Source organism: Pseudopodoces humilis, chromosome 16, assembly GCF_049639895.1.
Source record: "Pseudopodoces humilis isolate 2021_Gansu_Grassland_sample_001 chromosome 16, ASM4963989v1, whole genome shotgun sequence".
Taxonomy (NCBI): domain Eukaryota; kingdom Metazoa; phylum Chordata; class Aves; order Passeriformes; family Paridae; genus Pseudopodoces; species Pseudopodoces humilis.
The window spans coordinates 5279721-5349534 of NC_142215.1; the positions used below are offsets into that span (position 1 = coordinate 5279721).

Sequence of the window (69814 nt, forward strand, 5' to 3'; positions counted from 1 at the left end):
TGCCAACATTTTGTGCAGCCAATATGTTTAATACTAGATTAACTAATATAAGCATATGGAGATGCATTTGTTGCAAAGCTTTAAAGAAAAGAACAAAGAAAAAAGTTGGAAGTATCTAAAGTTCACAGAGAATAGAATTTGCACTTTATCCTATAAATGAAAGCCTGGTGAAATGGCAACATACTTTAATTATAAGCTACTTGCTAATGTCACAACATTTAAGTTTGGGGGCTATATTGTAGTACAAACCTCTCGGTGAATGCCTTGCTTAATCCAGGAACCTACAGGTAATAATAATCCTTCCTGAGTTGAGTTGCAATCTATTTTGCACTGAAGTCCTATAACCAGTTTGCTTGCTGTAATTGTAGGTTTCTTTCCTGTAAATCGAGGTACAAAACAGATATAAGGTAAAGGTACACATCTAATTATTAAATGCTGGCATTTATTCTACAGCTGTGTCAAAGTTTCTGCATTTCGTAATTACTGGGTTTATACTGATTCAGTTCATCTGATGCCTATGGGTCCTTTGGCCATGGGATAACAGCTAGCAACAATAAATAGCATGGGAAATAAATGTTCTCTTAGTTTGAGAGGCCCTTATGGGGGAATTCATCTAATCCAGCTTTAACCAGCCAAAATTTAGATGTCAAAGCTACTTGTCCAGGTTGTCTCTTCATAGTTCTTCATAGCACCTACTGCAGATATCTTTCTTGGGATGGGCTGGAAAGGAGTCTGTTTCTTCCCTTTCAGGGTCAAGGGCATTTGGCTGATTTGTTCAGATCACATGCCAAACCTTAAGACAGATACAGACAAGACATTCTCCTTTAACAGTCAGAAATAAGCCCAAGACTTTTTTAAGTATTAGTGGAAAAACTTTTTAACTATGACATTCAAGCAGTAATGTGTTACCAATTTCAGCATTTTCTGGCAATGGATTTTATACCAAGCCAGTTCAAGAACAGAGGAAAAAAGTGCAAATATTTCTCCTACCTGAAAACAGTTTTTGTTTTCCCAGTGAAAAATACAAAGATTGATTTCTTTTTTCCCCAATTTCTCTTTCCGTAAGTGTTTATCAAACACTTCATGCGAACGTATTTCAGCTTATGGTTTATTTATAAACAGTTCAATTTCATTCTCCACAAAGGTGTGGAATTGGTTATTTATTTATTTACTCACTTATTTATGACTGGGTGAATGAAACTTTTTAAATGAGGGAAAAATGAATGAAGAATAGTAAAAAAATGATGCTGCAGCTCAGAATGAATAAATCACCAGGTCTAGATGTCATGAAACTGAATTCTTCAGTATCTTTATGAATAGTCAGAGTACTTGAGGAAGCCTGTTGACAACTAAAAATCTGGATATTCCATGAGGTAGTTGAGCTACTCACACATGAATAAATGTATGTATTTGGTCTCAAATGTTGTCCCATAAAAATGTCTGGGAAATAAACCTCATGGGTGTGGATGTGTTGTCGGTGCTGCGGCCTCTCCCATTAGAAGTGATGCTCAGGAGGTGGTGACCTTATAGTACTCTCAGAAGCCAGCTAAGGGAGAAAGACTTTTTGGGATCATCAGCCATGAATTATGATGCCACAGGTGTGGCAGAATCGTGCTACCATCCCAGAAAATGGAGTAACACTTAATGAAGATAGTTAGGAAGGGCTCCAAGGGGATGGGTTGAGCAGTGATGAGAAACATAAGCCTTTGGTGGTTAGGATTGCAGGATTTTGCAACCAGAATGAAAAGAACAAGGAAAGTCATAAATGCTTCCTTTCCTGTTGATTTATGAAAAAGTATCTTCTTGGCTGCTAGAGAAATTTCTCCTGTGAAGTAATCAGTTAAATACTGGACTTTTTGTCAACTGTATAACATCTGTGTAAGATCTCTGTTTAAAGCCCTTATTTCCACAGAGGTATCTTGAAAATTTGTCCCATGTAATCCTGCTCAGTGATGATTACTGCTGACAGTGGAGTTTGATATGTTTGATACTTCCCTTTCCCAAATCAATCAACAAAGTTAGAGGTTTTTCTAAGCCTAGTTGACCCACTGGACTTGGTTGAATGCACAAAAGAAATGTTTGGTTAGTCTGACATATGGTCAGCTTTGACACCCACCCAACTGTCCATGAATTCATTTCTGTCTGGATCATCTAGGCACAGGACCAGGATAAAGCTTGAGCACATTTGTCTGGTAATAAGATGTTTCAATCCTTCCACCCTTGCTTTCCCAGTCAGAAGACACTTTGCATCTTAAACTGACATATTTTCAAATTTTATAGTCTACTTTTGCAAGATCCTTCCATATGGTTACAGTTAAAATTCACAGAGGCTATAGATAGCTGGGATTGTCTTTGTATTAATCCAGAATATGCCCAGTTAGGGAACACTACCTCTGTACAACACAACAGGAACAAATAATGGGTTAGTTCTTTGCTAATAGCATACCTGACACAAAATATCTCGTTATCCAGCCTGAACCACTTAGGAATTAGCAGTTGCATACTGTGCTATAGCCAGTTTGAACAGATGGATTTAGAACTGGAGACTCAAATATATCCCTTTTTGGAATTTGTCTGCCTAATTTACTCATGTTACTGTTACAGAGATACCAAGATAGCTGCTGCTACTGCTCTGCACTGTATTTACTCGGCTGCATTACCACACAGAAATGTGATTCATAGACTCACAGGAATTGCAGATGGAAGAGCCATATTAGATCATTCAACCCATCTCCCTGCTGATGCAGAATTGCTCACTACAGCTACAGTACATTTTCTAGTGTTTTGTCTGGTCTAGTTGTAAAAGTCCCCTGACATGGGACTTCCACTGCTTCCCTTGGGAAACTACTCCACGGTTCATCTTTCAAAATTGGCACTGTCAGAGACAGGCTAGAGAATTAGAGGGACCATTGACCTGTAGTCAGTTGGGAATTCCTCCCTTCCTAATCACTAGGTTACCCTACATGAAGATGCTGCACCATCAAAATCTCACGGTGCTTGTGGACGTGTCACAGATTTACAGTAATGGACATTTTGTCTTCTCATTTGCAAGATGCACTTTGCTTTTTCAAACCTACCATCTTCTGCTCCCTTTTTATCCCAATCCCCCTGGTGCATCTGCCAGCCCCTAACAAGCAATGGCTTGATACTGAAACAACCTCAGTTCCTGTCTGTAACCTGCACTTCTCATGTAAAGTTCAAGTTTTTCATTCTCACAGATTCCTGGCCCATTGTCAGTGCCAGACTTTTCCCTCCTCATATCAATGATATTGTCTTTCTGGTTGCTTCTTTACTGCTCCTGTAGCCTTTGGTTTATTCCATAAGAGTAAGAAAAAGGAATTTTCAGTTTTCATCTTGTTCAGAAAAAGCCTGGCCAAGGAGGTGAACAATGCTGTCAATCAACACCAGTAAAGAATTTCTCAGAATGTCAGAAAACCAAGAAATTAAGGGGGAAGAAAAGACTTGTTGATTGAAAGAAACATTGCACTTAAAAATATGAGTACACTGTAAAAATGTAAATAAGGAAAGAAAATATTTAGAAGTGGAATTTGGAACATCTCTCGACAGAACGCTTTATTTATCTGACTTCTTTATATAAGGAAAAAAAAAGAATAAAAGTACAGGGAGGAATTTCAGTTATCTGTATGTATACTGGCTTTTCATTCAGCATCTCTCCTGAAGGAGATGATATGACCATCTCACACCCTTCCTGATTATCTACTTTTATTAGGACTTGCCAAAACAAGGCAGGACAATATTCAAAGATTTCACTGAAATCAGAGGATTCTCTGCTGAAAAAGTACAGATTTCTCTACAGTTCAGGAACAATTAGGAAATAGAGACTGGAGGATAAAAAATGAAGAAAAATCAAAATTTACACAATATAAAATATACATATATTTTTTGGTCAATTATACATTTTTCCCATGAAAAACTGGAGAACTGGATATACCAAATACCAAGTGAAAGGGGCAGTTATGTCAGTAAGTCTAACCCATCTGGAAGCAATAACTAGAGTCAATCACAGAGTAAATCCTTATCTGATGAGATTTCCAGCCCAATTCTTTTAGACACAAGCGGTTCAGATGGTTCAGATAAGGTTTGGCAGCTGAATTGGTATTTGTCCCAAGCAAACCTCCAGAGGTTCACCAGTCACTGGCAATAAACGAAAGTCTTTATCAGGTGATGGCTGTTTTGTGGTCAGCATGAGATAAATTGGTGGTGCCAGCCCAGGTCCTGGGAGACAAATGTCTCTGTCCAAATGCCATCACCAACCTGCTCAACATCCCTGCAAGGGCTCTGGCACCTGAAGGTTTTAAGGAGCCCTCCTCCAAAGGGGGGTTGCTTTCACTTTTGCCCTGAGATAGAATGGGAACCCAACTGATTTCAAGGGCAGCAGCTCCAGCACGTTCATTCTCTGGAGCAAAAGGCTCTTTGAAGGAGACATCAGTGGAGAAAACTAGCTGCTTGGGATGCAATACACACTGTGAGATCCACATCCATTCCATCTCTTTCCCGTTAGCTTGTTTGCCTGCTATGCCAGGTGTTCTCATTAGCCATATGTATAAATATTTGTCTAACCTTTTTTTTTTTTAATCATTCTGTTACTGTATGTATAGGAAGAAGGGAAGTCAATCTGTTTGTGAAAATCAATCTTTGAAGATTTCCTCCTGTCTGCTGGTAGCTGGGACCTCTTTTAATAACCCCTGTTGCACTTGGCTGTTATCTCGGAGCCCCTTTTCCAACTACTAGATACCAAATTAGAGAAAAAAGAAAGGATATGGATGAGATATTGACCTCCCACATGTTGTACATTTTACCAATAAGTATTAATGACAAAGACACTAAGGAGTGTAATCTCCCATCAATGAATCAATACAAATCCCATTAACACTCGATGAGGGGATAAGATAGACTTCAAGAGTTTCACACTTACTCTTTGTATAGGACTCCCTCTAAAGGCTCTCGAATTCCTTTTTGCCTCAGGACCATCAGTATATTTGGGTTTAGTGAAATGAACAATTTACAAGAGGCCAGAAACTCAGCAGCTGAACACACCCTACAAATTCCAAGTCTGCCCCACACAAAAACTGATTGTTTATCTGATGTGTGTCAATTCTTTTAGAATCTGGAAACTATGAAGCCTACAACATCATCTGTTCAAGTTGCCAGCAAGGTCAAAACAAAACAAAACAAAACAAAAACAAACAAAAAAAAAACCCTACAGACAATTAAACAGTTTCAAACTTCTTAGAAACACAAGTTAACAGTTTTTAATCAGCTGTCTCCCACTTCTGTGCTTTAACTTGTCTCTCCACTTTCACAAGTGATACCAACATTATATATATAAAGACCCACCCTTGACCTCTTCCCTTGTAGATCTACAATCATCTGCAATAGTGATTTAACTCACAGTCCCTGCACTGTGCAATTTCTGCTTCTGTTGAAGCCAAAAACTGGAGCTAAACTTCATGGGAACTTGCAAGAGACTTGAGTACACGGATTTAGCTCACTGAAGATAGCCAAGGATAAATTAGTTAAAGAAAGCACTGATGTTACTCAGGGTAATTGGTTTGAGTTAACCATTAGACCTACTGGGCAACTTGAAGAAGTTCTTGAAATGCTTTTGACTCCAACACTGTGGTGGGAATAAGAGGAAAATTGCTTACATATATCTAAATCCTCTGGGCAAAATTTTCATACCAAACAGTCTTAATTTAGGCTGATAAATCAGAGAAAAAAGAAAAATCAGATTCTGAGCTGTATGTTTTGATTTGGAAGGATCTTTTGGTTTTTCTTTTCCGAAGTACTTGGTGGGAAAATGTTCAAAGCCTCTGAGAGTAATTTGTACTGAATATTAATTTGAGGGAGGGGGCTTTGAAAGCTTTTCCATAAATCATCAGCACATTTAGGTACCACAGTGTCAGTGAATTGAATAAAGTAGTTTTCCTTAGTTTTCTACTCCCCTTTCTTCCTCCACTCTCTTGTATTTATGTCTCTCTGAAAATCTGAAAAAAACCTGCCTGCAATTCCATTTCTTACTCTCTGTTTTTGCAATTAGATGTGTAGTTTGTGTTACCAGTATCCTGGGAAGACAACCAGGCTGCCTGCCTCCTTCCTGGTTGCTCTGAATTGCTCCAGCCAGCAAAGAAAACATTGTGGGACTTTGTTCAGAACAGTAAGAAACTAAATATTTATCTTCCCTCTTATAATTTATGCAGCATGGGATTAATATGGAAAGTACAAAGACTGAAAGGTCAAGTGAGCTTCCAAACAGTGTTTCACAATGATATATCATTGCACTTTACCAGGTCCTGCTTTCTAGAAAATGAAACACCAGCAGCATTGATGCACCTAAAGAAATTATCTGAACTGTGTCATGGTCCAGTTTTCACTTATGTAAGTTTCATTTTCATATGTTGTAGGAACCATTATCTCTGCTGAAAATTTTAAATCTGTTAATACCAAGAGAGTCTGCATTTGTGCAATTTTTTGCTGGCACCTGCCGATGTTTTAATTATTCAGTGGACTGGCTATGGCATGGAGATATTATGGTTGTGGGATCTTCTGGTGTTGGACCAAGAACAAATTCCACAGCCCAAATTCCTACAGCCCAAATTCCTACCACACACCCAGAGCAGGCCAAGGAGCAAAATTGTTGAGAACTCCTGGCGTTCCTCTCAGACATATAGTAGTAAAAACACATTGTCCTTTCTCATGAAAGATTTTGGGATAGCCAATTTCCCTTCCACCAAGCTGCTGGAGTCACAGTTCTCACATTTATACTCAAAGGACCTTCCCTGAAATTTCAGTAATACTTGTGTCACTCCCTTTGTATGGCCATTATTGTAGAGATTTCAAGTGAGGCCAATGCAAGCCTCCAGCCAGCCAGGCTGTACACCACAAAAAAAAAAAATTAGAAATAAAAAGTATGTACCTGGTATTTTCAGTTTTCTTTAGGCTTAAGCTGGTTGAATCAGATAATATAATTCCTTATTATGTCATTTAAGTTATTCACTCAACTGTGCTCTTCTCAGGCTGGAAAAGACCCTTTCCACAGCATTGCATCACGGGTCAGAACAGCACTCTAGTTTCAACTCAAAGGATATTTTAAGTGCTTTGCTTAAGCTGAATGACCTCCTAGTGGAGGTAGTGGGTTCTCCACTTCTTGAAGCTTTCAAATCAGGAGTGGATGCCTTTCTGAAAGACATCGTTTAGCAGAAAATGATTTATTAGCCCCACTACAGTGGGAAATGAGTGAAATACTAAGACTGGAATTATAAAGCCGCTTAGCATAGGTAACCTTGTGACCCTCCTTGGTTTTAAAAATCTAACAGCTTAGCCAAAGATCTGAGAAGTGAATATGGCTCTTTTATAGGCATGATGTAAACAAGTTTATGTGGATGTTTTGTGAACCAGGACTCACTGAGGTTTTGCTAGGTCAGATTTGAAGCACTTTAGAGCATAAGGCCACTTCTTCGTGAGTACAGAAGTCATAAAAGAATAATTAAAAAGAATAATAATATCATAGGTGAGAGCTAAATAAAGCAGTGACTCAAAACCCTCAAATGTCACATTCCTTGGAAGCAGAGAAGTGGAAAATTATAGGTGTAGGGCCAGAAAAAGGGAGGGGACATGAAGCAGAACCATCAGCCATCAAAATCTTCTGGTTTGCAGATAAGAGGGGAATGAAAGACTTCCTGCACACAGGGAGCAGAGGCCCTGGGGGCCAGAGCCAGCTGGGAAATGCCTAATGCTGTTTATAGAAACCCTGGCAAACAAACAGCTCCTGCCTGCCCCAAAAGTCATAAAAAGCAAGGGAAGGGTACCGGTCCCGACCCCTCCGTGCCTGCCTGGCCTGACAGATTTAACAAGTCCAGCAGCCACATCAAAAACACCCAGAGCCTTTAGATGAATGAGCTGTTTGTTTTCCTTCCCGATGGCTTGATAAGAGGTCACAGGATGTGTTCAATTTATTTTCTTTTTTTTTTTTCTCTCTCCCTTTATTCTTTTTTTTTTTTTTTTCTTTTTTAATATATAATGAAACAATAGGTTAAGAGAGAAGCCCCAGCCCAGTCCCAATAGGTCTCTCCGTCCCCCATGCTGCTCCATTTCCTGCCTTTTTTTGAAGCAGACATCCCGCTTTTGTTTTCCTCCGGCCCGGCCAGCGCGTGTCGGCGTGGCGGCCACCCAAACAAATGGCTTTTGGCCAGTGTCACCTCCTCGCCCCCGCCTGCCACTCGCTCACGGCCGGCGGCTTCCTGAGGCCCAGCGGGCCCCGCAGGAAGAGATGGCGCGGCCTTGCAGCCGCCCGGGCGGAAGGGACGGGAAATCCCTGCAGCCGCCCGATTGCGGGCCCGGCCGTGCGGCACACGGCGAGGGAGCCTTCCTGTTGGCCCGGCCGTGCTTCTCCCCCCGCCGCTGCGAGGCCGTGGCACGCCGGCTCCCACACGCACGCCGGGGGAAGTGCTGGGAGCTGCAGATAAGCGCTGCCGCTGCTGCTCCGGCTGCCACCCGGCTCTGCCGCCGCGGTGAAAGTGGGAAATAAGGCCGAGGCGCCTGGGAGGCTCGCCGTGCTCTTCCAGGACCTCTCCTGCCTGGAAGGGGACACTGGATGTGTCCAGGGAAGGGAAGGGGCCGAGCAGCACGCTGGATGGGAGTAAGGGACCGTGCTGGGAGCCGCCAGCCTCCAGGGAGAGGTCTGCGTGGAAAGGATGCTCAAGGCTGGAATCAAGTATCCAAGCTTTCACAGCCCTTCCCAATTTGCCAGACTGTCCAAAAATTGGGATATATATGGATTGTTCCAGATGTATGTGAACTCCGTGGTTTTCAGGGAGTTTGATCCCTGCCTCTGGGCAGTATGACACCAAGCCTTCTTGACGGAAATGTGTGGTTAATCACAATAAACAGAGCTGGAATTCAGAAAGCAGCCACTGCACTGACTTCTTCTAAAGTTCATATGCACCCTGTCTGTGCCCAGGAGTTGAGCAGAAGTGGGAAAAACAAATTTTCCCTTCTGGCTGGAGCTGCCCAGAAGGAAGGATAATATACATATACAGGTGTTGTCAGACCCCAGACACAGCATCTCTGCCTGTGCGAGGGATGGGGAGATGGCATCGTCAGGAATGAGCTGCTCCAGTCTGGAACTTCCTGGTTCCATGTCAGCCCAACTTCTGATTTTGGTCTAAAACTGTAAAAATTAAAAAATAAAAGAGATCTCTTGAACTACTCATTAAGGTTCTCAATTTTCCACCTTCTATCTGGTGACCTCTTTACAATTCCCTACGTACAAATGACCTTTTCTTTTGCAGAGAGGATGCAAAGCTCATCCACCAGGCAGTGCATGAGTTAAAAATCTATTCATATAGACAAATTTGAACACTAAAATAAAATAGTCTTCCTGAGGTCGTTGTCTCTGTAGACCAAATTGAGGGAGGAAGTGCAGGAATGTGATGCTGATTAAGATACCACATGCTGGGCAGGTATCAGTTTAAACACTTTAGACTGTTACCTGCTCAGCAGGGGAGACCTGAATCCACATTTGATGATTAGACCATATTTATGTCTCAGCTCAGCAAGTTTCTATACATTGGCCTGATGAGCAGAGCGTATAAAACTCACACTGGAGTCTCCATATTCATCAGAGGGGTGAAAAAAAAAAAAAAAAGGTTTCACAGGTATGTCAGATTTCTAAATACGTGTGTGTCCAGGGCCCATGTACCCCAGGCTGTATTATGGGGAAATGAGATTCCACTCAGTCTGCCCCCTTTCACATTTGGGATGAATCATGCAGCAAACTGAGTCATCTCAAATTAATACTCATTCACACTTGCACAGGCAGCAAAACTAATAATGTGCTGCCCAAAGACGGGAGTTTCTAGCACATGGAAACTCTGCAGATATAGATACATACACAAATATATGCACATCTATCTATAAACTCTACATGCACACCTATACGGGACCTATGTATAGATGTTTTGCAACTTTGCATGACAAGCAGTAGCTGCATTACTTCGTATGGTATTTGAAGGTCTCAAATTCTGATTAGCATTCTTGATGGGTTCTTTCAGCATGGTTTACTCAGGAAACCAGGCTTATGCAATCACAGTCTGTGTATGTGTGTACGCGTCTGTCACCATTAGACATCAGATAATTTACACAGGAGAGAGGCATTATGAATGTCCCTAGACCAGGAAAAGCTTCCTGGAGAAATAGCTGCTGTCAGTGTTTTCACCTTAAAGAAACAGAATGAACCCAGCTATGAGACACGTCTCCACTAAAAATCTTCATTAAGCTTTATTAAATCCTGTACTCATGGAACTGTTTGCTCCATATCGAAAGAATTGTTATGAATAAAGAGTCACCAAAGAAGCAAAATGCTACTCATATTTTTTGTTAATCTGCTACATTTTTCACTGTAAGATATACCCTTTTAAAGGTTCTATTTTTCAGTTTACAAAATTCTTCTCTAGGCTATACACAAGTAGGTTTGCAGTTCTGGGCAGAGTTCAGCTTTCAGGATATGGCACTCCCACATGACCCAAACGATCTCGCATGATACAAGGACTAATATTTCTATTTGGGAGCTAAAGCTGCCCTCCAAATGCTCATGAGTGATGTGTGAGAGGAGCCTTTAGCCCACATGTTCTGTAAAATAGAATTCCAGAGTAAGGTCTGAGCACAACTTCTGCTGATGGACCTGAACGCTCCTTCAGCAACAGTCCATGAAGATTAACCCCCATAAGATTCAATTATGAATTTAGGATTAAATATGGTATTTAATATAGGACAGTGGTTTAATTTTTTTTCCTGGTGTTTTCTGTTTTGGGGATTATTATATATATGTACACAACCTTGGCACTGGGGTTCACACAAAAAGCAAAGAATTGGGCTGTGCTGTTGCTTACACAGAAAATCCAACTCAAACAGCTGTGATTGCACCTGGGGAAGCCCCAGCTCCTGCCAAAATCTGTCTCTGACTTGGAGAGTTATTCTAGTACCCCGTTAGGCATTTGTGCCCAAATACCCACTGCCTCAGCTCACTGTTACAGTTGGCTCACAGACAATTTACTGGAGTTCTTTTGGGGCAAATAATCTAGGGATATGGAGAAACCAGAAAGAGGAAGGGAATTATGGTTTGAATTGCTGATATTTCTAAAGGAAAAACAGCAGTTGCCATGACAATGAAAATGTGAAATATTCAAAGAGGTCAAAATTAAAATACATGATTTACTCTTCACAAAGAAAGTGCTACACACACACATAGCTTGTGGATTTTAGTTTTTCGAATTCAATTTTTAATTTTTTTTCTTTTACATTCAGGAGACCATCTCTTGGAGTATCCCTCACTGTTAATACAGCTACAAACTGACCTCTGCTGTGAAGGCCATTTCTGAAATAGGGTCCTTATGCTTACTAGTAATTTCTAGATTAGAAAAATGTGTCAAACATCTCTAGTCCATCTTTACATCTGTGACTAAATGGGAGTGAACGGGCCTGGAGAGATGGAGAATCCCCAGCTGGGAAAAGATGAGAGCATTTGCTTCTGGAATACTAATATGTTGGCAAACAGAGATGCTTTGGGAAGGGCAGACCAACAATCAGTACTTTGTGTTTCTTTCTTTTCAGATTCTCTGGAGAGGGAGGGCTGTTTTGTTTGGTGTTTTTTTATTTTTTGTTTTAGTTTTAGCCTCCCTGTAGCATATTTCCAATATAACCACCTTGGCATCGCCTTTCTCCTTCTTTTTTTGCTTCTGTAAGGAAGGCTAGCTTGTACCAGAAGATTGATTCAGTATCTATATAATAAAACTATCCACAGGCTCCGTCCACAAATTTTCAAATTTGACAAAAAAATCCAATACTTTTTGTAACACTCAAGATACAAAACCAGATTTTTATTTTCCCCCTTGTGGTAGCATACTAAAATGAAAGAAGAGATTGTCATTAAAAAACAAAACAAAGCAAAACAAAACCAAAAAAAAATACCCAGAAACTCCTCCTTCCAGGCTGGGACTGATCTCTGTTTACCTTGGGGGTTGCAGACTGGCAGGAGAACCTGCCATCTGAGCATGGCATGTGCCAAGTTCTCCTCGTAGCCGAGTCCTTGTGCTGTAATTTACTTTCCATGGAACAGAGAAGCATCCAGAAGGATCAGTGAGGTGTAAACCTTAAAGTGTGGAAGGCCTCTTTTGTTCTGAGCTAATTATGTTGTTATTCGTGTGTGTCTTGGGTTGGAGATGTCCACGGAAGAGCAGCCAAGTCTCTACTCCCTTCACCCTTGGTCACTGTTCCAGCCATAGTGGACGGCAACGTTTTTGTCCTCAGGGCCATCAAGAACAGGGCATTTCAGGAATTTACAAAATCAATAATAAAGAGTAAGACCATGTGTGAGTGGGAAAAGGGAGGAGAAAGGTCAGCAGAGGGACCAGCCTACCTAATGTCTGGGGCTTGTTCAGTGTGGGGTGGGTGGACGGGGGCGAGGTTTTCTCAGAAACCCTCCATTTACTGAAATAGGTTGAAGAGGCTGAGCCACTTAAAATCAAGTTAGTTTTAGTTCTTTTGCTGTGCTTGCTCAGGAAATGTCAACAGTGACCCTTACCCGCACTGTATTTTGAAGAGGATGGATTCTGCTCTCTGTGGTGCTGCTGGAAATCCCAATTGCATTAATTGTGCCAGATTCCCCTTGCCCAGATCCTTACCAAACTGTGAATGCATCTCATTCACTGTCACAGGTAAAACCCAGTTGAATTAATAAGTAATGGCTTTGGATGTTCAGCTTTTTTTTTTTTTTTTTTTCCCAGTCATGCAGAAGGCTGATTTCTTTTCTAAAGAAAGCAAAAAATTTGCCACCAGAAGCCTTTGAACCATTCATTTAAATTCCTGAATTTGGGGCAAAATATTATGTGCACAACAGTGTCAGCTCTCCTTATCTCCATAGCCTGAAGTATTCCAAGTGTTACCTGCTGTACAGTTCATATCTCATTGCAGAACATGGGGCTCTGAAGTGTGCCAAGTAATAAGCTATAAAGAGAGAAGCAGGACTCAAGCAACACAAGGATGCAAAGCAATATTTTCTCTTGACACCCAAGGTCATGGCATAAAGAAACGCGGAACAAGGGAGCGTCAATTTTCATTGGAGAACAGGGTACAGTGCTGCAGTACCGAGCTAACAGAAATAAATTAATGTGATAGCAAACTTAGAGTATCCTCTTAAAATGTGTTTGTAAGTGTGTGAGAATGCATGCAGGGGGATGATGCTGCATTGCTCTGTATATTTTCATGGCTAGCAGAAACAGGCAGCTCAGACTTAAAAATAAACACTTTTTAAAGATAATCCACTCTGTATATGCTATAAATACCGACACACAGTTTTGCAAGGAGCTCTGGGTTAAAGAGCTGAGAGGAAAAAGTATGGTTTGCTGCCCAGTGAATTACTCATCAATACAGTCTTAACTCGTTTGCAATTCCTAACCAAAACATATACCCAAGATAATTTTCTAGGATTGATTTTACTTATACCTGGACCCTGGAAAACATATTGTTGCATTGTTCCGTTCTCTGGTGTCCATGGTAGGAACTATCTGTGTATAGGGAAATAGAAGGAACCTTGTGTAAATAAGGAGTAAATGCAGAATAGATGGGTTTCTGATTGTTCATTACCCAATTTGTCCTGTAAAGGCAATGGAAAATCTTCTGTTGGCTTAGGTGGGGTTTATATCAGTCCCTTAGACATTATCAGTCCAGCCACAAGGATTCATACCATTCACTCTATGGCTCCAGCTTACTTTAATTCTTTTCCTAACATTTCTGAAATGCAGACTGTAAGGGAGCATTTCTTTATAGTTAGGAAAGCACACGGTGCTTAATTTTAATGGAAAACTCTTTTTTAAACACAGACGGATCCTGCTGTGTTTGACAAATATGTTCCAGAAAGAAGCTCAATCTAGATGTTATGTGTAACTTTATCTTATTCCCTTTTGAGCACTACTGTTCTTGCAAAGTGATCTCTCAACTGCCCAAAGTCATTACACTTTTTCCCTTTCACATTGTACCTCTGTAAATGTCAGGCATAACTACATTTTTATTTGCAGAGATACCACTGCTATGAATGAGTAAAAATTTCCTGCTCCCCCGCCTCCTTCTCTTTACCCTGTGCGCTTTCTGCTAATATGATTTGTTGAACAAATTGTTCCATTAATCTGGGGCTGTTTGACAGAGTGAGAAAATAAGTGCCAAAGTGAGAAGATTCACAAGAATCGGAAATCTCAGTCCCTCTTTCTCAAGGTAAATAGTTATTATATCAGGGTGTCAGACTGGTGAAATGGATGTACTTTCATTCTCAGTTTGTAAATGTCACTTTTCCTCAGCCCATCAGGGTGACAAATGAGGTGTGGGTTACAGTAAGAGTTCATTCCTTGACAAAGTTCTTGCTGGCTTATTTCAACGGGAAGGTAACCTCCCCTTTCTGCCCCCCACCCAAAAGCAGGGGGAGGGGGACACATCTGAAGTCTGGAGAGAAAAAGGCAACTTGGGCTTGAATAACGCCCAAATTGTTCCCATTTGCTGCTAAAACCTGGTGGAGGTTTCTTCAAAAACAAGTCATGATACACTTTGTTTGCTTCCCTACTCTTTTCTTGGTTGTTGTTTTTAGCAAAGACCCATATGACATACTTTTACTGGTGCTTATGTCAATATTTATTGAACAAGTGGTCAAGAGAGGCCACTTTCTAAGCCCTGTGCTATCTGGTTGTTAATTACCACACTGCAATGTGTTAATGAAGAAGGACACCCACCTCTTTTGACAGGTAATTGATAAGAGATCAGGAGGCCCAATGACTGAGAGGAACCTGAAATGGTTTCTTTGATTGCCCCACAGATCACAACTAGCAAGGAGCTCACATGGCTCCTGGGGAAGCACAGTCTCAGGGAGAAGAGAAAAGGATCATCTAAACAATTTGAGCAGCAGGTCTTTTTTGATTTCTGAATCACTGATAACCCTCAAGAAAATAAGAATTGCAGTAGCTCATGAAATGAGTTAAGGTTCCAAGGCTGAACCATTATCTTCAGGACTGTGGATTTCAGGTTTTTTCTAATGGTAAGATAACCATTAGGTAACCAAGGTATTGAAAGAAAGCTGCTCCTGCCAGAATTCGCCATAGTAGTAATTCAGAAAGATATTTGTTTGATGGATTCAATTATTTTCTTTCAGCCGGTAGCAGCTCTTAGCTTTTAGAATTATCTGGTGACTCAATTTGGATTCTCATATCAAGAATGGTTGGTGGGGTTACTGTGCTTGATGCTCATGAACAACACTGTTTTGAGCCATAAAGATGTGATTTTGTGACAAATTCTGGAGAAAAAGCAGGAAGAAAGTAAATGTGGATGGATTCCTTTTTTTTTAGTTTTAAAATGAAACAAATTTTTCTTGAAAAATTAGGAAAACAAGCAAGCTGAATAGAAAAACCAGAAACAATCAGCAGACCCCACTTGTATTTTCTCAGAAGCTTATCAAAAGCAATATGTTTCCAAGTAACATTTTGCATTTAATGAATCAGCATTTTCTGATGAAAATACATTTTATTGCAAAATGTCTGCTCCATTGGCACATAATCCTGCACATGTCATAAGAAATGAAAAGGGTTGTGGGTGAATGGGAACAGGGACCTCCAGATCTGGATCTACTGCTTGAACTGAAAGGCTCCTAAATGAACAGCTATTATAGACTCCTGTGCGTGTTCAAACCCTCAGAGGGAGATATTAATTAAATGCATGTAACATGTTTCTTTTCCTGACTGATAAAATGTCAGGCTTTGAATTAGCTTGACGATGACAATGCTTATGATTCAGAAATGGAAATTTGCTTTTCATTATTAAGAAAACCACTGTACTTCAACACTCACTTGAAAGAATCTATTTCTACCAACACGTCTGCTGTTAAATTCCCATGCTAGAATATTTGTTAGAAATTAACATTAAAATGGAGACTACACATAATCAAAGCAAATCTATCTAATTTTATCTCTGCGTGTGCATTTCCAATATATTTATCTCTGCAAAATCCAAGTAGCAGATAATACTGAATTTTGTATGACATCATATGCATTTCAAACAGATCACAGTCTCATCACCATACGATTATCTTTTCCTAACAAATCAGGGACTAAAAGGCCTTACTGAAAATAGAAATTTCAAAAAGTAATAGTACAATGAATAAGAAAAACAAATCACTTCATACTGTGACTTTATTTTTTTTTTTTTAAATGTTATCTTTTTCTCATCAAGCTTGTTCCTGCACATAAATTGTTCTTTGAAGACCTATTTTCTCCAGTACTGGCTAAAATAAGCAGAACAGTTACAGTCAACAATATTCTGCCCACTTTGCCAGAGCCTTCATAATTTATGTCTAACCTGGATAGGAAAAGCCCTTATAAATTTCAACAAATGTCTCATTAATTAACACCCCATCTCCCTAAGCCACAGAGCAGCTGGTGAAAGGAATTGTGTAGGTTGATTCTGTAGATATAAACTAGGTCAACAAGAGGGATCCATACTCACTATTGCAAGCTGATATTTCTCTGGAGGGTATTAATAGTTTCTCGGATCTTTCAGCTTAGGCTCATAACTATACAAAGTCAACAGTATAAAGCTGCTCAGCCTATGTACTTAAATGAAGTAAAAATATAATAAAAAAACCCACAATGCATTACAGGGTTTCTTTGCAATCTGATGCAACGGGTCAAATCCTGAAATCCTTCCTTAGGCCTTTAGCCAAGACAATAGGAGGCTTTCTGTTGATTTAAATGAACTTTGTATTTCAAATTTTTTCTGGTTAGTACTTGATCATGCAAACTCTTTACTGATTACACTATATATTCATGAAGAGTCTGAAGTCCTTAGTCAGGCAACTCTTTCTTCTTGCCTGCATGATAAATTATCTAGAGAGCATTGTTCTCTGCTCATTTCTAAATACTCCTTTAGCCTATTCAGCATGCTAATTTTGGGGTAATTTATTTTTTCTATAACTGTGCATAACTTTAATAAAATTAAATTAAAAATATAAGACTGGACAACAAGGGATTAATATAACAAGTCTATCTAATGCAAGGACTGAATACAAGGTGGGGAAAACGAGAGGAAGAAAATGCCTGGGAAGCATTTCCCTTGCTATAGATGTCTTGCATATGAAAACCTTGTCTGAAGTCATCTGAGGAGGCAGACAGGCAATTTTCACCTATTCTTAGTGTTAGTATATACTATATCATGATGGGAGGCAGGGAAAGGAGAGGAGAATGCAGTGGCTAGCAGGGAAAGATTAGCATACAAAATTTAAGCAGAATCTGATAGCAGGAGGAGGGAGTCAATGGGCAGGCAGAGGAAGACTTTTCCACGCTGCCAGACTCATTTCAAAAAGGTGCAGAACCAGCACCAAAATAAATGATAGCAGGGGGGTGAGCATTTATCAGAAAAGAGGGAGAACAAGTAGGGGATACAGTAGGATGTGAAAGCAGCAAAGCAGTCAGCAGTGAAGCCATAAAGCTCCTTGGAGGAGATAATCCTGCCTCTAGTGAAGTCAATGGGAGTTTTGCCATTGACTTCAACAGGGTCAGGATTTCACCCAGGGAGTGTTAATATGATGTGGAAAGAGAGAGGAAGACTGGGGAGATACTCAAGAGAGAGAGCAACATGGTCATAGCATATAACATTAGCATATTAATGGCTATGGCTGTTTTATTTTACAGCTCTGTATGAAGCATAGAGACTATAGGAACTTTAAGAATACTAATATGTCCCTCATTATTAACTAATGCAATGTCAGGAATCCTCCAAATACAGATACCCTGCCCACTCCTGCTACTCCCCCTGCAATATCCCATGAGGGAGCTTGAGTCAGGCTAATTTTGGAATTAAAAAAAAAAAAGTCAGAACAAATATCCTTGTGTCCAGTAAGCCAAATGTATTGATTGAATCCAAGCTGACCACAAAATTTAATTGCAGGTCTTGAGTTGTTTGAGGTTAGGAAAAGTTACATTATAGTTTCTGAGTTAAGCTAAATAGATCAAGACTTTTTATCTTGTAGAAGAACCTAGAAGAGGCATAAGGAGGTCAGAGATAGGTCTTTAACATCCTGACTGGCCTGGAAATGGCAAATAGATAATGAGTGTTCACTGTCTCTAGTAATGCAAGATTTAAAAGTCATCAAAGGAAACTAGCACGGGTTATATTCAAAATTAACAAGATTTTAACAAGACTGTCTTTGTAGCACAAAGGCAACTTGCAAAATTCCTTGCAAAAAGATTTAGGGGTGGTTGTATAGTTTCAAAAACAATCTATGGAAAAATTCATGGAAGAAAAACACATTGAGAGCTATTCAATGCATAGAAAGCTTTTGTTTAAGGAGTTTCTGGGCCATGGGGATTTTTTTTTCTGAAAAACAGCTCAAAAGTTTATAAAAATATGCTTGCATTGTTCCTAGGATATCTGCTTATATTCAAATCCAGAGAGCACACAGGGTTATACAACTCTTAGGTCCAACATGGTGCAGCAATTCTCTATTCTAAGGCAACAGGGGCAAAATTATTTACATAAAGTCTACATTTCTTCTTTTTTTTCCTTTTTTTTTTTTTTAAATCAAATATTCTGTGAGTACCAGGTAAGGGATAAAACTGTCTGCAGGTAAAGGTTGGGTTTGTCAGAATAACTCCACTGGGCAGCTCTGGAAGGTTTAGCTCTGCCACTGCCCACTAAAAGGAGACAAGGGTGCCAAGAAATCGACAGCTTTGTTGGCTGGGATTTTGCCTTCTACTGGAAATTCACTTAGGAGCTAATCCAAAGCCAACTAAGTCAATGAAAAACTCCCATTAAGTTTAATGGGTTTGGGATCAGGCCCTTAAATCATATGTAGGCAGCTAAATCTGCCAGTCCTTTAAAGCTGCATAAATTTACCTGCTATTCCCCAAAGCACAACTGCATCCCTCCAACACCTGTCTGACAGAACTATTGCATATAATAAGAAAACCTTCCAGAATCACAAGTAAGCTGTGAACACCAGCCTGCCACCAGTCTCTTCTGATGCTGAGGTAGTTAGTACCTGTGGCTGCTAAAAATCCACAATCAGAGACGGGGCTGAGGTATGAAATACAAGTATTCCATCTGCTTAAGCCGAGCAGCTCACAAAACATTAGCCAACTGCTAAGTTGCTGCTTTTCTACAAACTGAGTCATCCTCATCACACATTACACTGGGTTTTAAATGATTGACAGGAAAAAAAGCTAAGAGAAGCAGCTATTTCTTTACATTTAGCTGGTTTGTCAGGGCATTTGAAAACTTCTGGATTAAGGTGAAAATGCTTAAGGATTAAGTGGGGAGTGAAGGGAAAGGGAATGAAAACATTTTAGTGCTGTGAATTTAGAAGTCAAGCAGACGCGCTCAGGAGAGCCAGCAAGACCTTTACCAATATGCTGTATCTAATCAACAATATCATTTAGAGTTTTCCACTTTATGGAGGAGAAAAAAAGTAATGTTTGAAGGTTTCTCTTGCCAGTGCTCTATCTCATCAGGGCCTTAATATACTCAGCGTGTGTTTTGCAAAATGAGATTTTGCAAAAATCAGGGTCACTCCTTGCACCCAGGCAAGAGGTATTAAAAGATATTCATCTTTACAAAGAGAGTCCTGAAATGATGGAAATAAATATAAGTCTCAAGAACTTTGGAGAGAAGTTACCAGAGGCTTGATCACACCAGGCAGTTGTGAATCATAACAAGAGATATCTGGGAATGTATTATTCAAATGGAAATGCTGATATTGATAATATTTGCATTTAAAAGACTACTGTGAATTGTTTTAATGGTCCTCATCACATGAATAGCAGACAAAAACAAGGTACCATTCTGTACTCCTAATTTCTTTGCACTGTGGTAGGCTTGAGGGAGTCAGGAAATAATGATTTCATTCCATGGCCTATTGCAAGGTCTGGTAATGTTTTGAGTACTTGGTTTTCTGTGCTCATTTCCCCATATAATATTTTTGGGCAGAAAATTTAAAAAGGAGAGAAGAAAAACCACATATTGTCAGTTTTACAGAGAATACTGGATAGTTCTGTCATGTAGCAGGAGATTAAAACATCTTCCACTAACTCTGGAAGCTTGGTTTGGTAGACTATAGGAAAAATTAGGGAAGTTTTTCAAATGCTTTAAGTAAGTTTAAAGACCCCAGGGAGGAAAAAGGCAAGTAGGAAGAACAAGAAGATTTCATATTATCACTTGTAGGAAGCTTTTTCTTTTGCAGAGACCCCCAGAGCTGAAAAAAAAATAAAAATCCAAAAAAAAAACCAAAAGGAAATGGTGAATCATAAATTCTCAGCTCAGTTGTTTTCTTTCATGTTTGCTATTCAGAGTAAGTATTTTATGCCCATTCTGGGACTGAAAACGTTTATATACACAGTAGCAGCAGCATCAGCATCATAATAACTGAATAATTTATATTAAAAAATAAACTTGCATATTTTATAAAACAGTATGCAGGTATTTCTGTGTTTGCCCATGTAAAGAGCCACAGCAAATCTCTGCCTAGAAGCTGTCCTGGTGTTTAGAGGGGAAAAAAAACCTGTAGTTAGCTAAAGACAATTACCACCTGTAAATAAAAAGCTTGAGGTAATTTTAGTTTATTGGTAAAGATTGATTCATGTAACACACAAAAGTAGCATCTCTCTATCACAGCTCTGATTTTTTCTGAATTTTCTTCCTGGGGCAATGTCTGAAGACTACAGATAGCTCAGATTTTGGGTGGTGTGGCTGCTAACACCAGGTTTCAAGGAGCAGTGCTGATTTCCCTACTGCTCCTCACAACTTCACATGGCCCATGTCCCACTTATTTCAAGGGTCTGACTGGAAATTCTTCTGCTCTCATGGCAGAGATGTAGAAATATGCTTTAAGGATGATGAACCCCATTCTGAGGATGTCCCAGAGATGCCATGTTCACTCTGAAACCTGCTTCCCTTAAAGCCCAAGAAAATAAAAATTCCCTGGCTCATCTCTGACCAAGCTTACGGCCACATCCTCCACTGATGGAGGATGCTTTTACAGAAATTAGGCTGATTCTTCTACCCCCCCAAAAAGCCCAGCCTATCAGTTCATTTGATTTAATTTTTTTGAGGTACCTGCTTAAAATAAGGGGGGCAAAAAAAGCCGAAACTAGGGGCTTGAAGCATCACATAAATTTGATTTACTAATCAGCTAGTCTGCATCCTTCCAAGCCCTATAAAATACATGTAGGTTAACGTTATTAAATCCCACCTAAAAATAGGTTGGTTTTGTTAAGTGTGGCATGATTTTTACTGGGTGTTCTGCCTGCCTGGACACTGGACCTTGGGAAGTGCATGTAAGTACACGTGTCACTTGCTGATGTAGCCACCTGGCTGCAGCCCTCTATCAGGTTCTTAGCCATTCCCACTTATTAGCAGAGAGGATTTTTTTTCTTCTTTTAATCTGCACTTTGCACATGCATTTAATTTTACATAAAAATGCATGCATAATTAGGCAGAGCAGTGATGAAACATTCCCATTTGGAAGTGTCCTGCCCAAACCCACACAATTCAGTGTCACACTTGGTACCAGGGTTTTTTAGTACACGACAGTCCATTATCCATTAGTTTTGAATCTCTTCTGTTAAATGCCTTGTTTCGGTTAGAAACTGCACAGTAGGAAATTAAAACATGTTGATAGATTGGAAAGTTATTAAGCTTCCTTGCAGTGTTAAACAAGAATTTACAAGAATTCGCTCTCCAGATTTATCAGGGATATATTTACAGTACTTGAGTAAGTGTGAATATTACTCACTGGAGATATTTAGTCACATACTGTATCTCTCTGAAGGGAGACCATATTGCATTAAATGTCTCCACCATGTTCTATAATTTGAAAGATAAATCCTTGAGTGCTGATTAGTCATATATTGATACAGAACATCTATTATTTTGGGTCTATAAGAAGATTTTCATCTCTGTAATATTAATTTCTTGGCTATCATCATGCTTTTTCTTAGCAACCATCTTTCATTATCATAACTCAGGCCACTCGATATTGTTAAATTTCCTCATGTACAGTGCCAGAAATGGCATTGCAGGTGGGGGAGGTAAATCTTACTTAAATTAAATGGTTTGGTGTGGGCTTAAAACAAGAGCAGATATTGCTAAGGTTTTGTGTGAAATTTTTCCAGTGACACATTTTGTGGCATTAAGGAAAAAGCTCAGACTCACAGGGACTCCATTTCTACATCCAAAAACTGGCTTGTAATGTAAATTCCCAGTGACATGGGAAGATGTTGTTTTTATTCCCAAATTATTATGTAATATATTAGTTAAAATAGTGTCCAATTGCTGAGCTCAAAAATAGTATTTAGCACCTTGACACCCACTGAATTCTAGTATCTGACTCTGCCTGGGTATCTGGTAAGGAAAAAATATAGGTGCTCTGTCTTGCATGTGTATTTCTGTCTAGTTATGAAATACAGGCAGCAATGGTGACCAGAATAAAACCCCAATTTACCAAAAGAAAAGATAAAATAATTTTGATCGTTTTGTAGGTAGTGAGAAATATCAACTATATCTGATACACATGAGCTTTACTCAATACTCAAAGCCAAAATAGCTCTCGTAGTCCCATAGCTCAAAGTTGGAGTTAGGAGCAATTTTTAAGCATTGATTTTTGACTAACCATCAGTGTAGCACTAGATTTTTCTGTCTTTAAATCACAGCTGGGAATGGTGTTCTCAAAATACTGTGGTTGAGTAGGAATCGAAGTTCCATGGAAAGTTACTTTTCACAATGCAATATTGTTCCTATACATTGGAGAAATATCAGTTCTCCTTGTCTGTCTTCAGCCCACTTGTCAGAAGAAAAAATTGTCATGTTTTCAGTTTTTCTCATTTTTTCCCCTTCCTGTTAAAAAGCAAACAAAATCTGCAGAAAAATAACTGCCCACTTAACAAAATCCACACAGGGACCCTAATTTACTTCTCTCCAATGTAAATGCTTTGCAACAGGAAGACTGACTTTTTTTCTGGACAACAGACACAGCAAAGGTCTTTGGTGGCAGATGCCCTGAACTGCCCTCCTAACACCTCTGAGCTGTGAGACAGAGGGACTCAGACCCAGGATCTCATCCCTGTGCCTTTCCAACCCTCATCTCTCCGAGGAAGCAATGATCACCACGGCGTAGGCAGCTCCACATCTTTTGTGATCAGAGAAGCTGCTCTAACACCAGCAATTAATTTCTCCTATTGGGACATCAGGGGCTTCGAACAGTTCACAAGCACAGCAAAATAGATGGCAAGACTCCAATTTTCTTCCATGAACTTTCTAGGTCAGAAATCAGGTTTCAAGGGCACAGGAGATCATACTGTCTGGCTTGCTCTATAATCCTGGAAAAGAGACCTGTCCTAGGCTGACCAGCTTGTGAATCGAGGACACTGTTTTTCTTTAGTTGGCCCTGCAGAAAAAAATAGATTTTTTCTTTGGGCTGAGTGCTCAGAATTCTTATGGAAATAAAAAGGTGAAAAAAGGGAATGGAAACAAAAAATGAAAAGGGCAATGGAGGGGGAAGAGAAAGGGAAAGGAAAAAGGGAAGGAGAATGTGAAGGGGAAGAAAAAGGGTAAGGAAAAGGGAAATGAAAATAACTTCTACTGTGTTAAACGCAGCTGGATATAAGCCTGCCATAATTTCACACACAAATCTTAACCTTTCCTCCCTCAGCTCGACCAGACTCCTGTAGTTCACAAAATGTTATCACAACCGAGTTGAGCTGGCTGCACACTCACAGCCCTCCGAGCACTCAGACCAGTATGAGACAAACCAGCTGTGCCAAATCCTGAGCTGAAGCAGTGCCACGAGGTTCATCTGGTTTAGATCAAAGGGCTATAGGGCAACTCTCATCAGAAAGTGCTGTGAATAGGAGACCTTAAACCTCTTGATTCCCTCAGTCCCTCAACCTCCAGATAAATTAAAATATTTAATCAAAATCTAATAGCAGTGATCTTGTTTGTAGAAATGCTATATTATCCCATGCATTTTAACCGCAATCTGCCTGGTTCCTAATGCGACCTAAAGAACTAGTCGGCATTTATTACAAATGCAAGGCAGAAAGCTTCTGGCTCAGCAATTAATCACTGACATAGAGGAATTTCTTCTCTCCAGGTGGGGAACCCATCCAAAAACTAAGAAAAATAATCGGGCTAATTAATTCTTATCTGCAAAGAGCAATTAGATAAATGACCTAAAAACAGGCCTGTCACCCCTAGTGAGGTGCTCGGCTTCTAAATAGAATAATGTCTCTTTGCCAGGCCATCTCTGCAGTGAAATGGAGATCACAGGGAGGAAGGGGAAAAGGCAGCATGTGGGGAGGGAATGGACTGATAGGGGAGTAGGTTAATTAGAGCTGAGACCAGCCACTGATATAAAAAAAATTAAACTAAAGCTCTGCACTTGGGTAGATTTGCTGTGATCCGATCACCTTCACAGCTCTGCCTTTGTGCAGCCAGAGGTACTAGGGAGAGTGAAGCCACGTCTCCAAGCTACTTTTGAAGAGGAAAACCACTCACCAGGCTTGTCCACCACTGCATTGCATTTCACCTTGGTGACTGGCATCCCTGACATGGCATTCTTATTAACTCTGAACTGTGTGTCTGCGGCATGGAATGACGGTGCCAAAGTGAAATGCAGAGTACTCTGCTTCAATTAGTTTGCTCCAGCAGACTTCTTGTGGTTTAGTGAGGAAATGTGCAATACAGAAATCTTCAGGAGTGAGCCAAATTAATCTAAGCAGCACAAGTGAGAAGGCAACAAGAGTATTTGTACAGAAGACCTTTGGTCGACTGTGTATCCCCAGCAAAATCTTGGTGTCTGTTCAGACGTCTCATAGCCAGCCAAAGACCAGGAGGGTAATCAAAAGAGGAGAGAAAGGGCTTTGGGGTATATTAAGATAATATTGAGAATTTAGTTTTGCTCTCCTGTTCACAAATAAGTTCCTTGCTCAGTGGCACAAGGTATCTTTTCCCTGATCCTGCTGTTCTGCTTACCTTATGTCATGACACCATGCCATGTCCGATGGCAGGAGACGAAGGGAGACATTGAAGGAATTGATTCAGGCTTATTGAAGTATTTACAGAAATAAGCCTAAATGACCAGACATAAAATACTACTGCAGTCAGATTAAAACAATCCACTCCAGTTACAGTTAATCAGGGCTTTAGCCTCCAAGGAGCTGATTTGAGACTAACAAAGAGTTTTCCAGCTCCCAAACCCCATGCCAATCACGTTACTCCTGCCTTGGAGCTGTTAACAATACCAAATACAAAAGTAAATGCAAGTCTGCAGATAGTTTTACTGTTTCCAAGATCCAAAGCTTCTTACAGTAAAAAAAAAAAAGACTAAAATATCACTACCCCCAAGGCTACAGATGCTGGTAAGAGACCTCTGTCTCTGTCTGAAACCTTGTGTGACCAAGGTTCTTATAATTTATACGAAGCAGATGCCTGCTTAAATGCTTTACTCAAAGCTGTCATGGCCTCTACATCCAAGCAGTTAACAATAAATTACAAGGACTAATGGATTAGATTAAGATGCATGAAAACATTGTATATATTCTGAAGAATGATACTTCACCTACCAAAAAAAAAAAAAAAAAAACCAACAAAACCCTGTGAGTGTTTGGAAAGGAAAAGAGATATGTATTCCAGTTAAGTACTTTGCTGCTTGCATTGGCTGAAATGCGGCGGCACAACAAAAGCAACCATCTGTGTTTAAACACAAAGGAAGAGACAAGCAAGTCTGTGTCAGTTTAAATTTATATTTTCCCTCGATGATGCTAATGTGAGGTTTAAAGCAGAGCAGAGCCCACAGGATGCCTAAGGATGTTTCTGGAAGATGAATGCATGTGTGGAAGATGGACAGCTCAGGTCCAGGTGTGAGCTTCTGCAGGACTGGGGATGTTCTGGGGAGAAGGTTTGCTGCTGGAGTAGGATTCCTTCCTGAGCTTGTGTCAACTTTGTAAACTTTGCCACAATTCAGAGAAGATGAATAAGTTTCAGTTTGAAACTTATTGCTGCATATATTAAAATGGACAAGGCTCCAGGCACAGGCTTTTGAGGGGGACTAATTGGAAGATTACTCTAATAAATATCCTCTCTTCATTTTTTGTGAAGATGCAGGAAAGTTCTCAAGAACTGGAAATTCAGACATGGCTGCAGTCCAGAGTGGGTACTTGTAAATATTGCTGCACAATAGAAGTGCTGGGAGAATCTGAAAATAACACAGGAAAAAGTAAAAAAGTGGCTGGGAAATTTGCAGGCCAATTGGTGTTTTCAGATACAGTACCTTTACAAGAAATGCCAGTGGCACATTATCCAAATTTCTGAATAGAAAGATAATATTATGCAAATCGACACAAATTCACTAATAATTTAATTAATCTTAGTAAAGAAAAAATCAAAGTGTGAAAACATCCCAACTGCAGTTTTCCTGCCAAAGTTCTTCCCTTTTATTTCTGAGCCTACTTTGGCTTTATCAAGAAGAGCCAAACCAAGGCTCATTCCTATCTTATGTAGAGTACATTGACTGCACCGTATTGATAATATTCATGCCCACAGTAGAACTGGAGCTACCTGGAATTGAAAAATTTGGGTGCAGATGGTACATAAATGTCCCCAACCCACAGCAAATGTCTGCAAGGGCTGATTCCTCTACATGCATACTGTACAAGGACTGGGAGTCAGGAAAAATACCTTTTTTTTTTTGCCTTTCAACCAACTCACTTATGTTTAATTTATATAGAAGTAGGCACAGCCTCCTTCAGCACCAGAACATTAGGGTGTTTTTAATGAATAACTTACAAGAAACAGTCACCTGCTAACAGGTCAGCCTCCCTTTTGTGTTTCATTCTAGTTTCATTAGTAAAGAAAAAAAGGCCTTTGATTGGATTAATGGAAATAGAACCACAGGGTCTAAATTATAAAGTATCCAGTGGTTATTTCTAGTAGCTCCTACTTTCAACTGGGACCATGATTTTTATCATCTCAGGCTCAAAGCTTTTGTGTTTGACTTTCTTGGACTGCAACATGGAAAGGTTTTGCTTTAGCAGAAATCACATTTCATCTTTCTCTCTTCACTGATGCAGCTAAACAGCCTCTGGCTTTAAGGCTATCACCCCTACTTGATCCCTGAGCTGCTGGGGTTGCTCTCGACAGAAACTTCTGAGCAGACTCCCTTTGGTTGTTTGCTTTTTTTCTCCCCTCCACTCCTCCTCCTCATATCCCTGCACCGCCACCTTCCAGCGAGGGGCTAATTTTATTTATGTATTTATTTCTTTCCATTGAAACTGCAATATCTGGAGGTGGCTACAGGCAGGACACAGAGCCATATGCTCTGCCTAACTTATATAAACAGCGTCCTGGGTGACAGCCTTTCCTGGCCCATCTGCAGCTGCCAGGGAATCCATTATTTTTCTGGTCCCTGGGGAGAAAAAGTTCTTGAGCATCATTACTCCTAGGCAAATGTAACTGACTCTACCATGCACCCTAATTTGCTTGCCATAATTATAGGTCGCTCACCCCCCTTTGCTATTTATAAACCCTTTTTATTTATTTTTTGTACTTATCAATAATGAATGGAGGCTAGTGAATCATGGGGCTGTAAATTTGAATATTATGAAAATGCTAATAACAAGGTATCATAGGCAGCAGCACCCAGGTCTTATCAGCTGGTCAGATGCTCTATTAAGCAGCCAGTGAGGAGTTCAAGCAAATTGGTTATGTTAATGTCCTGTAGTACTTGGGGAAGACGAGGAGTTAGCAATTAATTTTTTTTCCTTCTTCTTCCCAGGCTGCAAGCCGACAAGGCAAATTTATATTCCTCCTATTCTGTGGGACCCCAGCTCACAAGGGGGGCAAGGTGAAAATGCAAGAGGCTACCAAGAGCTTTCTGAGATCTAATTGAACGGTGCAACTGAAAAAGCTGCTGGGAGGGCAAAGGGGTGAGCAAGGAAAAAATAAATATATAAATATATAAATAAGCAAGCAAGCCCCAAAACAATGGGAATGAGGCATTCTTCCCCATTCATTCAGCTGACAGTGCTTTTGCAACTTAAACCTGTTTTATTAATTATGTTTGACATTTCCTTAATTAGTTTCATTTACATCCCATCAGCCCCTACCAGACGATTGCCCCATACATCATTTCACCAGAGGACTGAGATGCCTACAGAATTACAAAAACACCCCCCTTCACTGCAACCCTCAGTAACTCATCATTGTAAATTTCACAGATTTTGGGAATTAATCTTTTCACCTCCTATTTTTCTTAAAAATATATGGACATTTCTTTTTAGGTTTTTTTATTAATATGAAATTTTCCAAGGGATGTGATGCCGGACTAAATTTCAAGTTTCCTTCCAAACATACAATTTGCTTTGTTTTACAGTTCTTATGTATCCTGACACTGACAAAACATGGACTCTAGTGAATGATCCAATTCCATGGACTCTGTCCTGGCTCCAGAGCCCTCTTAGCAACCCCAGTGCTTTCCCCAGTCAGCTCTGGAAACTCACAGTATTTTAATTTATAGACAGATTCTTGCTGCCCCCACAGTTGTTATGCAGTTTTCCATATATTGATTAATTTCTACAGAAGACATGACAGACTTTTTGCAACTTTAGTAAGAATGAAAGGATTCTTTTTGTTGTTTCATGCCATTGCTCAGAGCTCTGGCGTGTTTGTCCTACCTCTCTCTCCATCCCCTCCAGGGGCTGGTGCGTGCGCTGTCACTTCGCACGTTGAGCAGCCAGACACAGGACTGGCATTAGAGCCAGGCATTTTAAAAGTACACAATATTTTAAAATCAGCTCAGTGCATTGTGCACAGAACAGAGCAAGTCACAGCTTAGCACGAGGAGCATGCAGTGCTTTCAGTCTGGAAGCTGCACAGCCAAAATCACACGGTGCTGCCTCAGGAAATCCAATCTCCTGGCGGAGCAGAGCCCTGCACGCCTGACCTGGGAGCCACCTGGCAGGAGGCTGGACCTGCTGCCCACTTGGGCTGTCAGATGTCTGCAGAACACGGCTCTGCTGCCCAGCCCTCGGCACACAGCGACTGCCTGCTCCTGACTGGGGTAAAGTGACAACCTGTTTTTGCTAATCCCAGAACGTGCTACCAGGAGCTGTCATTTCAGAGTCATCACACTCTCTGTTGATATCACTGAAGTTAATCATGCAGAAGGAAAAAGCTTGTATTAAAGCAGATAATTATTCCCCTATTCCTTAATAATACTTGCAAAGGAAAGTGATTCTTATTGTCCTGGCAAACTGGGGTATTTCAGCACATTTTTTGTTTACTGTTGGTGCCCAGGTATCTTTCCTCCTTTGCACCACCTAGATCAGGGCTGTTGCACTGTACAGTGTCTGAGAGGTTTCTTTACAGTGGACTGCTATACCTTATACTCAGTCCATGTTGTAACATTGGCACAGTGGGAACTAATTGACAAGAAGTAACCCGGTTATCTTGATTGATTTGAGAAGTTTATCCAATTAAAAAGGCAGCTGAGGAGATGTTGTCCCTACCCAACCACCTACCCATCCTTGCAAGGGCTGTCCAGATCTGTGTCTAACAGCAGCACAGGGATCTGCCAGCTCAAGCCCTCCCAATACAAATACCAGATGGGCTTACGAGCCCCAATAAAAGAAATATTAATGCAACATATGGAAATATATTCACTAAAAGAAACAGACTCAAAGAAATATTGATGTGCTTGCTTTCTCAGTGGGACTCATTTGCTAGGGCAGAGCTTGCTGCAGTCTCTTAACCACATTTCTCAGCCCTTTTGGCTCTGGGACCAGGTCACATGAAGCCAGGCAGATATTTCTGAGCTTTCAACAGGATCCAGATGTCACAGATGCTCCTGGAGCTCTGTCCTCTCCAACCTCCACATGGATGGCCCTAGCCTGGGTTACAACCAACTGTCTCCTCAAATTAAGTCTGCCCAAAACTTTAAGCCTTCACTTTAATAAAATTCTCTCAGCCCTCAACCCTCAGAGGGGAGGCAGAGGGGAGAAGATGGGGGAATAACGTTCTCATTTCACCTCAGAGGTTATTACATCTGTGCTTTGGGAAGCAGCAGACATCAGGGCTAGAGTTCCACAGTTGGACTAGACATAGAGAAAAAATCTTGCAATTTGTTCTGAAACCAGAGAGATTTCATCCTGTTTTGGAAGCCTTCCAGGTAAAAGCCATGTCTGGGACCCTCTCCAGATTTTCTGCAAAGCACTGGCTGTTTCATTTCCAGATCATTTCAGTCCTCAAGATCAAAGGGAGTCTGATTTTAAAAGCAGGAATTAAATGCTGGTGAAGAAGAAGGCAGTTTTAACTTTGCTGTAACCATGCACACGATTCACAGAGGAGTTTCATCAGAAAGTTTGGGGGGTGCTGCTTTTGTTTTGTTGTTTGTTTCTCCATTCCTTTTCTTGTTCTCTCTTATCTTTGATCCAAGCATCTCCCCAAGACACTGCAAGAACATGATTGTGAGAGGAATACGAAGCAGATTGTAGGGAAAAGTTTGAAAAGTTCCATTCAAAATTTGCTGGTTTTCTTTCTCAAGAATTCAGCTCAGAAGCAGTTCAGAGGAAATTTGGAGAGATGAAGATGAGGGATGAAATACATATCCCTGCGGGACCACAAACAGCCCTGGGTGTTGTTCTTTGGGCTTTGGCTTCACACAGTGGTTCTTTTTGTGTGAGGTTGGCTCCTTTTTAATAATGTCCTCTTCTGTCATTGATGATCTTTCATAGCAGGTTAACCTCAAAGGGTTTAGATCATTTCCCAGCTTTCCTGTTTGGATTCCACTGCAAACACACGAACACAAACCCTCCAGTTCAATTATGAATAGTTAAAAACCTCCACTAAAGTAGTTTGGTAGATTTATCAGATGCTGCTGGGGCTTCAGATTTATCTCAAATACCATCAAATGGCCAAAAAAAAAAAATATTTTTCTGTCACATGCTGTCATACATTGTCAGGGAACCTTGTGCTATAGCTGCAGTGAAGTTGAATCTGATTAAAAGATCAGCAAACAAGGCAGGTTGAGGGGAATTTGATCTCATCATTGCTATGCCTGGAAATACCTGTCATCTTCTAGGTTGTCCTGCACTGTGACACTCTTTCTTATCCAGTTTGCCAATGGACATTCATGGTGACATTCTCTGCAAGCAAAAAATGGGAAAATGAAAAAGAAAAAGAGGGATTTGAACCATACCAATTTTATTTTCAAGTTCTGTATTTTTATTCCTCTGAGATCAAGTCTAAACATAAATACCAATTATCAGAGCCACAGACAAATGAATAATTTGTTGTAAAACAATCCTGATTTATTCAAATGAGAGTAGAGGTGAAATTAGAGCTACGCAGGATATTATGTTAAAAAGCACACACACACAAAAAGAAAACAAAATGTCTAATTTTAACATAGTGTTGTTATCTGTGATTAATGATTTCCGTGGGTGTATAACTCTTATGCAAAAATGCCATGTAATCATGTACATATTTGATTAAATAGCTTAATTTGTGTTCATTTAAAAAAAAATAAAATAAAGCCAAATAAGCTAGATAATGAGTGGGCGTGTTGTAGGAAAAGCAGATGGGATTTGAGGCACTAGCTGTGTTCAAAGGAAGCCACCAATTTCACTTCAAGAATATTTGCGTATGAAAGCTGATATTTTCTAGAAACATTCATGAGTAGAACACAGAGGGAAATTTTGCCAAATTCTGCTGTTTTTAATGAAGGAAAAAAAAAAAAGTTCAGCTGAGCCCAGTTAAATTCCCACTCCATGGGAAGAGCATCTTTATTTATTTATTTTTCTATATTTACTGGGAATGTTTTCTTTCTCTGAATCAATTATACCTAAAGCATCCTTTTGTTTACTTCTGAGCCTCTGACAACAACCTCCCCTTTCTTTGCCTTCACCTGTGGAATTAAATACTTATTTTTCATCACACAATAAAATAGACACCTCCCCACACTGGAAATAATGGGATTCTTTTGTGGTAAAGCTGTGTAAATCATCGTGTCAAATGAATGGACAAAGCTTTAATGGGGCTAATAAACACGTCCCTCTGTATTGAGCAAGGGGACTTTTTATGAAAATGATCAAATAAAGTAATAAAAAAGAAGGGGCTTCCCCTCTGGGTTTATGAGCTCTCTTGTTACACATCATGTATGACACACTGACTGGCAGAATATATGATGGACTGTCATACATTGCAGAATGACTTCAATTAGGATGATAAGATGACAAGTTCCCATAGTTCATATCTGGGTTGGCTGTGGGTTTTTTTCGACGGGGCTCTTACTTTGACCTCTTTCTTTCTAATGTTTGATATGAAATTTAAAGGGCCGGTTGAGGTCATAGGAGACAAAATATGACTTATGTCAGGGGAGGGAGAGGAAGGCCGCTTGTTTCTTTGTTTTCTCTCATATCCGTGGGTAGGATCCTGTAATTCAGCCTCTGACTCACTATTGAAAATAATTAATGCCAACAGTTCAACCCACACTCACAACTCCGGAATTATAAACCAACACGTACAGCCTGCCACTCAAAACTGACTGCCAAAATCACTGCAAACCCCCCAAAAACCTACCAACAAATCTGAAGGCAAATCAGACAAGGTGACGCATGATCCAACATCCACGAGTGTCATTTATATGCTTTATACTGACCAGTCCTGCACTTGAGATCATGGGGAAATGCCTGTATTTCTGATGGAAAGAGACTGACATTGGGACCATGAAGACAGATTGGAAGAAGCAGAAGGCTGAGATAATTTTGCTCAGCTAAAACCTTGGTCTGAGTCTCTCTATTTGGCCAAGACAGGTAGGAAACTTTAACTTGAAGAAGGAGTTGTACCCAAGAAGGATGGTGAGGCAGTGCTGTCAACACTTTGAAACTTAAAGAAAAATGAAATGGTACAAATTAGGAAGTACTTAGAATTTACAGATGGTTTTGAGGGTCTGAAAAATTTCACATGTTAAAAAATAACCCCACAAAACAGCCCCAAAAAGCCCTTCTTTTAGGGTTATTTTGGGGTTCTTTAAAGGACTGTGTTCCAATGGTCACCAAGAGCAAATATTGCTCTTGTAAGACCTACATATAATACTACTGGGTCAGGCTCAATCTCTGACTGCTTCTTCTGTGGCAGCTATAAAACAGACAGAATGAAGATGGAAAGCTATTCATCCTCTGCAGGGCTGAGCAGGCTCCCTGATATTGCTGCTGCTGGGGACCATCATCTGCCTGACCCCAGGGATGCTCCCTGGCCGGACAGCATCGCCTCACCCACTCAGACTCTGACCCAGGCATTTTACATGGTCGTGTGGTTTGAAACAGCCCACCAACCTGGAAAAGGGAAATGCTTTCCAATGGAAGATCACATATTTTCCAGGTGGCCTATTCTGCGGATTCAGCGTTATTGCAAAGGATTTGCCTTCAAGTCAAAAAATTGCTTTTGTACGAGTCTCAAAAGCAAATCAGTAAGTGCAAGGAGTGGGATAATGGAGGCACTTATCTCTGCACAAAGTCACAAGCTTGATTTGCATAGATCCTGGCAGGAATGACTCTGACTTTGAAGAATAGCACATGTCATGGTACGGCCGCAGCAAAGAATGTAACTCAAACACACTGAAAAAGAAAAACCTCACTAGGTAGAAACTGAATAGCAAAACTCACTTCACTTCTCCTTAGCTCTGAAAAGCCACAAATATCAGGAGGCTCCAGGAAGAATTTCCTGAGCATCTACTCCTGGGGATAAATCGAGGTCTAAATCTAGACTAACGTGCCCAGAAAGGAGCTGCTGTTGAAGGAAAAAGAGAAAGAAAAAGAAAAGAATAAATGGGGAAAATTCAGCTGAGTTTAATCTGAAGAGTGTATCCATCACCAAAAATGATACAAATCAGCTATTACTGGATCATGCAAAGGCAAGTCCACTACCTGTGATCCTTCCTTCGCTTTCTAAACCTCTTTTCAGCCCAGCCTAATGAATTGTCAGAACTGTCAGACAGCTCCAAGGAATGACAAATGTCTATGATTTGCTGCTGCTACTTTGCTGAAAACACCTGATGTATATAGTCCTGAAATCCTCTGTTTTGTATTAAAGGCAAGTGTAAGCTGAAGGAATTGGTGTACATGTAGAGTTATTTTCTTTCCTTTTACATAAATGTAGCTTAACAAAAAGAATATGATAAAAGAAAGTTCAGGTTGAATATTAAAGTCCTTCTAAATCAGGAACTGTCAAAAAATAAGGCATAAAATGCAGCCTCAACCATGGCCCATTTTGAACACTTTACAATCCCATATTTAGTTATATTATTTAATATTGTATATAGTAACTCTCTATGACCTGATATAAAACTTGCAGTGATATACTTGCATGATGTTTTCTTAATCAAAATTATAGATAATGCAACACAAAGCATTCTAACTCCACAAAGAAATTGTTTGACACACAATAAGATCAGTCAAATAATTAATCTGACAAATATCAGAGTTTGAGTTATACAGGCTCCAAACATTTATTAACTTGCAGCCAGATTCTGTGAACATTTGTCATTGACTTAAATGGGTCTAAGATTTCACTTCTTGACGAGTGACAGGCCCTGATGGGTATTTAGTCATTTCTGCTATACCAGATTGGCACTGTACTTAATACATTTGCTAATTCTGTCATAGAACTTACTCTCTATAACATTCCCCTGCATCTTCCCTAAAGAAACTCTTGTGAATCTGTCCCTTCAGTAACACATACAGAAAAAACATACTTTTGAAAAACAGACAGTACGAGTCTTGTCTAATTAGTCATTTGTCCAGCACTGTAATGCGTTTAGAAAAGGCTCCAATTGACTGGGAGAATAATTATTGCTGCTTCAATGCTTGTTGGATGATATTTTCACAACAATCACTTTGTTTGTATGACTTTATGGGGGAAAGAGAGAGACACAACCATGGCACTATCCTTGAAGGTAACAGACACTGAGAGGCTGATCTGAGTAAGGTTGGGAGTGTCACAAATTGTGTTTCTCAGCTGAAAGACTGGAGACAAAACACTGAGGTTGTAGAAAGCTGAACCAACTGTGTAGGAACCAAGCAGAGCTGATCCTTCCTCTCACTGTCACAACCTGTCTGTGACAGGTTTACTGTCACAGACTGAGCTGCCTGGGAATGCAGTCCAGATTCAAAACATTGCTAAAAGTGGGAACCTTAATGAGAACCATGAGGACATTTTGTCATATTTCTTGTACGCCACCTCATTGCCACACTGGGAAGAAAAACATATAACACTTAAATAACACTTGTTTGTAGATCAAAAGGCAATGCCAGTCACCCCCCTGCAAGTGTGCACAGTGATCTCCATGAATGGGAGAGCTAAGGGTGATGCTTCAAAGATGGAAAATGAGGTTGGGCTAGGTCTTGATGTTTTATCAACTTCATTAATGCTTCAGGCTGTCTGCAAGCCAAGAACATCCTCAAGTCTTATTTCCAAATGAACCAGGCCTAGTCCAAAAAGAAAATTCTTGCCCAGCCCTTGTAAGTCTAATTAAAGGGAGGGTTAGGAGAAAAAACAACCAAAAAAGCCTACAAAATTTAAACTGATTAATTGACTCACATGAAGGGCTCTAAAATGGAAGGCCCCTGTGCTGTGTGTCTTATAATAAAGCTCCCCTGGCACACACTTGCACAGCTGCTACCTTGGTGTGGATGTCTGCAGATGATACCACATTGCCATCTCCCTGGATATCATCCCAATGAACACATTCCTCCTCAAACCACTCCTGTGAGCCTTCCTGTTTTACAGACAGGCAACTGAGGCACAGAGAATACAGATAAAGACCTCCAAGGCATCAAGCTTGCTGGAACATATTGAAATCCAGAGCAATCAAGCCTCTAAACGGGGGTCAAACGCTGTAGAATCATCTAGGAGGCTTTGCCCTCGGTGGTCAGTTCCAATTAATCAGGGCATGGAAAACAGGTCCCCACATATTAAGTGGCTGTCTAAATACTGGCATCCTTCCTCCTCTCCCTTCTGAACAGCCGTGGGTTTGGGCCAAGCCTGCCTGAGTGAAGGGATTGGGTTGTCAGCCCCTGTGCTGTCACGTCAAAGCACGTTGATGGGACTGTGTGAGGATCTCCCAGGGCATCAGTGGATAACAGAGGGGGGCTGGTGCTTCCTCAGCAATCAGAGCTGAGCTCCCAAAAGCAGCCTCAGCAAAGGGCAGGAGGAAGCTCTGAATCACTGCTGGTCCCATGGATGCACTGCAAATGAAGATGTGTATACCCGAGCAGGAGGAATAATGAGAAATGTATGCCAAAGAGATTACTGGGTTTCTCTGTTAGATTAACTCTAGTTTGACAGTGCTTGGGTTTGGGAAATCCTCTATGATTTAAGAATAAGAATTCTTCTCTAAGTGGCCTAAAACTCACTTCTATATCATCACTTGCTGTTGTCAAATAAATAATCATGCAAAATCAGCTGCAGAGAGAAGTCTGCTGCAGAAGAGAGTTCATGCATGACATATGATATATCTTTTCACAGGGACAGATACATCTTTCTTACAGCCAGCATGCAGCTTCCTTCACTGCACCTTCCCTCCCATCCAAATCACCTCAAATAAATGTGAGTTCTGCTGTGTTCACAGTAATTCCTTCATTTTTAAACACATAATGGAAATGTATAACTAGTCCTCATAAAAATTTATATCTCAATTCGTCCCTTTAATTTATAACAGGCCCTCCAGGCAGTTATTATTCAAACATTAATAAAATGCCTATGGATCACCAAAAGCATCAATTTTCAGATCTACCTCCCTTCCTATTTGTACATATATAAAGCCAGATTAGAGTTAATGCCACTTCTGTGTCTAACAACAATTACGCCTTTAATAAGATAGGAACAAATGATATATTATCTTAATCATGTTAGAAATTTGAGTTCTTTCCATGAAACAAAGTTGAATTTTTTATGCCCTTTGTGACAATTGTTACTTAACAGCCTATGTGTTTGGATATTGCAGTTTATGCAAATGTTCATGTTCTATAAATTTTAGATTTATCTCCATTTATCATTCCACATGTTCTAATATACAGACATTATGGTTTAGCGTCTGACTCTGCACACAGTCTAAAATATGATTAGGGTACCTTTCATTTATTTATAACATGGAAAAAAGGGTGGTGGGGGGGAGAATAGCTGCTGTAGAGGCAAGATCCTCCACTTCCATAAAGCCATGTACTGTGCAGAGCTGCAAAAGCCATCTTAGAATTTGGTCTTTCATTTACCGACAGCTGAATGTCAAAGGATTGAGGTTTATAAGGGAACTCTTCATTCTGTGCTCTGAAATCAGTCACAGGTTCATTGTACATCACACTTTAACAACTCTTACTCAGGAGAGTAATTATGGCTCATATGAGCTCTCCCATAGAGAGACAAGGAGACAACTTGCATGCACAACTGTTTTTGGATTAAAGCCATTTTAGAGGATCATTAGGATCATAAAGATTTGTAGGAAAGAAAACCCTGGTATTTTTCATTTTTCTGCTGGGACATTTAAAGCTCCTTGAATTTGGAGAAGAGAGCAAGAAAAGTAGATCCTCAGCCACAGTTTCATTCTCCAAAAATTAATATGGTTGGATTGACCTCAAAGAAACAATAGCAAAATATGTAATCTGAGAAGCTGGACCTTTGCATAGCCATGAAAAGAAAATAAAGAAAATACCAAAAAAAAAAGACCCTCACAAAAAACTAACTACACTCCACTCTGAGGTCTAAAGGTGGGTAAATTTACTCTTAGACTTCATCCACAGGAACTCACAGTGATGTTTCAAGTGGGTGCTGAGCCAAGGGGGAATTACCAGGAATGGAGCTGTTGTGGTTTCTTTACACCAATACAGTGAACAGGCAGGAATTCAGCTGTGCCATCTCACCTTCATGTGTTACACCCAGGCTTTAGATTTAGATTTAGAAATCTGTCTCCTTTAGAGAGCTTGCAGCACTGATCTGGAGGATTTTAGTGCTGTGTCTCCCACCCCTGCCAGCAGGAAGTTCCCATTTGTTCACCGAGGTGTCCCTGCATTTCCCAGGCACTGCAGAAAAAGCTGGTGAAGACCCAGGGAGGGACCAAAACTAAAGTGAACCCCATTAAGACAGGAGCTGCCTTCCTGTGTGTTTCATTATTAATACTGAGTTCAATTACTCTGATTTCTTCTGTTGATGAATTAGTAGCACCAGAATCAAGTCCCTGGCTGATACCCATTTGTCTTTGCTTATAAGTGCTAATGTGATCCTGTTCCTTTAAAATCAAACTCCTGCTTCAGTCACTTTACATCTTTGCAACACTAACTGTCTTTTCACTAATTGGTTCTGTGTAAATGAAACAAGCTGAAAAACACTGTGGCACCAATAAATATTAATAAGTTATTGTTTGTTTTCTTTACCTTGCTTATGAATTCATACAAAGACAGTGCTAAGACATTAACTCCAGTCTATTAATTGCCACCTGATAATTGCCACCTGATACTTTTCTCCTGGATAATTAGGTACCCATTAGTTCTAATCAAGTAGTTACTTAATTATTGCAGTAATTAGTCTAATGGACTAGCAAATTGAAGCTTTATCACTTTTGGATACTTAATGTTCCTGACAGAGTACTTCAGCAGTGTCAGGGTTCCTGATTCAGCAACCTGCCATCGATGAACCCCCTGCTGCCATCTCCACCCACCCACGCTGCTCCCAGGACACACACAACATAACTTGGGTGTGTCAAGCCAGAGCCAACATAAATTTGAGCCCCTGTTTCTTCTTGTTCCCCTTCCTACCCCTGCCTATGCCTCCCCTCCTGTGCTCTTACTGCTCAGCTCATTCCACGCCAAAAGAACTTTGTTGGGAAATTAAATAACATCTTGGCATGGAGATCACATGCATTAGGCTGTAGAGCAGCGTGAGTCAAAGAAAGGAGCTAATGTTGGCAGGTGTGGGAAGAAAAAAGCAACTGTGAGGGGAGAAATAATAAGGAGTGTTCATGAATACTCATATACAGCCCCACTTGGAAAGGGAAAGGAGCAAAGCAGACTGGTGGTAAATGAAGGCATGGCTCCAAGGTCTGGGACTGGTAGTAGGTCTCTCCTTCATCTCCAAATTGGAGGTGTAAATACAACAGATTTTTATTGAATAGAAAAACATGGAAAGTCTTTTTTTTTTCTGCCCGTGGCCTCTGTATCCCAGAGTGGTGGGCAAGAGGCCATTTCTCTGCCCCATAGTTTTATAGTTAATATCACACTTAATTCTAACTCAGCTCTAAATCCCATAGTTCCACAATATTCCACTGAGAAATGCCATCCTCACCCCTGTACTCTGTCCTCATCCTCGACCAAGCATCATCTTGTGCACTGTGCTTGCTTTTGAATACTGTGTTTGAGATGGATATAACATGCACAGACATTTAGAAGCATTAAATGTGAATTTATCTCTCCCACTGATCATCTGATGCAGATTCTCTCCTGTTTCTTCATGTCAGATTTGTATCAGAATTGATCATCAAACCCTTTGGCAAGTGTCATCTGCCCCAGACGCTGCAATGTGTAACATATAAGCATTCATTGTACTGGGAAGGGGGAAAAAAGATTGATCCTGACCAGAAATAAAGAGGCTAATTCCATTCAATAAAAGCTTGACAACTTGCTAATGATTAAACTACTTCACATATGTGGTAAGATTATGTATTCTGAAATAGATGTATTTATCTGTCTTGATCAGATAGCTCATGCTTCCATTGCTGCTGACAGTGGAGCACAGTCCCAGATATTACCCAGGGAAACAGGCTCTGGGACGTGCCCTGGGTGGGTCCTGCTGGAGCCTGCTGGGTTTCCAAACCAGGTACCTGGCTTTGCTTTTTATGGATGGTAGGGTACAGGCTGGTGGCACTGAGGAGAAATTAGTGGTGCTCACCTGGGTTTTGACCTACTCTGGAACTGGAACAAGGGCAAGTTGTGGGTCAGATGTCTCTTATGTGTCAAAAGCTGTGTAATTTATAATTTAGGTTACCACACAGAGACCAGAATCCCCTAGCCTACCTTTTAATGCACACTCATAGACCAAATTAAACCCCACAACCTAGAATCCTCACAAAATATGGAACTTATTTTACTTATTGACCTATCCTTGGTATGTTCATGTTATCAGAGCTGACAAGCCAACAGTTTTCAGGGAAAACAAGGAATTTAGTAACTTCATCCCTCCTAATTCTTCTCACTGCATGAAAAGCAGTCTCCTTTTACAGTTGCTTTGCATTCTTACCCAAAATATGATAGACCATGACAGAGGTCACTGGCTGCTGAGTTTTCTGCCACAGCTCCACATGCATCCATCACAACCAGCTGGGGATGTTTCCTCTGGAGTTACTCTTGAGGTAACAGTCAACAAAACCTCATGCTGCTACTGGAAAATCCTGCCACAAAACTGCTTAAACACCTGTGTGGGGCCACTGAGCAATAACAATCCCATGCACTGAAAGCAAAATTAGGCAAAGCATATTTGGCCCATTAAGAAAACATATTGCTTGAAATTACAGTGCCCCAGCATGCCTAGATCTTGCTTGTGATGCTGGCTCCAGAGGAGAGGGCTCCCAGCTCTGTTTCAGCATGGGACATTTATTGACCTCATTTCAGTGGCTGACAACGTTCTCTCTGTCAAAGAAATCTGGCAGAGAAGATTTTGATGGGGAGAAACAGCAACATCCTCGTCCATCAATAGCTCTAAGTTGTAACTGATGTTAAAAAATAAGCAAAGCCACCTGAGGGAGAAAACCTTGGAAAATCAGTGATGCTGGATCCATCTGGGCTCCTGAGTACTGCAGGCACCCAAGACCATACACCTGTCCCTCAGCATGCAGCTGAGAGCAGGAAAACACTGACAGCCTCATCTGATTTCCCCAAATTATTTGGATTTTTCTGTCCCACTGGAAGCGACCTTGGTCCAGAGCAGCTCCCCAGTGCACGAGCTGGCACTCAGGGACAAAGGGGCAGCAGGCTGGGGGAACCATCACAAGGGTCTCACCCAAACTGTGCCAGCTCTGAGGCTGAGCAGAGACTGTCTGTCTGCAGCACTATCGATCCTGCACAAGCACTAAATTCATTTTAAGGATGCTGAGAGACAGCGAATAAACTGTACGTGACAGATGTTAGTCACATTGCTTAATGTACTACTCGGAGGTGTTCAGATGCTCTCGTGATGAGGGTGCAAATAAAATCAAGGCAGAATAGAGTGAAACAGGCTAAGAAGATTTTTCATTTTGGAAAGCTGAAAAAGGGGGGTTTTTTAGCTTGAGGGGGAGTAAATTTTGTAGTATTTTTTCCTCTGGATCTGACATCATAGATTTTCCCTCTGGAAAATCTTCTGACTTTGAAGCAGACTCTTAGAATTCTTTAGAAATTACACTGCAACCAACAAATTGGAAGGCAAACCAAGAATACCTTTTATGTTGAAAATACCAGGAAAAACAGTCCAATGGCTATTGAGAGAGATGCAGAACTCATCAAGGCCAAATTGTTCTGAAATCTTATGAAAGAGAAAGAAGCCCACAAAATAATAAAGCAAGATCTTTTGTACCCTTTCCCCACTTCTCTCTGTGCTGTTTCCAGCACTTCAGTTCACAGGCTCAGTTGCAATCAATTTTAGCTTGTAACAATTCAGCAGTTTAAGATCTCCATAACAGTTTAGACCACCGCTGTTCAATGGGCTGCACTGCTTTTGGGGAAAGCCTGAGTTGTGCTAGGGAGGAAAGTGCAAAAGGAAGGAAGAATCAGGGAGGAAAGCTGCTTCCAATTTGTCTATCCAGAATCTAAGATGTTTTTATGGAGTGTGGGTTATTATTGGAAAGATATTAGTCTTCACCTCTTTGAGAAGCTCTCTGAGTGCTTCCTTTATGAGTTTTGTCATTTTCTTGCTTGGAACACACGGAAAAAATGCCAGCCCACAGGATACAGGGGATAAAGCAAGATCAAATGCAACCATTCAGCTTTCTGCCACTGAATAAAGCAGGGCTGTTTGCCTGTTTGGGAAAGTCAGTAGCAAATATCTACAGGGTGACCACTAAGTGGCTCCTCATGAGAACCTCAGGGGAACACCTAATGCAAAACACCTTTCACAAAGGTGATGGGGATTTTGCTTAAGAGAGACCCCTTGAAATGTTAGTGAGGGGTAACTAAGTCATGAACAGTCTGGCCCTTGCTCCCTTCTCCTGATGGCCATGAGCAGCCACATCCTGGCAAGAGTGTGGCACCCGAGCAATCCAGTGGCAAAAGGACACTCAAGAAGCAGCGGCTGCAAGCAGAATCTGAGGAAAGCAAAGTGATTAATTACTTTGGAAAGACACCCCAAGCCATAATTTCATCCTTCTGGCCATAACCAGGCAGAGAGCTGGGAGCAGCAGCATGAGCAGCAAGGATACAAAAAGCACAGCCATCCTAATCTGAACCAGCCCCCCAGAAACAGTCTGGGGGTGTTGGATGGCCACTCACTTTCCCTTTTAGAGCAGCAAGCTTCCTGCTTTTCCTCCTCTTTTTGTCATCCTAGTGTAGCATTGAGACGGTCTGAGGGTACCAGTAAAGACAGAGAAGGACTGATCACTCTGAAATTGTGAGTGGTTGAACTGCTGCATTTGGGGTTCTTTGCTTTTTGTTGTGTTTTGGAGGTTTTTTTACAGGTTGTTCTCAGCTGCCTGTCAGATGGGGCCATGATGAAACCTAACATCTTGCAGAGACATAAAATGGAAAACAGGCAACTCATCAGAAAAGTAGCAGCTGTTTTACACCATCACTAAACAAAATCATCATACACTAAAAACTAGATTTAGCAGTTTAAAAGAGCTACTAATGCAAAATTAGCTGGAGACAACAGCGTGGTTTTGTAACTGACAGTGCTTCACTCCAACGCCCTAATTCATGCAAAAACAACTTAGGAAACATTAAACGGCTGATGCTTTTGGAAAGAGGAAGAGCATCCACTTTCAATGGCTGCTTAGGAAGAACATGCAGATTTATTACATCATCTTTTTTCCTTTTACAAATTTTAAATAAGAATTGTGTCAAAACTGCCACCTCTCAAATAACAACGATGCTATAGTCCTCCTGACAGAGGGAGATACCAGCTTTTATTGGCAAGTCATTTGTATTTATGGCAGGCTGAAAGCCAGTAAAAAGGTTGTGCAGAACTTTAACGGTGAATGAGATGGAATAAGAAGGCCTTGAGCACTTTGGATCATCAAATACTTCAATAACTGGATATGGCTGTTCATACAACCATAAATTCATACACATAGAGAGGATATAAAGACACAATTGCCATATGAATGGACTTTCTGTTGCCTTCTGGAAGCTCATATGTGTGTGTGATCTGTTCTAGATATAGGTGTCACACAAGCTTTCCTTTGGCCCAGCTGTGTTTCCCACTGAGGATGAAAATTTCCCTGTGTTGTAGAAATATCCTGCCCATAACCAACACAGATTATGAGAATTAGAAATCTGCCTGGCAAGAGACTCAGCTGATCACTCTACTACCAAAGGATATGTGGCTTGGCTGGAGGTCTGTCATCTTGTAACAGTGAAGGGGTGAGTCCTGATTGCTTGGGACTAGATTTAATTTGTCCATACAATTACTAAGATAAGAACTTGGTTTATTTTCCCATGAAGTAGCTGCCCTACTCTGGCTGAGGTGCTTCCATATCTCCCATATTGTCAAGTCCCTTCATCTGTGTGATCTGACCCTGCCTGTCTTAGGGGATTCTCCCATCAAGTCCCATCAAAATCCTGCCTGAGGGAAGAATTCAGGGCTGGATACAGAGCAAAAAAGGAATAAAATTTTAGCTGAGGTCTGGCTATTTGTTCTGTGCAGTCAAGTTGTGGCCCTGAAGAAGTCTTTTGTTTCCTAAAAAATTGTGAGGGTGGGAGCATAAAAAGTGCCCTGTACTTCAAGGGTATTTTTATTTAGATGCTACTCTTCAAACGACTATATATAGCAGTCTAGTTGCAATCTAAAGTTTGAAAAGTTGCAGACTCTTGCAGACAGTCTGATGGATCTAAATTTTTCAGCTAAACAACATCTATGCTCTTGACCTGAGACCTGGATTTCACATTTCAGGAATTAAATGAGCATCATTTTCTCAAAGACATTAGACCAAGGCTGGGCTATCCAAAGGATGGCTTCACGATTTAGATGAAGATGTTGTCATGTCAAGGAGACTCAAAACCTGACATATCCTTTTTCTACTGAAAAGCCAGACCTAGTTTGTTATACCACATTGTAGCTTCTTACATGCAGGAGACAAAGGAAAAGTGGAGGTTGTTCTGGATTTAACATCTCTTAGAGGATTCTCTGCAGTAACAGGGTGTAAGGCTCAGTGCCCCTGATGATCTGGCCTTGCCTTATATTGCTGTGTTCGAAATTTATCCAAAGACTGTGCCAAAACCCTGCCAAAATATAAAGGAAATATTTGTGACCTCTGCCAAACTGTGAATCTTCTGAAATACCTCCGATGCTTTCATTAGACTGAAGGAGTTAAGCCTGAAGAAAGGGGAGTGGGAAATGAAAAGTATTCTTTACCTTATGCTGCAGAATTCAGGTGTGTGTCTTAGTACTCATCCTCCCTCCATGCAGAAATCCTGTTTTTCTCAGGAAGGTGTTCAGCCTGCTTAAAAAAAAACAAACATCAACAAAAAAAGATTAAAACAGAAAGTAAATTGGGATGCAGGCAAGTAAAGGAGACCTTTCTCCCTTGAAAAGGCTGTATCCAACCTCAAGGAATTGGAGCCCTCACTTTTCTTTGGCTGCAAACAGAAAAACTCAGCTTGTGGCTCACAGGTACGTCCCAAAGTGGGATCCTGTGGGACCTGGGCAGCCCCAAAGCCACCCAGATATGCTATTGCTGCAGCCCTGGGGGGATGGAGACAGAACCTCCTGGCAAGCAAGGCACAGAGCCAGAGGAGAGATTGACTGATCTTGTTTCAGATCAGATGGATAGCTCCAAGTGACCTGTAAAGACACTCCCTGAGCCCTGAGCCACAGCATTAAGAGCCAAGACACTACTAGCACGTCTGAAGTAGTTATTAGTGACTGAAGTAGCACTTGTCAACTGCAACTTCAGTTTCAAGTAATAGTTTAACAGCATCAACTAGAAGAAAGGTTACATCTCAGTGTGTCTGGTGTGCTGCTGACACTTAAAGGAAATAATTGGTAGACTTAGAGCAGGGGCAGATGCTCGTGGTAGAGCAGGGGAGGAGGTTGGGTACTCAAAACAAAACTCCAGCAGTATCATGTGATACAAGAGCCAGGAATCCATCCTAATCCCTGGCATAAAAAGTATGAGGAAGCTGTAAGCCAGCCTGTAGAAAGAGCTCTGTTCTCCCCACGTGAGCTGGGTTGCTGTGATTTCCAAAGACCCATCTACAGCTGCAGTTTGCAGCCCTGTCCTAACAAGAGGTAAAAAAACATCTTGCCCCTTGAAGTTGTTGGCCAGCCTTTTGGAAAGCACATGTAATGCAATCTCCAGCTGATTTTTGCCTTCAGGACAGCCGAAGAGAGAAAGTGTGTGTGTGTGTGTGTGTGTGTGTGTGTGTGTGTGTGTGTGTGTGTTCATGTGCAATGTGGAGAAGGCAGGAAATAGTTTGGAATGAAGTGAGGAGTCTCATTTTACCTGTACTTGGGCTGTGTGACGCTAAAATAGAGGAATTAGCATGCAAATCCAGCAGTCTCCTGGCTGTCATCACCTTCCAATTAGCTGCATTTGATTTTGGTGGGTGCTGAAGGATTGTGTCAGCAGGTGAGGTGGGATGTCTGATGGGTGCTCTGTGTGTACATGTTTTTGCCTTGTGCTGGTGGCTGGAATGATGCTGACCTGCCAAAATAAAAGTACTGCTGTCACTCACTGCCCAGAGGAACTGATTCTGGTCATGGTGACCCTACATTTCTGCAAACATTAGTGCAACAACCACAGAATTGTAGAATATCCCTAGTGGGAAGGGACCCACAATGACCACAGAAGTCCAACTCCTATTTGATCCACCAGTTATCAAGGTCAAAGCATGGGTGTCTCAAATACATAGTTTGGAACTGTCTTTCTGGTTCCTGTCCCATTCTGCTTCCCTACTGCCATTTAATAACCATTTTCTGATTTATATTATTGATTACCTGCATTATATTTATATATATTTATTTATATTTATATATAAATATATAAATATGTATATAAATTTATAATTATAAATTTTTATATATATATAATATAGATAAATTTATATATATTTATATATATTGATTACCTGATTACTGCATCCTCACAGTCCCCATCACTGAGGTTAGGGAGCCGCTGTGCTTGGTGCTGTAGAAATATAAAATCTTGCTCTTGTCCCAGGAAATGCTCAGACAAAACAAAAGGAAGAGGAACTGGCAAAAAAGAATAGGAGAAATAGCAGGAGAACATGCACCAGCATAAAGTGTAGCTGCATCCAGGGAAGCAGAGCTTTGCAGATTTACTTCTTGCTGTCATAAGTCATGGGGTGTCTGTCCTAGCAGCCAGCCTGGGAGGGTGGACAGGATTCTGGCTCCTTGCCCCTCTGACCTTCTCCTAACTGTGACCAGCAGTGTCTCATCAGACCAAGCTAAAGACTGAGGCAGAAGAGTGTCTTCAAAGTAAAGAACAGCTTGCATTTGTTGAAACAGAAGGACTCTCATGAAGAAATATCTTCCTTCCAAGAGGGACACCAAAACAGCAACACATTGGTCACACAGATAAGCTGGAGAAATTACTTTTACAGAGTAATATGGAAAAATGTACATGTGATTCAATTTGTCCAGGAAAATAAAGAATGTTTCCACAGAAAAAATCCAAGCAATTCTAAACCTCTGTGAGGGTTTCAGTCATGTGGAGCACCAGGAAATTCAGTATCTTTTCTGTTTGGTATAACTAAAACTCAGAAAGGCATAGACACATTCTGTAGGTAATAAATTAGAGAGGTGAGACAGCTGAAAAAAATCCTTACCTTTGGAGCCTTAGTAACAAATATGAGTCCCAGATCATGATAGGGAAAAAAAAAAAAACAAAGAGAAGCAAAGAGGCAAGATTTCGTGGGGAGGAAACTGGAAATTCATGGTCAGCTTAAGATGACAGCTTACCATGAGTGAGTAAAAGTGAAAGATGCTGCATGAAGTTTTGGTTTTGGACAAAAAGAAACAAGTCCAGAGTAGACTTGTGAGTCATTGTCAGAGCATGGATGCTTGAGCTTGGATATGCAGATAAGGTTGCCAAGAGAAAGGTAGGGGAGCAGAATGGAAGAGAGTAAGAATTTTTATTTGTGAAGCCAACAAAAAATTGTAGGGTGGGGAGATGATGAAGAGCCTGGAGTAAACCAGAGCAAAATTAATAGAAGACTGAGACCTGGGTCCTCAGAAGAATAGAATTGATTCCAAAAGCAAGGAACCATGGGAGAAGAATTTAAGATGCTGTTAATAACAATGTAGTAATTAACTGTAACAAGAATATCAATGGTACTCTGAGCTATACACATCTATTTCTGTTGGGCTGGATTATCTTAAGAGAGAACATGCCAAGAAAGCTTAAAAGAGCCCTGCCACCTTTGGCACCTACCCCAAATCAGGCCTGCACCTCCACCCTGTGTCTCACTGAGACTGAGAGCTTCTGTCCTTGAATGTTAAACTCATTATCTGGTAGGTGTGGACAGTCTTGTGTATCACAGAGCCAGGAAGAAATTTGACATCAGCATGTCACAGGGAGGGGGGAAAAAACCCAAGTCCTGAGAAATGTTGAGAGTATGTGTATTTTTGGCAGAGGATACCAGCCAGACATGTCAGCTGATAGCATCCATAGAAGTGGAAGACTGAAAATGAACTGCAGTACAACAAACACAGATTTCACAACTTAAAGCAGCACACTGACATTTATATTAGCTCTGTTTGACATGACCTGATGAGCTGGGCTTGGCTGGAGCAGAGCCTGTCACAGCAGCCACCATCCACCCACTTTTGGTCCAGCCCTCCATCCCCCCTGCCCTGTGCCTTCCTCACCCTCCTGGAAAAAAAGGACATCAGACCCATGCTGGTGCTCTTTGCTGTGAGAAGGTCAGTTCCTGGGCCAAATGCTTGGCTAATGGGTGGAGGCAGAGCTTTTACCTTGCTCTGAGGGGTTCTGTGGCAGACCATGGCCACCAGTGCAAGCCAGGAGGGCTTGACAAGCCCCATCTAGAGAAGAAACGTGATGGGGTCAGCAGAGGTTCCCCTCCTCCAGGCTGTTCTGCGCTGACCAGAGTGACTCCTTTGACCTTGGTGGAGTTACCTTGATTTACCTGGAGGAAATAGCAGAGCCCAGCCTGATAAATTCTGTCTGGTTTATGGCTTTGCGTATGAGAGAAAGGGAAGTTCGGACCTGCAGTCCCCAGGGCTACTTTGGGGGCTGACTGTCAAGGTGTGTTTTTTATTGTGTGTACTGCTTGTCTGATGATAGGAACTAAATTGAGAAGAGGCTCATTTCTCACAGGCCACTGAGCAACCAGAATGTGCTAACTGTCATACGTAGGAAGCACTCAGGTGTCGGGATTGTCAAGAGAGAAAGTGCAGTGCTTTTTATTAACTGCAAGAGCAATCAGCTCTGTCTGGGTCTGCTCAGTCTTGTGGAAACACATAGTTCACACTGGGCAATGCTCAGAGGCTTAACACAGGTATCAACACTGTGCCTGCGGTAATAACTTCACATCAGAGCTGTTGCATTACAGACTGGTGCATAGTCACAACTGTACTTGTGGTGCTTGGTAGTCTGATCCCTCCAAGGCATATGCTAAGCCTGAATAGGCTGAAAATTGCACCACTCAATTGCATATTTAAAATGGATTTTATTTTGCTCCCTGAGGTCTTGCACAGTGTATGCAAGGGCTGTGTGCACCCCTCTGCCTGGCGTGGTGCCCTGCTCAGAGGCTGCCTGTGCTGCTTCACCCTCAGGTCTGAGCAAATGCAGCTGTTTCCAGGGCTTTGGAACAGAGAATGGAGCCAGGCAGGGTGGTGCATGGCACAAGGACCCTAAAAAGAAAGAGGGTGATGAATATTCAAGGTCAGATCTGAAGTTGCTTTGAGCAGCCTGGTCTAGTGTGAAATGTCCCTCTGCTCATTGTCTGTCTGCTCATGGACTAGATGACTTTAAGCATCCCTTCCAACCCAAACTGTTCCATGATTCTGTGAAGATGATTTCAAGACACCTGCAGGTTTTTTTCCTCATAAGTTCAGGTCCACTGAGTCCTTCCCTGGAGGATATGAAAATACCCTCAGATTTCGAGGGGAATTCCATCTGATCTTGATTTGAATTTGTCTAACTTGAATTGAACTAAAATTAGGTTAGATTCAAACACAATTTTTTAAAAAAATCAAATTACACTTTTGAAAAGTGTTTCTAGCAGCAGCATCAGTGCCACTTAATGGTGGGAAAAGGGTCAGATGTGATCCAGGTTTCATCTGCATCCTGACACTGTGTCACTGCTGGACTCTGTGAGACGAGCTCAGGGACTTTCTTTTCTCAGCTGGGACATCTCCAAACATTGACCCAAAGCCACCATCACAAGCAAATCCCTGCAGCATGCATAGGAAAGAGGTCAAATATCCCTCAAATCCCTAAATTGCTTCCACACTGCCTAGAGCTTATCAGAAACAGTACAAAAGGTTCAATCTTTGTCAAGGAGTCGCTACATCCGTAAGGGCTGCCACATCTCAGGAAGCTCCAGAAGTGAGGGAAATCTCTAACCTGTTGCCTCAGCTGGGAGTTGTCTGTCTGAAGTGATGGGTCTATTACATTTCCCTAGCATAAAATCAGCTCACAATTAAATATATATGTGTGGGCAAAGTTCCAATCTGTTTACCTCCCCTCTCTACCCAGGGAGAGCCCTGAGAACAGCATTAAAACAAGAGGCCAGCTGGGCCAACAGAAATGTTCACGGCTGGCTGCAGTGCAGCACTTAGTTGCAAACACAGAAGATAGCCCACCACGTCAGAGAGAGAAAAATGAAACACAGGAGGCACGCTGCCACTGCAGTGCCTGAGCAGCTCCCTTTCCACATGGCCTGGGGTGCTCTGTGTCCCTCCCTGTGCCTGCAGGTGCCTCGTGATGCTCGGGGAGATGCCCAGCCCCAGAGCCACGCACGCAATCCCCCGGCTTATGGGGTGGGCTGCACGTTTTGAGGACAAGCAAAGTGACACATCCTGTCACCAGAGCGGGGTGGGTCAGCTGTACATCAGCCTGTGCCCTTAGCAGGTGCTTCAATGTCAAAGGTATTAAAGCTGGTTATTTTGAGCGCTGTGCCAAGTGCCGTGCGGGCTTGTTCCTCCCCTACCCCCATTCTAATTAAATTTATAGGCAGCAACTACGAGCTGGGCTAGGAGTGGAGCTGTCAAGTTAAGAGAGAAGCTCCAGCACTGCAAAACCCTCCAGCTGGAAAGACAGAGTTTCTGATGGTTGCTGTATTTTCTGGAAATTATCTCTCCAGTCTCATCTCTCATGTATTTCCCCATATATCTCATCTCTCCCTCCATCTCTCACGCACCCAGGTGCACGCACACACACAGAGGCACGTGCCCACTCTGAGTTATGGGCTATAGTGCCTCAGTTTGGTGGATTACCCCTGTCTTTACAGGAATATATACAATATAGCTGAGGGCTCTATCTTTCTGCCAGCTACATCAGCATAAGGCAGGCTGTTCCAGCAGTGAAAATGCCTCATTTAACCCTAGATACAGGCAATTCTGATTTTCAGCGGAGCTGGTGAGAACAGCAGGTTTGCATCTCCCAACTGATGGTCCTGTGACTGCGTGGTGCAAAGCTGTCCCAGAGTTTGCACCTCATCCACCACCATAAGATTTGTTAGAACAGTGCTATGGGCATGTCCCAGATAAACTGGGGCAATCTTGGTCACTGTTCCAAGATTAATTTCTCCAGCAAGGCAAAAAACTGAGATCTTCACATGGTTTAGAGTGAACATTTCCTACAGCTTTCAGCTTTACACAAGGCCATCCCTACAGGCCTCAGCATCTCAGAGGAGCTCTGATTTTGCCTGAGCAGTGCCTCCAGAGACAGCAGCACCTTAAGGGATGAGGCAGCCCCAGGACCTACAGACGCTCTTTTTCCCCTCTGGAATTGTTCTGCAGGGGTTCCCCTGACCTAGACTGGGAGAGGTGGTAAGATTGCAGCCAGCAGCAAAATGGCAGCATGCCAAACAAATATATTTTCTGCAGCCCTTCTGAGGGTCGTGTTGCTTCAAACTTCAGTGTGTTCTCACCTGCACACACTGGAGTTGCATTGGCTGGTCCCTGTGTGGCACAGCAGAATGCTCATCCAGTTCATTTCCCTCCGGCCACACTGGAGGACAACAATTCCAATAAATCTCTCTCATCCAGAGGTTGCTCACAAAATCACCAGGGAAGGAGGCTTGGTGGAAGGTTTCAGTGTGCTGTTCTACACATTGCAGCTGACTTTGAAGCAGCTTAAACAAACTGGAGAATGATGTGATTCTGATTGCTACATCTCCTGGATGAGATGTTGCATTGCAAAGCCCAAACCTGATCCCCAGAGTTTTTCAGAAGAAAAATTCCCTCAGCCATTCAACTACCACTCAATTCCTAAGATAGTTTTCCAAAATTGAAAAAAATCAGACAAAGATGAGGTGAAGGATACATAAGGGATTGAAGGATAAAAAAAATTTCTTTTTTGGTAGAGCAGGGAACCTTCAAGAGGTGCTGAGTGTCCACAAAGAATGCTAGGGAAGATGGAGTTTTTCAAGTCAGGCAATAGGTTTCCCTGTTACTATTTGCTGGTTTTGTCAAAGGAAAAAAGAACAAACTAAAGCAAACTATCCAAAACTTCATGGCTGATACTGTTAGAAAATCTTTCTCTAGGTGCTGGGGGTGGGTGACACAGAGAATCAGGTACATGTAGTGCCTTGGTACCATCTTTAAGTAAAATCTAAAGAGTGGGAATTGGGTGCAGTTTAGGTCTCCTCACAAATGGCTTAAGTTTTAAGATGTTTTGAGATGTAACCTGGAAAACTTGTGATTGCCAAATTAGTTGATTGATAAACCTTCATCAGCATTACTTTCAGGGAAAAAAGTAAAGTTGATCTTTTACTTCAACATGAGTTAATTTTATATTAACTTGGCCAACTTATTAGGGCAGGAAAGGATAAAGGGAGAGAGCTTGTATTCCTTTAAACTCGTACTGCAATAGAGGCAAACAAATGGTAAAATTTTCTAATGTACTTACATTTTAAAATCCACATTAATTATAAATCCATTTATTCTTTGTAAAGGCAGGGACTGCAGCCTGGTTGGGGGAGGGAATAGGGGGTCATGTATAAATTGTATCCCAAGGACCCCACTGAAATTTCCATAGCATTCACCATATGACACTGATGTGTGAAAATTGACATGAAGATTTGAAAATTGGGACCGAGGGAGACCAAGCATAAAATAACTTCAATTTTGCTCTCTCTCTGTCTCTCGGAGGAATAGTGCAGTGGACTGACCAACACAACACAAACAAGTGAAGGGGAGAGAAAAAAATATTCAGGGAGAAGGATAGTAGTTATTAAAGAGAAAACACACTCCTCACTCACAGAGAGAAAGGATGATCAATGGATTTAGTCACAGAGAAATTCAAGCAGAAAATTGCTGCTGTTTTTTATCTGAGAGGCAGAAAGTTTAACCAAACCAGAATCCTCTCAACTCACACCCAAGGCAAACAGTGAAGAAAACCACTGTGTTTTGGAACAGTGGGAGAATTTTGTTTGTATGTGTATGTGTAAATTTTTGTTTGTGATTTTACAAGTGCTATGATGCCAAATAAACTGCAAGGTAAAATCCTCACCTCCAAAAAAGAGCTACATTTTATTCTATCTCTATTCTTTCACTCTTTTTTTTATGATTCTGAATGTGGTTTTCCAGAACTAAGTTTTGGTATTTTGGAGCCTCCTGCTAACACTTGTGTACACCAAACCCAGCTTTAGGACTGGTTCTTTACACCTCCCAATAAATAGATCACTTTGCGAAGGCAGAAGGTACTAAAATATCACTGGCCTGTGGAAATAACACCAAAGTTCCTCTCCTGAGTTATAACTGCTGTTCTGGAAATAGATATCCATCATTTTCTTAGCACTGACTAGGTATTCAATAGCTCACGTCTTTGGGTTATTGGTCAAAATGTTTACAGAAAGTGAGAGAAACTCACTTCAGATTCTCAGCAGGACCATCCAGATCTGCTGTGTTGCACTGCAGACAAATACCTGCCCTACCTGCAAGACCGTGGGAGTTTTGCAAAACTAGATTTGTCCTAAACTTGGTCTTAAAAATTCCGCATCTGATCTGCTCTGCTTTATAGGGATGCTTAACACTCACCATTACCACGAGCATTGGAGAAGAGTCCTGTTGCTACTGCTGCTATTTCCTTTTTGGGTCACAAATTGTTTTCTGGCCCCTGTTATCCCAAAGACACCTGCAAGGCAAGGGAAGTGCAAGTCTACATTTCTGCATTGTATATGGATAGAGATGAGACAGGCATGCAGACCATGGCTTTTGCTTTTAAACTACCCATTCTCTAGCTGCTGCAAGTCCTGAGGTCATTCTCAGGCTGAGAGGATGCATTGAGCAGTCCTGAACACTCAGCCATCTCCTCCCAGCCTATTTTTCTCAGGATTACTTACTTTATTTTATTTAGCTTTTGTGGCAGACGAGGTTCCCTGTGCTTGCTGATACGATGATCTACAAGAGCGGCGTTCACATGCTATGGATCTCATTTATTACGAAGTGAAGTATATAATAATGAAAAATAGCTGCAGCTATTCCTCCTCTCTCCAGGGTATCTCAGCACCCTTATGGATGACCGCACACACAGGCAGCTCCATAGAAACAAATGGAGGGGAAATGGCAGCGCACAGCTCCGAGCTGGAGGACTGAGTGCCTTTGGTCTGGAGCACGCTTGATCCATAGCTCCTGTTGAAGGCACATTACGGAGGCTACTGAGAAAAAATATTTTTTTTGCCACAGCGTGCCTAGATGTGGAGCAGATTGGCCTTGTAGGAACTGGGGAGCGGGCAGAGAGGAGAATTCTCTATTACAGCAGCCCGTAGGAAGCATTTGTCAATAAACACCTTGAGGAGGATTTTCTATAGAGTCCTAAGCAAAATGCCCCACGACTCACAGTCAAACACAAGAGCTGCCCATCATTGACTCTTAATGCTCTACTGAGCATGAAAACAACAGCATGGAAACAATATGAAAAGGCCTTGCAGGTAATTTCACAGGGTAACAAGAAATGCCAGGCTTATTGTAATTACTGGCACTGGTGACAACGGAGTTAGTTTCATTTAAATGCTGGGACCTTTAGGGCAGCTTCTGTGCCTCACAAACTGCCTGGATTTTATATATTTTGTGCTTTGACTCATCTGGTGTAGTTACATAAAATTAGGTGATTTGAGTTGCACTCAAAATGTGCTTTTGAACTTCTTTCCACAAGTAGGGAAACTAGGATATTACATTTAAATAAAAAAAAATAAAAAAAGAAATTGTAAATTTACCTGATGATCACCTGATTGCAGCATCTGAGGCTTTAAGGAAAATAATGAGAAAACTACAAGAATTCACAATACTAGAACAATAACAAGGATGATGACATTAATAACGGTTTATTACCATGTAAATAGAAAATAGAATGCAAGGACACAGTATCTAATGATTTCATTACTTTCTTTTACAGCCTGTTGCAATACACTGGCTGTAAGGCAGTACTGACTTGAACTATAGTTCTATAATGTGTCTGTTTTTTATTTAAATACTTACATCTCTTTGTACTGTACCTGAATATGGCAAGGTTGATGCCATCTCCCTTTTAATGAACTCATATCGTTAAGTCACTTCCAATTTACAAAACTGTGTGATCAGAATATTTCTCAATACTTCTGTTAGCACTTTTAAATCACTCAAGAAATCATACTAACAATTATTTCTTCACTCTAATAATAGAATGAATACTTATAATGTGTATGCTTCCTGGGTTTTATTTCAAGTACTCTTTAAAGGGCCTGAATTTCTCACCTTAAAACTCTCTTAGTTTGTATGATCTCTTTGGTAAAGACCCACTCATTCTAATACAAAGGTGATTTAAAAAAGATTTTCTTTACTTATTTATGTATAATCACAGTACAGATTGCATCAAATGCTTTAGAATGTTCGTATAAAACACTCCTGACTGGTTTCACGCACTTGGGAGATAGTCATCTCCCTATGAAGTTTGAGATGAAATATTCAAATAAGAAGAAAATAAAAAGGATAACACCCACCTTAAAAAGGTCTTCAGAAGCCTGCTGGGCAGAGTTTGAGGAGGAAAGATAGGAACGATATAGTGCCATTTTAGAGAAGGGATGGAAGAATCACCTCGATTACTACCATGGAGAAATGTTTTCAAGGTTACTTTTAACTCCAGAGCAATAGTAGCAAATACTTTGCAAGCTGTCCTGAAGATTTTAACTAGAAAAGTGATATTCACAGAAGCAAAAAAGACAGTTATAGGCCATTGGGTGCAGTGTAATTGGCACTTGGCCCCAGCCACAGAGGTTGGAAGCTCTCTCTGAGTTTGACACAGGGCATATATTGAAGTTGGAGGCAGTTTAGTGAAAACTCATTTTCTTGGACTATATAGTTCTGTCAAAATGCAAGTGCTTCACAAACAGCTTCAGAAATAAAGACGGAAGAATAAAGTTCCCACAGTTCTGAAATGTCCACTTTTAACAGTTTGGAAATAGAGCTTGAGGTTTGTGTTTAGTTTTTATATGTGTGCATTTTAAATAGTTTAATATCTAAATATGTGAAACCCCTACAGTTTTAGATATCCAAATATATAATTTGATATATCTGGTTTACATATATATATATATGTGTGTGTGCAAATATATACAGATATATATAAATATCTTTTCCTTTATTGTAATCTTTGAAACTAAAATTTTCCCTTATTGGAATATTTCCCTCATTGTAAAATTATTTTAAAAGCTGAAAAGCAAAATAAAACACTGCTTGTAAAATGGATAATCTAAAACTTCAAACATCTCAGAAGGGAAAGGAGATTAGCTTCAAATTATTTTTGTAAGTGCTGATCTGCAGTGGATTAATCAGACTTCTCCATTTGGAAGCAGAAAGTGAAGGAAGAAACTATCTGACTAATCTTAAGGTAGATGTCATGGGTAAAAGCAACTGAGTGTAGAGAAGAAACAGCCCTTCTTGGTTTGTAGGCATCACATTTTTTTTTACAGGCAGACAAGGCTTCTTAAGGACATTCTTGATATCTTAATACCTCAATCTTGTTCAGTGTCATTTCTGAATGAGACCATTGTTGAGGCAACAGTGAGTTGCATAGCTCCATCAACCTTCTTTAATTTGCTTGGAGATTATGGGAAAACCTCTATAAATCAGTTTTATGACCTCATGAAAAACTTACAGTTGTATGGCATCACTTGCATGAATTATGAGATAGCCACAAAAAGGACCAAAGATGTCAAGGACACCAAAGTGAAGCTTTATGTACCCTGGGACATGGCAGCACATGTCACAAATCTACACTTGGTAGGAATACCAAAGGCAGACATGGAAGCTAAAACTCTCTGTGTCTCCTAAGCATGAAACAGGACTTGAAAGGCTGGAAAGGAATTGTTAAAATAATCTTGATGAGAGTCATTAGTCTGAAGATGTAACAATTTAACTCTTCATTAGCATTAAAAAAAAATAAAAGCAGAATGTGCACAGAAAAGTATACTTAATGAGAAAAGAATGCAGGTCAAATACTCTTTTTCTTATTCAAATAAAAAGCTTACATAATGTCTTTTGTTAGAGACTTCATACAGTCTGAACATGCTGCAGCTGTAGCCACATATTCAGTATGCTCACAAAATAGACCTCCAGTTGCTCTTTCCTGGAGTTCCTTCTGCTTTAACATTACATCTCAATGTTTTCCTCGTATTTGTCAAAACCTAATCAAATCATCACTGAACTTTATGTTGCTTCATGGTACTGTAAACTTAATGCAAAGCCTGAATTTTGCAAATTGAGTTGAAAGCCTCAGAGATGAGCATCTGGAGGTCAGGCTCTTTGTAATGTTAAAAGCAGAGATAGCCACAGCATACCCTGACTATTAGTTAGGTGCTTCCATCGATACTAAAACATTTCATAACATCAAACTGATTTTGACACTGCTTCTTTTTGGAAGAAAACTAGAAGATTCTGACTGTGCTAAAGAACCCATGCCAACTTTTTGAGGGGGACACAACAATATTTGACTTTACATTTTAATTTTCTATCATATAATAGAGAATTATTTTTAAAAAATTAACCCAAGTAAAATATTCTGGTTTTGTCAAAACATTTCTTTCTTTTATTGACACCAAATAAATCTTATGATGTTTCCTGGCATGAGTACTGAATGTTTCCATTGTCACTCCATCCAGAAGGAGCCAGGCTCCCAAATCTCATCCTCCCTGTGTTAAATGAAATGTTTATCCTCCACCAAGTACTGATCAGCCTAAACATAACCCCGCTGAGATTTGCCAGGATAGAGGAGGCAGAAAGTCCTGGGCTCAGCCAGAGTGAGCCCTGGCCAGGCTGATGTCCTCTCAGCTCTCACTGATGTCCCTGCAGCCTTGTGCTCAGGGAGGGGACACAAATGCAGCCCTGTAGTGCCTATGGAGGGAGGAGATTGCTGCTGCTGTGTCGGCTGTGCAGCCACTGAAGGTGGGTCTGACACTACCTGCTCTCCCCCTGTTTAATTCCCACCTTCTCCCCTTTCTGTCCTCACTTCAGATTTCCCCAGGACTGCTCATATACCTTAGAGCCAAGCAGATTTTCAGTCTGGGAGAGGAGCAGGCACTGAATACAAGATATCTGTACCCAGCGTTGTAAACTAAATGGTCCCATTTTCTATTTTAACAGGGCTCGGTGTCTCTCTTTGAACAGAGAGCTGAGATGGAGATAGGCTTTGCCTTCCTCCCCTTCCCTGGCCTTCTCAGCTTGATGTTACCACTAATTCTCTCACTCAGGCCCTGCTGTTTGAGTATCTTCTCTCTTTTTTTCCCCTCTGCCATTATTTCGGGTGGTTGCTCATCCCATTTGACTCCCCCCAGGGTGTCACCAGGCTGCTGCCAAAAGCTCTTCTGTTTCCTCTCCTGTTGTGTTCACTCTTTCTCTTTTTTTAACTTTTAATCTCAGCCCTCGGTGAGGTGTGCTGAGCAGTCATGATGAAGCATTCAGGATGTTAGAAAGTAAACTGCTGGAAGAGGTCAGCAAGAGCAGAAACCAATAAAGCACAAGAAGGAAGTTTGATATGTACGAACAAAGCAATTGGTAATGATGTGAAATAGTTGGGTCAAACAAGGGCTGTGCACAAGTGAAAAGATTCACCTCCAAACACCTGAAAAGTTTACCTAACCTGCTTCTCCTTGACAGGAGCTGGTCTGTTGCTGTGAACCATTGCTAACAGCTTTATACCCTGCTTTATTTGCACATCTCAACACCCACATGAGCGCCTGGCCATCAGCAGCAGGGTGGATTCTTTCTTCAAAAGAAACTCCTTAAATCCTATAAGCCTCCTGTTTCCTTTTCTTTTCTATTCATTGCTGCTTATTACCTGAAAGGTGTGATTTCAGACTAAGTTTCCAATACCTTCTGTTAGCTCCAGTAAAGCCATTGAATTCAAAGGGGTGGCCTCTGATGTACAGGATTTTCAGTGCAAAGGTGGCCTTGTCGAGTTCCTACTTAGTCAGAGAGCAATCAGATACTACAGCTCCTACTAGAGAGGGCAAAATTCCCAATTTGCCAGGCAGGGGAGGTTTGCTTACAAGTGGAATATGCTTTTTTTTAGATGGATTTCACATCTGAGTTCCCCAGATTGACCCAGGAAAAGGTGGAGGGACACAAAAAAACAAACAAACAAACAAAGAGAAAGGAAAAAGAGAAGAATCAACTGTCAGTTCAGATTAACCCATTTTCATGCTTGGGAAAAAACAAGTTTTTTTTTTAAATAGAGAATGAAAACAAATAGCAATAGGAGACATTTTGGGCACAGCATTTTCAGACTGTCTCCTCTCCTTTCCTCTCTTCTGAGGGGCCAGCAGTGCAAGAGGGGATGTATTTTTCCTCCTTTTACACTTGCAAGCCAAATCCCTTTTCTGGCTCTTCTCTTGGTACAGCCAGGGGAAATATTTTCATGAAATTTCCTCAGAAAGTAAAGAAGTCCCTGTTGGTCCCTGCTGTCTCTGTGTTGTTGCTGACCTCCTCTGAGGAAGTGTTCTGGCATTTCCACAATGGCTGAGGTACACTGACCTGAAGGGAACAAAATTCCAAGAGCCTGGCTCAGATGGCAAATTGGACAGGACTTTTCCCTACTCTGGGAAGGCAGCCAGCCTTCCAGCTGCAGCCTGGGCCACCTCAGAGCAGACCTGGAGGGCACTTTCCTAGACCTCAATGAGAGCAGCCTTTATTAAAAGGAGAATTACAATATTAATAGGAAAATTATTTTGCTGCTAATGACAAAGAACTCAGTTTCTTCATACTTGGACACAGTTATATTCCCAACTATGCCAATCTCAATATTATCTCAGATGGATACTTGTTCCCAGGAGGCCCTTAGGGGAGTGACCTTATGTCCCTCTACCTTTGATAAACCACTGCCTGCATGCATATAAATCAATTAACACCATCAGCTTATGCTAATTCTGAATTTAGATGGCATGCTGGAAATAAACAGGGGTGTTTATGTCTGTATAGAAAGAGACCACAATAACAACCTTCCTTCTTCCCCAACGTGCACACACAAATACACCCACACCCAGTGCACACGTACGTTGGGATCCAGCAGAACCCCGACTTCAAGGAGCCTTCATTCAGCTGCTTGTGCTTTCTCTGTTTTCTTGGGCAATTTGGACAGACAGAGCAGCAAAAATAACACCATGCAAGGTATAAATATCCCTTGTCGGCCATTTGCTTTCTGGTTTGCTGCTGTGTCATTCCCATTCCTGCTTTTGTTGTTGTTCTGGTATTGCTTTCTTAAATTTAGGGTACTCTGAGGGGTGTGATGCTACCAGACTGGGAAGAAAAAAGACATTTAGAAGTGAAAAAAAATTACTCTGTTCATGAATACAGCTTCCTTTTTATCATAGCCTGAGCATCCACAAGAAATAGCACATCACAGGTTCCCCCCGCCCCACCACAAGCATGACTTACTGGTATTAATGGTCAAGAGCCATGCCTGAAGTGTTGGGTCCGGACAACAGCAGCTGGGAACACATCCAGGAGGGAGATGGAGCCTCAAGGCACAGAGGATGATCAAAGGAGCCCCAACAGCCTTTGTGATCAGACCAAATGACAATTTCCCTCTTCACCTCTCCCCTGGCAGTCAGGTGGTTCATGGTGGTTCATAGACGGTGGCCAAGTCACAGCAAGCAGACACCCAATGAGCTTTAAGGCCCTCCAAGCTCATCAGCAAAAGCTCCTTGTGCTTCCTTCTGGAGAACTTTTCCTGCCCAGGCTCTGTCTGTGTCTGGACAATGAGTGGAGTATGAGGGTGCTATTTGTAGAGCAAAACACATCAGTATATGACATGTTTTAGTGCAAGACATGCAGAACTGTGTGCTGAGAATCTATTCTCTGCCATTGACATATCTCCACAATAAACATATTCATGAACTAGGGGTAATTTTTATCTCTGATTAAAGCTGTAAGCAGGCACAACTCCTTCTCAGTTGACAGCTCTGGGCAAGGAATGGATATGGCAGAATTGTCTAAAATACAAGTCAAGTTAATTTCCTTGGATCCTGCAATTCTCATCAACATGGGCATTTTCTGACGATCTGATTTACTTACCAGCAGTGCCCAGCCTTCTATGCCAAGGCAAAGAAAAACAGAGGACATATGCTGAAAAATTTGTAACATGGTCCCCTAATCAAGTGCTGGCTCCATCCTGTATCCTGTTATAAATTGTAATCTACATTGTGTCTACTGTACACATGTCATTATTCTTTCCTCCACTCTGCCTGATTGCATTTAAATACTTTTTTTAAGTCATTATTGGTTCTCCTATTATTTATACTTTGCTTGGTTTGGTGGTTATCTCATTTTCTTTTTAGCAGAGAGACCCAAGGTTACTTTTACTCCTCATTTCAAGGAGCAAATTAATTTCCAGCATCTCCCAATGCTATCCCAATAAATAGAGCCTGCTGTAGCCATATTTCCTCTCACAAGGAGACCAGGATGTTGAGCCAGTTCTGAATCTGGTCTAAGCTCTACTCCATGGTTGAGATATTCAGAGGATGGTCTCAGCTGAAACCCTGTCTGCTCACCTGATTACTGTGTGTGCTGCTGTCCTCATTGCTTTTCTATTACACTCAGAGTATCTGTGTATCACTTGCACTTCCAGCCCAAAGAGATCCCATTTCTGAGCAGTATTACAATGACAAAATCCATTGGAGAGGAAAACCTGAGAGGCGTGGGGTTTTTTCAGTTATTTTTAATATTTTTTCCATAGACTGTTATTTTTTTCCTTTGTGTAGACTCCTTACTTCATCCTTATAAATCTACAAAATACCCCTAAAATTATTCATCTTTCATTTAAAACTGCTGAGGGCTAAACTGGCCCCTGTGCAGTCTGGAGTGAGGAATTAAAACACCACAGCAGCGTTCATAAGAACAGGTGTCCTCAAGAGACATGGGCACAGGCACACCCTAGGCACAGCCCCTCTATAAATAACAGAACTCCAGACCTCTTAAATACCCTCAGTAAGTCTCCCTAGGAGTTTTAGGGAGACATCATATTCCTTTAAAACTGAACAATCAAGTCTGCTTGGGGGCAGAGGAGCAGTGCCAGTGCCAGGCACAGAGAGACAAGTGGGGTTTTTTTAGGGCGGCAAAGCGAGGGATAAGCAGCATTTTTGGAGGTCTCTGCCCTTATACCTCTCTGTGCTCTGTGCCTGGTCCTGTTTTTGCTGAAGTGTCACCTTTCAGTGTGGGGGAAGGTGGGACTGTGCAGGTGGTGGCTCTCCCCAGGACAGGCAGAGTGATGTGGCTGGAAGCTGGCCGAGCCCCGGCGCTGCTTTACGCCATCCCGGCTGGTGGCACTGCCATCCCTGCAGGAGCCTTGACGCTGGCAAAGGGGGAGGGCAGGGATCAAGCACCAGTCAAGGTCAGCAACACGAGCAGTGATGCAAGGGGGAAATGCATCACGGGCAGTGGGGAGCCGGCTCCATGCTGAGCCCGGGAGCAGCTCGGAGAGGATGCTGTGAATGTGGGACTCGCCAGCTACAGACACAAAACTGGGCTTTTCTCTGTTTGAGAAACAGGGAGAAAACAAGGCATCCTTCAGGCAGCAAAGCGCTGCTCAGATCAGACTTCTAGAGGGAAGCGTGCTGAACTGGAAGGCAAAGAGGTCTGACATGGGCAAAAAACATATAATGTAGGATAAAGTGCGAAATCTTGCTGGCCAATGGCAAGAAAACCCTCTGTTTGTGAATCTAATAGGCGTGTGACACACATGGTGGTAGTAGTTGAGCCTTCCCATCTGGCACTACTGATTAATCAAGTGCCTCTAAACCGAGGAAACCTCCGAAAATATCCATCGACAAGAGCTGAGAGTGTGAGAGAAAGTAAGACAACTCCAACTGTGTCGGCAGAGGCTGTGCTTGATGCTAACAGGTGGTGACGAACATTGCGTGATTTAGAGCTCAGAGGGGAATGGGAATCTGAAAGATCAAGTATCATTCCAAAACACTGACAGACTTTGGGATCTGAACCTTCAGGCTTGAGGTCTTCCAGGAGAGAGCAGAATATGAAAATAGGGAGAGGAAATGGAGAAATCAGCTCCTGTTCAGCATTTCCTGCCCTCAAAAACTCTTCATTATAAATAGTTAAAAAAGAAATTAGTAGCTCACCTGATATGCCAGCATTCTTGAGAATGCAGAACAACACAAAATCTGCTTTTGTTCTGATCTTAGACCAGTGTTCAGACCCTGTTCCTTGCTATCAGTAGTACCTTGCATCCTTTACACATTAAGTTGCAGTGACACCCCTACTCATACCCTATACAAATGTTGATTGGCAGGATGAAGATGGGCAAAAGTAGAATCTACAAGTGATTTATGAATGCAATTCAGTGTCTCTTGTTTATAAACAGCCTGGTTTCCTGAATTGCTGTATGCATCATTCCTGCAAAGATACACGCAGGTCTCAGGTGCTTTGCAGCAAGAAATCTACAAGGCACCAAGGAAGTGAAGGAGGAGAGGTGTAGTAAATGAAATAGGAGCTCTGGAGAAGAGAAAATTTGTTTCCCTGAAGTTGCAGAACTGAAGTTCAACAATGGAAGGAGCTCACTGGCCTGGCAAGCCTGGATGCTGCCAAAGGAAAGCACTTTGGGACTGCCTTAGCGCTGTCCCCAATATCCTTAGCAGTTGTACACCCAGTTCTTCTCCTCAAGCACAGAACCACCTTGAAAACAGTTTATCCCCCTTACATCCAGTATTAACCAGTAATATTAACCAGCCAAAGCTTTGTTATTGAACTCAAATAAAATGTGATCAGAATATCTGGTGGGGGAACTGCACAGAGCAGAGAATTTGTTTTCTTTTTCCATTGTGTCAGAATGAACCCTATGAAAAGAGGACGGTGCAGCTTTAATAATAAAAAAAATTTAAAAAAAATAAAAAAATAAAAAAAGAAAGAAGGAAAGAAAGGAAAAAAGAAAGAAAGGTGCCTCAGTTGTCTCGGCAGCTGATCAACAAAGGAGCAGTCGTGAGCTGTAACCTCTTGGAGCTGCAGTCTGGAACATGACACATGTCAGGCTATGATAAATGGTGCGGAGTGTGTGCAATTTCAAGCGCAATGCCCTTGAGATGCTCAGGACCCCGATCGCAAATGTTATTGTTAAATTAAACCTTAAAGGAAGGATTGGGAAGGGGAGGGGTGGGTTTGTGCCTGTGTGTCTATGTGTGTGTGTGTATGTGTGTAGTTTTATATATATATATATATATATATATATATATGGATATATGAAATGCACAGAAGAGAAGGGGAAAATGGCAAGGTGAGGAGAGAAAAACTTTATATTTCTTTTAATTGAATTGTGCATCTTCTAGGCCTGGTTGAGCTATGGGAGAACTTCAGGCAGGGGTTTTTCTATCCTACAGGCATTTTATTACTTTTGCTCCATCACAATTTGATAGCTAGAGATCAGCTAAAGTAGGCAGGTGCAAGATTGGAAAACAGGTAAATAAATAAATAAACACATGCCACAGATGTGCAGTTTCTCTAGCTCAAGTGTTCTGCGTCCAGGTACCTTTGAATCCAAACGAGTGAAGTTTCAGAGAGTATTGAGCGCTGATTTTTGGGAGCTGCCGGTCTCTGAGGGCTCGTTTGTTAGTTGGGTTGTTGTTTCATGGTGTGTGTTTGTTCTTTCTGAGACAAATACTCACTCTTAAAAGCTGTTCTGAGAAAGAGGCGACGTTCACATCCACATCCCACTGTGAGGAGAGCAGGGACTGAATTTTGCAAGTCCTCCAGGCAGATTTCATCCCCAGCCTGCAAGAATGGCCTTGACGTGCAGCTCATTGCTTCTGTGGTGTCAGCGTCCTTTTTCCTGAGGTTTTGGAATGGGAATGGGGACAGAAGCAGTGTTTCAGATAAACAATTGCAGGAGAGTGAGTGGTCAAGGGATATGGAACAATGAGTAAGAAACAAAGCAACCTCTCCCATATGCTGAATAACCTTTTGCCAGGAGAGGTGGCGGGTAGAGCTCCACAAGCCTTACCCTCTGAATTTTACATCATGTGGATGCTGCAGAGAGCAGGGACTGGATCTCCTCTGCAGCTTCCAGCTGCTTCCTTGCTCCCTCTAAAAGGGTGAGAGCCAACATGTTCCTACCTTGAGGCTGTCTCTGGTCATTCTGGACCTGGACTTGACTCTGTTCCTCTCTGCTCTTCCTTCTGCTGCCTATTTTATGTCTTCCGTCTTTCCCATGTGCAGAGGAGCCTCCAGTTTGAAACTCGCACAGATTCCTCAGAAGTCCTCTCTTTACTTTCTCCCTTTCCACCCTCCCTCCCCCAGCACATCCATGCTAAGTGCAATTAGTGTAGGCAGTGCAGGAAACACAGTGGAGAAGGGAGCTGTGTAAACGAGGGGGAGGACACGGAGTGGGTGAGGTACGGGGTGGGGGAGCTGGAAAGTGTTCAAGGGGAAATGCTTGCACGGCTCACATAATTGAAGGGAAGAAAGAAGCAATGAGCAGCATAAACCCCCCACTGGAAAAGGAGATAGGAAAAGCCTTTAAATCATGATGGAAAGTAAATTCAAACAAACAGTAAAAGGTAACAAAGGACTAGCAGTGACTCATTTAGCAAGATATATTGTTTGTTCTAATTTTTACCAGGTACAAGACAAACCCACTGGCTGGCAATGACCAGCATAGGAGACCTCCATGACCTATTTAAAACACTCAGGACAAGGAAAACAGGTAGCAGAGACCTGGCTGCACCAAACTGCTGTATCCATCTGCTTATTGCTCCTGGTTGCCTCCAGAGTGACTCATTGCCCATTAAAACTTCCAGAATGTCATGACAGCATTAAAACCAAGGCTCAGATTTAGGAAATATATTCAAAGAACATATTAGATACCAAAGTACTAAGATTATTATTTTTAGATGCATCTTATGAACATCCTACAGCTTGTTTTGTACTTTTTGACTACTGTTGCCTAGCGTCCAGGAAAAGTCAAGTCCTTTTTCAGTTCTTTGGAACATTTCCTCCATGTTTCTTGTTATTAAAGAAAATAAACATTAGACAAAAGCAGATTTTATTGTATCTATAAATAATTCAATGCAGATGGATTAATGGAAAATACCAGCAGGCAGATTTTCAGAGAGAAAGAAAGAAAGGGAATGATCTAAGGTTAGATGATGAAGAAACAGAAAGAGGAAAGCAGCAAAAAACTACAAGATGAGAAGAATTGACACAAACAAGAAGGTAACTAATAAAGGGTAGCTGAACATAAAGGCTCCTTGGAAAGACAACTCAATCTCTTCAAAAAGTTTGTATCCTTTAGTTATGAGCTTCCTGCTACCAAGGAAAAGTCATTTGCTATGTGTCTTGGGAGGGTACTAGGGACTTGCATTTAATCACCTCTAATACTGACTTGTTACCTCTCCTAATTTTTCCTTTTGGGGACAGGTGGCAAGTGAAGATAATGTTGAGATGATTATTTAATGATAAATTAAATTATCCTTAGAAGCCCGTGTGGATGGATGCCTGAAAACTTGTTGATATTCAATATTCTGTCTCATCCTAGAAGAACACCTGTTGCATAACAGCATGGAAGGTTATATGAAATGAACATTGAAAAGAAGTTTGGCCTGTAGGTAGGAGGAGCTGGTGAAGAAATGAGTGGTGGGAAGGAATAAGTGCATTTTTAGGAGGAATGGAGCAGCTTTGCTTGATTGCAAACAGCCGTTTCCAAGCCACCAGTTTTTGCTGATGTTGCACCAGAAAAGCCTTCCTTGAGGTATTGCTTCTGCCAGGCAAAGTGGAGTAAAAGCCAGTTAAGACCTCAGCTGGAGTCATTGAAGCAAACATAAAGCAAAAACCCGTGTTATCTGGGATCCCTCCCTGCACCACATAAGACATACAAGGCCTCTTTGTCCAGTCACTGCTTGGACAGGAATTGTATTTTTGCGATGTATCTTGGCTTTTGTATCTGTGCATAACCAAAAATGGGTACTGAAGTGGAAGGCAGAGGAGCTGTAAACCAGGTCTGTGATGGGAGCTGGATGTGTCTCTGCTCCCTAGGAGTGCTTTTGGGAAAGGTGCTGCAGCACTGAGCTAACTTCTGCAAACACAGGGTGTCAGGGGAGGGAGACAGGAAGGTTTCCAGGGAAGAGAACCACCCACCCACAGGCGGGAAGAAAGATTAACTTCAGACATTAGAGAAACAGAAGTAGAAGCGCAGGGAGAAATCTTCTTCTTGCCATTCTGCTGCTTTGCCACACGCTGGGGGAGCAGCACATTGTTCTCCAGCTGAACAATGCCCAGTTCCCACCACGTGCAAAGGGAAAAGAATGTGAGCTTTGCTTTGCTTTATTATCAACTTGTGCAGTGCAGAGATAACTGCACAAGCTGCTCGGTCCCCGAAAAGCGAAGATGAATTTTGATCAAAATTGGATTACAGGGCATTTCATTTCTACTTAAGAATGGTTCTGAATTGGTTTCCCATTTACTCAATATCCACAAAAATAACAAAATAAAAACTGTCAAGGCAGAATAATGCTGCTGAAAAGAAAAAATAAAGCTCAAAAATTTGCCGAAAAATAATTGGACTGAAACAGCTCCAAGTCAGATTAGCATTAAGTCTTCTTAAGAATGATGAAGGCTCTTGCAACCAAAGGCAAGATATTTCATTAGGCTGATTCTGCATATTTAATTCTCAGTGTGCCAATTTAATGTAATATTTTTGGTTATCAGGGACTGTTCTTTCTTGATATATAATAATGACATTGCATTTAGTTTAAAAGTAGAAGTCCACAATCAATGCAATCACAGACTATTAAGTGCTCAGTCAAGTCCCAATCAAATTGTGTTCAAATGGGTTAAAGGGAGACAGGCAGAGCTGCCAGTCCCAAAATACAGCCCAGCCCTTCAGCCCATCCTGTGGCCAAAGGAATAGTACTCTCTTGACTTCAGCAGACTCTGTGATGGAAAATATTTCTGTCCAAAACAAAATTGGCCTGTAATCTGGGTAAGCTATTCAGAGCAAACAGTGGCAAATTTAGCCTTTTCTCCTGTTCACAAATCATCTGTCTACAGACTTTGTTGTTTTAATGCCTTTGCATGTATTTGTCTGACAAATACTAAATATAGAAATAGCTCAGAAGCATGGTGACATTGATTATATCTTGTATTATCTGTGGTAGATTATGGTATATGACTGGTCCTCTAGGTTACACTGCAATTTAGCCATAGAGCAAATATGTTAAAATACCAGTGTAAAATGTACTAAATCAGATCCTCATGAATTTTAAAGCCTGGAGTCTGAAGCTCTTCCTCAATCTGTTTACCAAATCAGTGCGGCTGCTCTCAAATTAAAGTGCAGTGCCCCATAAGCAAGATCAGGCTTATGAGCCATCATAAACCCACTTTGCACTTGTAAATGGCAGCTGATTCAGCTGTAACCTGAAAGCAGCTTTTGGGACCAGAGTATTAAACATTTCCAAAAGTTTCTAACCATTGTCAACCTTCTAGACTCTTTCAAAATCATCCAGCATGCCAGGCTGTGGGTTCTGAGTTGAGTGAAGTGTCTGTCCTCAGCAGGAGCCCATTGAAATGCAGCAGCAATGTCCTCTTTATTTTAAAATGTTTGTTTTATAACAACACATGTTTATAAATGTGTGTGTGTTTGTGAAGGGATTGATTGAAAATAAGGTCATAATACTGAAAAGAAGAAAATCTACATTTTTGCCAAACAATGTAGAAATGTTGCGTGTGAGGGTCAGATACGGAGGCAAATTCCATTTAAAGGGTTGAAGGCTCAGTGTGATGGCACAGAGACCACTGTCAGTGTTTGCTACTCTGAGCTTAATTTTGTCAGAGATTTCTGCTTCAGGACCTGAGGTTTCACCTCTCCATGGAGGACATAATGTACATCTAATGGTTTAGTCTTTTTTCTGGTGCCAGAATGGCAGAGCCAGGGCTGTGAATGTCTCCCAAACCAGACTAGAGAGGACTGAAGCCTACCCATAGGCACAGGCTGCCCAGAGAAACTGTGGATGCCACACTCCTGACAGTGTTCAAGGCCAGGTTGGACGGGCTCTGAGCAATCTGCTCTAGTGGAAGGTGTCCCTGCCAGTTCCAGGGGGGTTGGGCTGGGTGGTTTTTGGAGGTCGCTTTGAACTCAAACCTCTCTCTGTGAGATGAAGGAAGGATATCTATACATTCCTTATGCCCTGAGTGGACATTCAGCCAAGAGAATACTTGTTCTATAGTTACACAAAACCTATTTACTACCTGTGAGAGATCTGATCCTCAGGTATGTGCCAGGGAAAGGAAAGTATTCCCTGGGTCATGTTGTCTCCTCCTGTCTCAGATGTTTTGCAGTATTTCTCTCCAAGAAGAAAACTTTTCTTGCTGATGTGCCAATCTCTCAGAAAAAAAAAAAGAAAAAAAAAGAAAAAAAAAAAACAAAACCAAAAATTCCCCTTCTGCCGACATTCCCTTCCTAGTCTGGGAACCTCTATTGTCTTTTCTCTGGTAATAAATGATAATAATTAAAGGCAAATACACAATAATTAGTCACACTAGGTTTATCCATCTGGCATACCTGTATCTCATCACTGTGTCTTTGAAACAGATGACAAGCACCATATTGCACAACATCCTGCTAATGGGTCTGAGCAGGGAAAAAGAAGGTAAAAGGGTTACCACAAAAAAAAAAAAGTAAAGAAAGTAGAAGAAAAAAAAAGGTTAGCAACAGGGACTGGCATTATAAACATTATAGAACACTTTAAAAAATAGTGGTGGCTGACTGTCAAGTTACAAACCACTTAGTGGCAGATGGGCTTTTGACTGTGGGTTAGGAAAACATGGAAATATTCAGTCCTTGGCTTAAACTACCTCCTCCTTAAAATAC

The 69814-nt window shown here is 41.3% G+C and overlaps 1 long non-coding RNA gene across 1 annotated transcript; it reads right to left on the reverse strand.

Moving 5' to 3' along the window:
- Nucleotides 1–30015: 30015 nt before the first annotated feature.
- Nucleotides 30016–45941, reverse strand: LOC148183014 (uncharacterized). The gene is made up of 4 exons (XR_015773971.1): nucleotides 45770–45941; nucleotides 44680–44764; nucleotides 31164–31241; nucleotides 30016–30884 (listed from the first exon to the last, which is right to left on the reverse strand). It is a non-coding gene; the product is annotated as an uncharacterized LOC148183014 (long non-coding RNA).
- Nucleotides 45942–69814: the final 23873 nt, after the last annotated feature.